This window comes from Lonchura striata, chromosome 1 (assembly GCF_046129695.1).
Source record: "Lonchura striata isolate bLonStr1 chromosome 1, bLonStr1.mat, whole genome shotgun sequence".
NCBI classification, from domain to species: domain Eukaryota; kingdom Metazoa; phylum Chordata; class Aves; order Passeriformes; family Estrildidae; genus Lonchura; species Lonchura striata.
In genome coordinates this window covers 40,311,410-40,383,498 of record NC_134603.1, presented here as the reverse complement: position 1 = coordinate 40,383,498, position 72,089 = coordinate 40,311,410, and the positions used below count along the sequence as shown (strand labels likewise).

Genomic DNA, 72,089 nt, shown 5'->3' with positions numbered 1-72,089 from the left:
AACTACCACTAGATATATAAAAATATTATAAATTACAAAAGCAGGAAACTTTAACTTTAGAAGACTGCACCTGTATCCTGTTTCTGTATCATATGTATCACATACCAATAAAGCAATCTGGGCTCCTACATATTTCTTTCCACATGCAGAGAAGCCTGCTGCAACTTTTTAGAGCTGGAATAATGATTGTGAAACTAGAAGTTTATGTACCCAATTCCAATAACATACAATAAAATATTATGTCTAAGATATCAGGTCCTTAGTATGCTTCTAGAGTATACAGCTCTAACCAGATTCAGAAAGTAGGAAAGCTGTTGATGTCAGGTTTTTAACCAAGTCTGATTTCTTTATAAAATCAGGCAGGCTTCTATCACAGATGGCTTGTGGGGCAACACTTTATCAGTTCATGTTTTTGTCTCATCCTTCCACTCTGATCAGACTACAGCTGCCAACACACAGAGACTACAACTGGCCAGCCAGCCATCAAAATGCCTGATGTACTTTAATATCTCCAGCCCTGGATTCCAGTCTGTGAAAGCAGAGAGTAGGAAGCAAGGAGCAGAAAGGTATTTACAGTGCTCCTAGCATTAGTCAGGGTTGATAAAAGTCTTGGCTCTCTCCTGTATTTAAAGGAGATAAATAAATGATAGATGGGCAAATCTATTCAGATAGAACTTTTTTGTTGCTTTCTATTTGTTTAATTATTCTTTACTTTAAATTATTTTCTAAGTGATCAAGTTTTAGCTAGAAAACAAATTCAAAATGCCTTTTTCGGCCAGTGACTTCAGTGGAATCCAATTTTTCCCTTTGAGCATTAAGAAATTCACATTTCCTGCCTGTTGGAGCTGTACACTCTTTAGAAGGTTGTAAAATTTCTTTGAAAACAAGAAAACATTCTTGTGGAATGTCTTGTGGAAAACATTCTAAATGTGCTTTTCTCAAAGAGTTGATTAAAACACATGAAGCCAAAGGTGTGGGTAGGCAGTTGAATTTCTCTGTAACACCATGCTACTGCATCAGAGGGCACTCAGAGAAAAAACAAAGTCAAGGTTATATTTTTCTCTTCCTTACTTATAAAGAGTTCAAGAGAAACATGCTAGTATGCTCTGATGAAAAGACTAAAGTAGCCAATTTCTCAACAGTAAGCAGCAAGAGCTTTTAAGAATATAAAACCAGAGCTCAATATGGAGAACTAAAGTCAATTTAAAAATAGAATAATTTTCATTCTTTTGCTGAATCCAGCCAAACATTCTTACCATTGACAAATAGCTTGCCTTCTTGACACGTAATTTGAAGAGGGCACAAAAACCCATTTAACTGATGGTATTTAATGTGCTGTTTAACTCCCACATCCAGTTGTCCCAAAAACCTTTCTGCCTTCTAAAATAAGATTACTGACTTTGTGAGTGAGGCGAAAGCAGAGGTTGTTGCTTATTTCAATTTTAGTAAGGCTTTCAACACCATTTCTCTCAGCTTCCTTACAGAAAAACCAACTGAGGAAGTAGAGACTGGATAAGCAGAGAGTGAGCTGGACTGAAAACTAACACTCAAATCTAGCTAGAGGCCAAGCAATTGTGGAGTTCCACAGAGACCGAAATTGGTTCAAAACTTTAATGTCTCCATTGATGACATGGGTGATAGGACTGAGTGCACCTTCAGCAAGCCTGCAGATGATACAAACTGGGAAAAAAAAACAGCTGGATGTGCTGCTCTTCAGAGGGATCTCAATCACCTGGAAAAATGGGCTGCCAGGTGTATTGGGAAGTTCAGCACAAGGAACTGCAAAGTCCTGCACCCACGGAGGACTGGACTCCAGACACTCCCAGTCAGACTAGGGGCTGAGGAGAAGTAAAGCAGCTTTTCAGAAAAGGACCTACACATTCTGGTGGACAAGAAGTTTGAACATGAGACAATAGTATGGTCCTGCAGAATATAAGGCCACAACACCTTGGTCTGCACTGAGGGAGAGTGTTGTCAGCTCATCAAGAGCACTACCAGAAGTGACTATTGTCCTCTGTAAATGGAGATACACCTGAAATGCTGTGTCCAGTTCTGAACTCCCCTGGATGAGAGAGAAATGAACAGTCTGGAACACGTTCAGCAAAGGAACATGAAGATAATGAAGGGATTAGAGCATCTATTATAACAAGAAAAGACTGAGAGAACTGGCATTATTTATCCTGGAGAACAAAAGGTTAAGGGTGGATCTTACAAATATGAATAAATAAATACCTGATAGAAGGAGATACAGAAAATTAAGATGGTAAGAGGAAAAGAAGCAAAATGAACAAATTTATGTATAATAATTGCCATTTAAAGGTTTGAAAACATTCTTTATCATGACAGTGGTCAAACACTGGAACAGTGAGAGGTTATAAATTCTCTGTCTCTGGAGAAATTCAAAACCAAACTGAAGTCAGACTTGGGATACCTTCTGTAGCTGACTCTGTTTTGGGCAGATGTGTCTGTCTCCAGGAGTTCCCCTGGACCCTCAATGGATCTCTAATTCTAGTTTCTTCTACAGGTTCTTCGGACATAGGAAAACTGATGATTTTATGTCTAGACTGTAAAATACTACTCAGTATAAGCTGTAGCAAGCATGAAAATAAGACCATTAGTAGAACAAGTAGAGAGAACTGGACAGCATTGTATCTCACACATAACATGCAGCAGAAAATCAAGATTTTTATATCCAGCTGAAATGTAACCAAAACTCTTCAAGAAAGATGTGCTATGGTCCTCAGATGCCAGAGAACTTCCTGCTACCTGTCCTGTAAAATTGTTCATCAGTGTCAACCAAAAGATACCACATTCACCAATACAGACATTTAAGTTATGAGGTATTGGTTTCGCAGGTTGTAGCATACTGAAAACATGTAATGAACATGTAGCAATATGGTCACTCTTGAAGAAAAAAAATGTTAACTAGGGTAGAAATTGGGACCTCTGACTGCTTCTTGCACCATCAGAAAATAAAGCCATCAAACGAACCACAAAATAAAATAGTTTTTAAGTAAAAGCTTTTTCGGAAGTCAATGTCATCATCTTAAGTGTGTCATTATGAAAAACCTGGCTGCGCCATTTGAAAGTAAATGTTTTAATTAATTAGTTCCAGAACTTAAAACTTTTTTAGGAAGCTGTGCTGTAGCTCATTTGAGCATCTGAACCAGTGATGACATTAAATAACACAAGGTTTCCTGAGAAAAACATGCATCACAAATACAAACCTGCTTAGTAATACACTATATTAATCAAGAATAAAATTTATTTATATATCTATTTATTATTATCACTATGTATGTATTCTGTTTTAAAATGAAACCTTTAGGGTCTGTTGAGAGTAAGGAAAGCAAAAATGAGCATGAAAAGAACTGTACTTGAATATTTTTATGACTGCAAGCAACAGTAACAGGTTGGGGTTTAATACCATTCAATGAGTTCACACACAGAACAGAAGTGCTTGAAAACAAGATTCTCATCCCAGCCTGACAGGCAGGTAAGATATTCAGGTTGTGGAAAGCAGATACTACAGTACAAAATTCAACAACTGTCAAGAGCAACTGTGCCATGCACAAGGCATAAAGTATGTGAGTTACTGACAATTTTCCCAGAAATGCAGATTCTTTGACTTGAGTTCTTGACTAGATAAACAATGAAGATTGCAAAGGAAGAGAAAAAATAAATCAGACCATTTACCCTATAATTCTACATAGTATAAAGAAGGTAAGACATATTAACAACCTCCTGAGCTGCTTGCATCATCTCTAAATCACATAGAGAGTAATAAGTGTTACCCCATATAAGACAATTTAAAAGTTTATATAGGAAAATAAAAAAAAAAAAGACAATTCTATACTCCTCACCATTCAAGAGGAGTCAATTTTCTTTTTCTTTTCCATTAATGTAGCAGTCAGAGAAAGATGGAGAACTTTGGCACTGCCAGTTGTAAAGTTGCTTTGTGTTTACATTTCTTTAGTGTACTGACTTTCCACCTTTTTTGTTGCCTCAGTCTGATGGGCCATGAAGTCTAATAATTCATTATAGAAATATTAGTAAGTGGCACAAAGCCTGTTACTACCACTGTAAGGTTTGTCACATCATATCTCAGTGCCAGAACAAGCAATGGTATAGTTCCAAATTCCAGGTCAAAACCACTTTATCTATCCCTTCCTAAAACTGGTCCTGGTCTTAGGTATGAAAGGCAAAATTTTAAATGCTTATTTGCTAGATCAAGATGATTTATCAGGTCTCCTTGCCTTATTATTTACTATACTTTTTTTTGTGGTGATTGAGATAGTGGATAGATAGCAATTTTTAAACCCCAAATGACAAAACAGAAGCAAAGGTGGGACAATATTTCCAAAGTAAATTCAACAGGATAAAAAGTCAAGTGGTTCTAATGAGGGAGTCTGATTTCCATGGTTTGCTAGAATCAAGGCAGTAGTTAAGATTGGTTTTAGTGGAGATAGGAGACTACTGAGAGTATGGACCATTTTGCATGCCAGTTATACCCTATGCAATTTTTTTTTTTTAAGTTTATAAAGGAAAGATGAACTGGTAGCATGACCTGAACAGGGACAAGTTGTTAATATAAGAATATCAAAGATGTCAGAAATGCTTTTTTTTGGGGACAAAGAGATGAAAGGAACAGGAAGAATAATGACCATGAAGAGAGATCAGGTGGAGGGATATATTCAGTGAGGCCTGAGATTGGATTAGAGGATACCAGATTAGCATCTGTGATGAGGGGTGGGAAGGCAAGACAAAGGGAAGAGGACAGTTGCTTAACATTTTATCAATTTTCTCTTAGATGATGTTCAGGTTTCTTCAAAGAGGAAATTACATTAATTTCTCAATTCTTTCTCTTGTCTATGCCAGCATGAAAGAGTCTGTCATGAAAGAGCAGTGTCATGACAATAAATAGGGATTTGGGCTTAGAATTTGGCAATATATTTAAGAATAGACAAAGAATTTAAGAATATTTTTGTCTGTTCTTAAGAATTTAAGAATAGACAAAGCAAGATCACCCAATTTGAGTTTTCCAGAAATTTAAGAAAAACAAGGAAAGAAGATAGTTATGAAAAGTTAATTTATAGCTACTTTGGCCGGGTGACTTACAATAGAAACAGGGAGTTAAGCATTTGCACTGATTAACTATAACAAAAAATTACTATTTTAAGTACTGATGGAGATTATGGAGACTGGGTTGTGAACCAAGATCAAAGTGAAAAAAGAACTCTGATAGTGATGAGCTAGTGGTGATAGGAGGTCAATAAAAAGGATTAGAAAAGATTTCATTAAAGAATGGGGATAAAACTGCTGGGTGACAAATAGTTTAATAAAAGGTACTTTCAGTATGCAGGAGAAATAATTCTCAACTAAAAATAAAGAGGGTAAATTGAGGAAATGGGAAAGGTCAGATCTTATTGGTCATCTACCTGGAAACTAAAAATCACTAAGCAGTGAACATAGGAGATAATGATGAAAAAAAAAGACAACCAGTCACAAAAATTAAATATTTTTACAGCCTGGTGTTCTACTAAGTTTTAAAGTATTTTCAAGTTGCTGTTATATAGTTTCAAAAACCTAAAGAGTAAAAAGAGATTAGGTAAAATCACAGTGACAGATGGAGATGTCAACACAGATGATATAATACCTTAATGTCACTAAATGAACAGCAAGTCTTGATTGAATGAAAACTTTGCAGCAGATGGTGCCTTTATCATTGCAGACAATCCAAAGTGTCACTATATTACAATTTATAATTTTTATTGATCAGTGGAAAATTTAGTAGTCTATTTCTTTAAAGGTTATTTTCTTTCTTGGTGATAGCTCTAAATTTCTACTATCTTTTGCAATATTTATAACTGCTGCCTCACAGAAAAACCATTACCTTCAGTTTGCAGAATTTATTGGAAGCACAAGAGACCTTTTTTGGCTGCCTTAGATTATGAACTGAATATAAAAAGATGGAATGAAAAATTGACATAAGATAACAAGGTATCATGTTATCATTTCCATAAAGCTATGGATATTTATTTCCTGGGCTCCTTTATGCTGAAAGTACAAGTTTCCTCTACAGATCCAGCCTTTATGCCTTGGAAGCCTAATCCTTTTTGGAACTCATTTAAGGAGATATTCAAATGGACAAGCTGTGATTTAACAGACTAATTTTTTATTAATCTTCATGCTGGTGAGCAGAGAAAGTGTAAGTTATTCAGAATCTTGTTCAAAAGATGTACTCAGCTGTACGAGTTCAGAGTTGTTTGAATAGATGAGGTGCCAGCCAAATGTGTTCTGAAAAGAGGATGTAAGCTTTGGTCTCATTGCTTGCTTTCTCTGGTTGTGCTATAAACACTTGGAATAGCTCACAAGGTTAGTTTGACCTTCTGTTCCTAAGCATCCAAGGAAAACACTAAGAACACACTATTCTACCTAACTTACTGAAGTTAAAGAGGAACTAAATAAGAAGTGTGAAACCTACTGTATGTTTTATTCAATTTTCAGTTATGCAGAGCTGTGTGAGATTTTTAATTTGATTGTTTTAAAAGTAATGTTTCAGGAATGTAGCTTAGTTTCTTGAAAATAAATTATGAGGTTTTGGATTTGCCCATTTTTTAATTACTCTTACTGATTTATAGGTACTTTTTAGCTATGCCTCTCAATTTCTTATTCTCTAGCTGATCATGCCACTTTCCAAACTAAGAGGTCAATCTCTTTAGAAAAGGAAAGAATTAACAGCAAGTAAATCTGTTTATTAACAATTGTCTTTGCTCATATACTAATATGAAGAGCCATTTTTTAAAACTTTAACAAAATCCTGTTCACCCCAGTTTTGCAAGGCAGTCTACTGTTAAAAATTATGAATGAAAGAGGCAGGAATTCTGACCTACCATCCCATGCACAAGACTTCCCAAAAAGTGACAGAAATGTCAGGATAACTTATATGGAAACAGAGCACTAAGTGCTCTGTGAGGGATATTTCCACAGCTCTAGGCTGTTCCATATTTTTGTACCCTGGGTTATTTGACTGGAAAAGCAGGGCACTACTAATTGCACAGGAGTCCTCTCCTAGTACATCACTTCACTCACTCCTTGCTTGTAGGAAGGAATGCAAAACAACCAAACACAAGCTATGAAGACCTCAAACTGATATTGTTCAAATATGAGTGCTCACATCTCAAAGAAACCCTCAATTCTGAATAAATATTTGCCTGAGCAAATATTTTTGCAATTTTTTTCCCAGTATCAGGAACTTTAGCAAGAATATGCACATAAGAATTTCAAGAATACGTACCCAAGATTTACAGTGTCATTTGTATCTTAAAGTTATTGTCTGTCACAATTCTGGAAAGAATACACAACTGAAAGAGGCTAAGAGCAGAGACTAACTCTTCTACAGTTCATTCGTTTATTAGTGATGTTACTACCTCCTTACAGCCCATTCTTTTTTCATCAGACTCAGCAGCAAACATCATAACATTTACTTACTTGGATACTTTAACTTTGCCAGAAGGGAGAAAAAAATGCTTGTTAGTAAATTTTACCATTTTAATTGATACAAAAGGAAATGCCAGTACATGCACTGCACTGACCAGCACTAACCACTTATATTTTATGAAGTTCTTGCCATACTCTTGTTGAAGCTTACTAATTATAATGTTACCTTGTAATCATATCAGTTTGGAGTTATTTGTCCTGGTTCTAATTAATAATGACATTAACAAGAGTTTTTTAAAGAAATTTTAGGCCAATTTCAAGAAAACTTAACTAATTAATGGATCAAAAGTTATATTTACCCTAGATATTAATTAAACTGTTGTCTTTAAAATGCAGACAGTAGATTTCTGTACTTAGCCTAAAAAAAATTTTAACTTCTTCATGGATTAAAGTGATCAGTAACAGATTTTTTCAAGTAATAATAAAATATCTATAGAGATTCACTCTGGCTCCATGTGGAAGTTTCTGTCAGCTTCAAACCAGGTGCTGAACCCTTGATGGGAGGTTATGTGGCCTATGGGGAGCAAGAGTGAGGTGCAGCCCTTCTCACATCAGTTAGCTCAGCTGGGTCCTGCTAGGATGGTGCTGCCCAGCCCTGGGGCTGAAGAGAGGACTGAGTCCTTCCCACAGAAGTGGGAATTTCACTCTGGGTCACCAGCTGGAGGGTCTGTCCAGGCTGGCAGACAAGGACAGGTGAGCAGGCTCTGCAGAGAAAGTGAACAGTGAGTTTAAGAAATGAATATTAATTCTGTGTTTTAGAAGAGAAACTGCTGTATCAAAACAGTAAAGGGTAAGTTGAAGAATTAGGTTTATTGCAGGGAAGAAAATAACTTTCTGGAGTAACAGTTAATGAAATTTAAGGAGAAAATTAAAATGAGATGGCAACTTGTAGAGTAAGAGTAGAGTAAATAATTAAAGTATCTGCAGGGATTTTCTCATAGAATATATTACTGATGCTTGCTTATTACTAAAATTAATCACTATACTTCCTTCTAGTAATTATTGTAATGGTAATTTGGTTGGGAACCTTTGACAACTGAGAACATGCGTAATGTTATACCACATAAACACATACTTCCCAAAAAGCTCCCCCAAAGTGAAAAAATACACTTTAATTCAACAATTCTATTATCTACCTCATATTGAAATTTAGTTACTGCTGCGTGTTATTTTTGATAAAGTTTCAAATGGAAGAACATTCAAAGTTTTTCTGATTTTTTTTTAAACATTTTAAAGCTGCCATATTTACTTATATAAAGATAAAATCAAAAGGAATTTTCAACTATGGTTCATTTATGTATTATCCATGTATGCATTCAAATCTGAGCTTTTGAAACACATTTCTTTGTACAAGAAATGACTGCAAAAATATTTTCATCTTGTAAGGTCTTACACTACTTACAATCTGAATTTTCTCTTCCTTAGCCACTTACATTTTCTTTAACAGGATGTGTTGCTTCTACACCTTATCTGCCAAACGATTTGGCCTGTTCCTAGTCACAGGGAGACACAAAATCTGCTAGTTAACTTTTGTGGAGTTGGCATCTATACATGTTTGCCTGTAAAAATATGATTGCTTCCTTCCTTCATTTATTTATTTCCTGACTTTAATGCTTTTGGTTAAAACATTAGTGCAAGTGCCAGAGAAGTTATTGCTTGAAATGAAAACTCTGTGATTCAAAAAAACAAGAGGACATATATTTTATATTATCAAAAAGAAGTCCTTATTTACCTTTAAATATATGTATTCCTATCCTGATAGTTTACAAAATAATTTGTATTTTTGGAAAATAAAATGCAATGTGCTGGTGAGATTATTGCATAAAAGATATACATACCAACTAAAATAAAACCTTTGTCTCATAGAAAACAGATGAACAAAGTTTGTCTTCTTTCACTATGAACTCATAGTCACAATGTGGTAGAATATTGGAAAGTTCCTGAAGGCCCCTACTCACAGGATCAGATGCAGACATGGGTGAAGTCAGTGCCACCTGGGTAGAGGAGCATTTACTTCCCCAGGTGGTACCAAGAAGATGACACTCAGGATGGTTGTGCACTCTAGGTCCTGCCTATGAATGTGGAGGTGAAGGAAGAGCAGGATCTGACTGGTCAGATAACATGAGCCCCATTCTGCCTTGTCTCAACGAGGGCAAGCCCAGCACAAATCCTTTGCCCCTCTACCTCTGTAGCTGCCACCTGGAAAAATTTGTGGGGCCAACTGAGTAAAAGCAAATGTCAGGGGCAGTAGTTAAAAATTAAGCTCACACTTAAAGATGAAAGAGCTTTGGGCAAGAAAAATGATAAATTCTCTCAATTAAATTTGTCTGGAATCTTGTCTTCCTTTTTTTATTCATTCGGTGCTTGATGAAGTCAAGAAGAGTTTTTATTTTATTGCTAGTAAATAAATGACAATAACACTTAGTATTTATTCAATGATTACCTCATTTTCTAAACTGAAAATATCCATGGTACAAAAATTGTAGTTGACATCTCAAATCAAAGAAGTAATACTTCTCTTAAAATCATGATGTTTACAACATGCCAGAATATGTCAATTACTGTTCTGTCTGTATCTGCCATTTCTTTACTAGTTTCATGGTGTTCTGATGTTGGAGTGTTTTGAATAAGAGATGCCAGTGTAAATCTTTTCATCTTTTACACCAGTAATTAATTAGTTCCTAGTAAATTCTGCTGTCTGACATAGGCAATCTCACAAACACATGATATAGTTCTCTTTTTTATTTAGGTTACAAGAACCAGGCTTCTCTGTGGTACTGAAATGCACATATTCCTTGATCTATGGGAGTCTTTTATGCATGTTTTCCATTATTCACCAAATGTCCTGTTATATATACACATTTTTTTAACAGGATAAAATTTTAGACCTCACTCCATGTGATGCCTATTTTTTCCCCTTTTTGCCCCACTTCCATAAGTTCCAACTCTTAAAGAGTACAAGCATGAAAAGAAACTGACTTCCTCAGAGGTTATGACTTTTCACGCATAATATAAATTCATATATTATGATTATAGTGTAGCTATAGTCATTCAGAAGTACTGCAGAGAGCTATTTGACATTATTGTATATAGAGTGAGGGCAAAGGGAGTTTAGCTACAAAGAGAACCAACTGTTTTTATTAATGCACAATTTCATAACCAATCATTTTTTTGAAGCATAACATACATCTTGGGAAGTGATGTATTTGTGTTAGACATTTGTAAATCTAAGAATAAACACTTCTCTTCAAAGCATTCCTGTGAGGGAATGATCGTATTTTAACAATATGCCCAAAAAGGTTTGTCTTGTTGTTCAAAATAGGTATACCTGAGGGAAGAAGTGTATTCTGAGGTATACTCCTGAATATTAGTCTCTATGAACATACCTCACTTTTGCTAGCTAAAAATCATGAGATTAGGTATACATAGTCTACTGATGAATACTTTGGGGATTTGAATTTTATTATTAAGCAGACCTAGAAAACTTGTTTTGCACATAAAACAGGAAACTACCCTAAAGATTCAGCTTCTGCAGTCTCACTAGACACTTAAATTGACAACAGCAGCTTCAAAACCAAGATGCATCATCTTGTGCATTGTCCAGGGCCATGGTAGATGATGCATCTATGTATAGCCCACAGGAAAAGGAGAAAGGCATTATCTTGAATCCTTTTTGAGTCATCCTGCACTGAAGGTGGCAAATGTTACCTACTCATTTTGGTGAAGCATGTAAACAGGGTTGGCATGGCTCAACTGACAGGCAGAAATGTAACAATCCTCAGATTTACTGGATGTGCTAAACTAGGCTGTCAGACAGTGTCTATATCATGTAGCATTCTTGTTTGGTAACTAGCCTTACAATCCCATTTCAGTAAGTCTGTGCTAATAATACTATTTATCTGCCTTGGAGGATATGCTGGATGCGTGGAACTACAGGAAGAATGGTCGCTGGCATCTCTACCACAGCTGAGAAGTTTGACTAAAGCTGTGTTGGTGTGCACCACTTTCATAATGGCCCTGATGTGGAGGAAAGATCAGATTTGTGCAATTGCTTTGCACACTGAGGTGTGCCTTCAATTTGCTCTGGAATTTACCATGTTGTGTTGGTCTGTAGGAATACAGGCAAATGCCTTAAAATAGGTTGATTTATGAATTTCAGCTTCAACTTTCTGTATTATGTTATAATCTGGAGATTATCACATAGCTGTATTTCAAAGAAGAGATGAAAGATAGTGATAAAGTGATTTTGTGAATACTTGGTAGAAACTGGAGTACAGGAAAGGAGGATAAAGCATGTGGCTAAGAATTAGTGATACTGGAAAGCAGTCCATGACTTTGAAGTGCAAATGAAAAGACTGTCATTTGAATACATCACCATATGGGTAACAAGTCCTTTCCAAAGGCAATTGACACAATCAAGGGCTGTGTGACCCCACCACTCAGAGACACTCTCTCCATGCTGGTCTGTTTTCAACCACAGGACTTCTGAAGCTGTTTATTGAATGTAAAGCAGGATCTTGCTCTCCTGTTCCAAATCCATGACAAACCATCATCTATATCTGTAGTATTAATAATATCCATAAAACTGACAAAAGGTATTATAATTTCTGGTTTATAAGGCTTAAATGTCAAACATTAAATATAAAAAAAACCCATGTACAATAATCAGAATGTTACTGGAATAAATTAAAACATGGCATTTATAATATGGAGAACAATTGAAGCCAAAGGTGACAGTAATCTCTGCTGAGGAAAGTGTTACTTCAGAGGTATGATCTGCTGAATTTACAGTGTTCTTGGCAAGAATATTTACAGTCTGAAAATAAAAATCTGCTTATTCTTAATTCTAATATTTTCTCATTTTCGTTACCCTCATCACTGCTGTTTACTAATCCAAAGTTTTTTATTCTATCCACTTTAACACAAACCTAAATCAATTTATCTCGACTATTTTCACCTATATGAGCTGTACTGATTCCACCTTTCAGTTTCTTACAGATAGGCTGTAGGCCAGCAAGTACCAAATGCAATGTTCACATCATGTTTTACTGGGAAGTGCCAAACACCTTCAGAATTTTTCAAAAATTTCTCAGTATTACAGAATCTCCTCTAAGGCCCACAGGTGCTAAAATGCATGAACAAGTTTGATACTGTTTTGGTTTATTCATACAAATATCTCAAAAAAACCCTCAGAATTGGCATCAACAAACAAACCTTCATATAATTAATTATTTCTCATTTCAGTGATTACTTTGTCTGGAGAATGAATCCTTATTGGTCTTTACTGATGGCTGCAGAGAGTCTGACTTTTGATTTCCCCCACTTTCCATTAGTGATTAAGATCCAGTTCTCTTTTAAGACCAGCTGTAGCTGGAAATTCCATTTCACGAAGCATGAAGGGGATGTGCTGAAAACAGGCCCACCAAGTGGACATCATGGTACCCCTTGTGACACATGGCTTATTTTTCAGACAGAACATAAACTGAACATGTAAAAATCTCCACTGGCAGATACATAGAGTTTCACCAGCCACTGGATTTTGCAGCTTGGTTGAAAGTACTTTCCTTGCTTCACAAACTAAATTAGGAACAATTTGATTTTATTTTAAAAAGGGGAAGTCATGGAATGGTCTTCAGAACTTAACTGCATCCCCTATAACATCTGCAAAAACATGGAAGCAAATCCACTACTCTTTTATGTGCTCCACGTAAATCAGCTGCTGGCCATCAGGGTTTGGGGTGGTCCATTTAGGCTGTTTTTATCTGCCTAATCTCTCCATTGTACAATCAAGCTAACAAAAACATATCTGGTCAGCAAGCAGTCAGCATGGAGAGGCAGCAAGTGGCACTCAACCGTGGCTTAGTTTTGACTCCCTCCAAGAATGCATCAAGATTCTCTAAAGAAAATTCTACAAAAATATTGTGCAGTTGAAGGGTCAATAGTTGGTGGATTAGCACTTAATTCCCTGGAATAGGAATATAGGAATGAGCTCATTAACAACAATATTTATTCCTGGAAGAGGGTATAGAGACAGCTACTCTCCTGCTGCTCAGTTTTACTTCCCTCCTGCAGTAATTCCCCAAGTCCATACATTCAATTTCCTTTGACCGTGGTGTCATCTGGCAGTAGCTGCACCTTTAGCAGCTGTTGCTGGATGTGCCACACACGGATCCAGCCAGCACACTGGAGTTGTGCCCTCTCTGAGGTCCAGTTGTGCTGCTGGGATAATTCATGTTCCCCAGATGTTTGTTGCTCCTCTCCTCTTCATCCACCTCCCAACCCTCCTCTGCTGCATGCTATGTATTGCAGGAAGGAATTTTTGTGAGCTCTTTGTAATCTCTTCAGGTAAAATCTTCCAGATTAATGTTACTTGCCTCATCAAATTGAGCTGACCTTAGTGATTTTCTCAGCATTACTCCTTAGAAGTTCTTAAAAAAATGGGAGCACAATGTATTCCACCTAGCAAACAGACTAGAATAATGAACACTTTTAAGACTGTGTTCAAATTATTAACTTTAAATTAATTAATAATTGAAAATGAGCTAAAATTTATTATATTGTTAAATGTTCAATTTCAGACTGAAAAACATTTTTATCTCAGAAACCTAAGAAATTCTTCAACATTGGAAAGAGTCTATTAACTTCCAGTATTAGCATTTCTTCTATTGGATCTTCAGAATTTTGTCTTTATTTCATTGTAAGATCAATTATGAGACAATTTGTTTTCTGATGATAACAAAATATAATTCACCAATTTTTAATTTAAGAACCCCTAGCATTCATTTTTTTTCAAATGAAAACTGTAGTTCAGCAGTTGATGTAAAATTAAAACCTTTTATTCTTTCAGTAGCTACATTTTTTCGGTAAATTGTTCTAAAGATTTATCAAATAGAGGCCAGGAGGGGCATTCCCACCAAGAGCTCATACAATTACAAAATTTTATGACTAAGTTTCTTTAGGTGTCATTTGTAGTCTCAATATGTCATCTTACACAAAAGCACAATTTAAAAACCAAATTCCTGCATCCTCTCCCTTGAAAAAGCAATACATTTTTGGTAACAGCTTCATAAAAGTGAGAGAAATAAAAGGAGATTATTTTGCAGTGATTTTTTGTGCATCCATTTGTGTATCCATTTGTGTGATCCTCTTCCCTCTCTGCTGACACAGACCAGTTATACAATGAAGAAAAAGGTCCCAAGCTTAAATTTCCTTGGCTTTGTGCGTGGATGAAGAAAATGACCTGTTGAGAAGAGTAGTTTTCACCTCTCAGAAGTCACATGGAGGCAGTTGATTGCAATACATTTCAGGTATGTAGGTTAAAGACCTTGTTTTGAGATATAACTTGATATTGTACTACCAGGTGGAAGGGTTGAATAACTGAGTAAGGCTTGAACTCTGGGAAACACTGAATTCAACTCAATGGAGATCAAAATGTAGATAAAATGTAGCTCTGGTTTTAAATTATAAGTGACCCTAAAATCAGAGAACTCTATGGCCTATATAAGAAAAGAATTGTGACTTCAATGAAAAATCAGGTTAGAGAGAAGAAATCTCTCCCATTTGGGAATTACATATATTTAAATAGTAAAAAATGGTATGTGTTTAGAAAATACATCAAGACACAAAATTCAAGAGCAATTAAAACATTAAAAAGAACATGAAACCCAATTGAGGAGGCAATTTCAGTGGAATTAACATAATTGGGTACAGAGTTAGACAGGACTGAGAAACAAAAATGCTTGCCAAGTAGATCTGATGAGCCTAATTATCTATTATATCTACCAGGGATATAGAAATAAGTACAGGAAAGTTCATACCCTAACAGTCAAAATGAAAGAAGGCATATTTACGATACAATTAAAACTTAGAAAATCTATTAAAATATAGATTAAAAATCCATATAGATTTTCTATTAAAATATAGAAAATCTATAAACTACACAATCTATAAACTACACATAGTATATCAGAAAACTCTTCAAATACCAGCAACAATTACCCAGTTTCAAGAAAATGTGACCAAAAAATTTATTCTTTTGGAGGTGCTCCTCACAGGAATAGGAGAAAGATTTCTCCTCCCATCCTAAGCTTCATAAAATCACTTTGCTTTTCCCTAAATTAACAGTCCATTTGACTAAGGGAGATTCTTCTCTGTACAACACTGGTAAGGTCAATTCAAGAGCTGATAGGCAGATTTTAACAGCTTGGTGGAGAATGGGACTGTGAGTTGTTTGGTCTCCCAGATCTGTGCTGCCTATCATTCAGGAGTAATCAAAGCCCCCTACCTATGTTTGGACTGCTGCTGTAGGAGTGGAACTCTGTTGTTGTCAGGTTACCAAATTGACTTTAATATTCAGTAATATGTAGGATAAGAGAGCTGAGAGCTGCTGAATATTGGACTGTAATATGTTCCTTGTAATGGAAAAAATTACAAAAGAAAAAAAAAACAAGAAAATGAAATTGCAGACTAAGCTTATCAATTCTTAGGCATTTTAAGATCATCATTTTGGCTAAAAATGAGGCTGGCCATCTAACCTTTCCTCTCTCCTCTCATTACACAAAAAGCTCTGAAAGTTGCGTGTTTCCTTTTCCTGGTATTAAGAGATGGATTTTCCTATCCTTACTGTGCAACCCATATAAGGGACAGGCAGTTGTGCTTTTCTGGCCTTCAAACTCTGCTTCCACTCCTCACTGTGCCTAGTATTTCTACTGTGCTTGCTTAACTTGGATAATTTCTCCCTGCTTGCCTTCTGCCTCCATAACCAGTTACTGAAGAGCCACGAGTTGGACTATGTGACCCCAAAGGTCCCTTCCAAATTCAGGTACCCTAAAGACATCAATAAATTTCACAATTTGGGAAAAAAGTGCTTACAGTCATTTTATTAAATTCTAAAAGATGGAAAAATGACATAGTTCACAAGTCATTGTATTCTGTAACCCAGAAGCAGTTGAAAGTAAAATTCTGAATATAATGAGTCTGGTAACATTTTGTTTAAATGGTAGAATACCCAGCAAGGGCTGGCTTATTTCATTCATGCATACATAGATTATCCAAAATTTCACCTATATCTTCTCTTCAGTTTATTTGCCCAAGGAAACAGAAATTCAAAGGTGGATCATAACTGAGTCAAACCAACTTACTCTTCCATTGGTACAAAAATATAACTACACATTTCCTTTTTGGATGCAATGTGAAACCAAACTACATTTGACCCTTTGACAGAGATTTTTCACAGTATGAAGCATGGTAGTCTTTTCCTCCTAGAGCATAGTAGTCCTATCTTTTCTGTATAACAATTGTGCAGTCAAACTGTAGGCTCATAATAAGAGGTTGGCCAAAATTATATGCTGCTTCATGCTTTGAGAAAAAATAACAGAAAAATATGTAAAAATATGTAAAAATGTGTAAATATGTAAATATTCTGAACATTTTCCTGTCATTAAAAATGCATTTATTAACTGCCTATTCTTTCTAAATCTGAACATCCATCTAAATTTTTATTTCATAGCATGATTGTACTATCTGGGGCTACTGAGCCAATTTCACCTGTATGCACATCCATTTCCCTGAACTATATCCTGAATGTTTTACAGGAGCCAGCTATAAACTGCAGCACTGAAACATGGGATGTTCGTATCCCAGGTCAAGGATACACAGCTCAAGTCTATATAAATAAACATGAAGTCTCTATTTCTATGGGTGACTTAGTACCAGTTGTGTTACTGAGGGCTGCAGATATCAAGCTTGAACCAGATAGTTTTCATTTTTCCTCTGCCATCAACTTGCTAGACAGAGTTCATTACAGCTCTTGCCTTACAAGAAGTTTAAAATGTTTTGGGGCTTCCAGGAACTAAAATGTTTAAAAAAAAACATGCCATTGGAATGCATTGGCCAGATCTAAGATCTTTCAAGAGCAGACAGCCACCAGGCACTAAAAAGAAAATAAAAATTCACTTCTTCTAAGCAGAATTCTTCAAGTTCTTACTTGAGCAGATATCCTGTTTAAACAGATGCTTAACTCCCAATACATTGTATAAACTTTGTAGGGTGGTTTTGCAGAGTCATTTCTGTTTAGCATAAATAGATGAATGTCTCATGTCTAAAAAGTTCTAAACGCAGGTCACAGGAGAAAAGGACTGCATGGGTTTATGACAGTGACAAAAGAATTTTGAGTCAAGCAGCATAACAGGAAACTATATAATTTTTTGTTTTAATAACATTTCCCCTTCCTTCAGATGTTAAGTGTGTAGCTAGAGAAAGATAAATCATTTTGCCTGAGATCACTTTGCAATAGTACCTTACATCTGTGATCAAATAGCACTTGAGAGCATTTCTGCATGTAAAATTATAGTTTATTTTTTTTTTTAACACTAAAACAAATGGATATATTTCTTTTCCTCCAACTGCCTTCAATGTTCACTGTTCTATTTAGGTCCAATCTGCTGTGTGTTTCAAAGCTACATTTGAAACTTGTGAATGAGCCACACTACCATGTGAAGGACAGTTTCCTGATGGTGGGAAAGAGTTTAAAAGAATGACAGCTCCCAAGATTTAAGTGGTGCTGCAGGGTGTTAAGCTCCATAGGAGATTTTGAACATGTCAGAAGTGTCAGGTACTTTATATTCATGGACAATTTCACAAAGGAGTTGATGGTGCTGTCTTTACATTATTAAAGGCAAAAGGAATGACGTGGTTACCAAGTTTAATTACTTCAAAGAACTGGGCCTGTCACGTGGGCTGCTACAGAGCTACTCGTATTGAACTATTTTAAGGCAAACATTCTTGTCAGTATTTGCCATTAAATTGTTTAAGAAAGGCCACATTGAGCTTTTAGTCAAGCCCTGTAATGTTCTCAAAACACTGAAAATTTGCATGAAAGCCTTGGGGCAATGTGCTAAGTTGATATAAGTTAAAACATCTGTTGCAGGATTTATCCCTGGGTAATTAGACTTGGCACAAAGGAAAGGAACAGATTTACCACTCAGCTATAGAAACCTATTTCAGGGAAATAACTGCTAAACTTCTTCCTAATTATTTTTCTAATATCATAGACTATTCTTTTGTTTCATTAAAGTGAAAAGAATGCTGGGTATCCTGTATATGAACAAAGAAAATTACAAGTGTATTTCTAGCACCCTGATTTTTTAAATTCCTGTTTACAACTCTGCCATATCATATGAAGAAACATGCAGTCTATTAAAACCACAAGGTGTTCCAGGCTGGGGCTTATTCATAATTTCTAAGTGAAGCTCTCCCACTTGATGTGAAACACCTAATGCCCCCCACCATGAGCCCTGGGTGTTATGTCACTGAATGAGCTTGGTTTTTCTCTGTGTAATCAGCCCACTTCCAAATGAACCTGGTCCAAGAAAAAGAGCTGGGAAACCCTGTCCACATTACATTACAACTTTTCCCTCTAATTTAGCAGCGAAGAATATGAATTTGGCAATTGTGGGAATCCAGGGCTTCCCTCTGGCTTCCCTGGAAGGCCTGGGACCCTGGCAGGGGGTCAGGAACCCCCTGTACAGAGCCCCGAGAGACACTGTCCCTGATCTCTGTCCATGGAAAAGAGTTTTCAATCTTACAGGGTAAATTAAAAGCTCTGACTGTTTGATATAAGTAATAATTAAGTGTGGCACGGGTGCAAAAGTAAAATGTTAGGATTCTAGATTAGGGGTCCAAAGGGGACAAGATGGAGGAAATTGGGTGTGCCTTGTTCTTTTTCTCCTTCTTCATGCCCTCCATGTTTCACTGTAGTGTTGTAATTTTTCTATTGGTTTAGGCTGGGGACACACTGTTCAACATAGATGATAGATATTGGCACATTATTGTAAATATAGCACACATATTTTCTGGTGTATAATGTTTGTAACATCCCACTGAGGGCAGAGCCCCACTCGCTGCCCTGCAGGACAGAGCTGCGGCAGGGCAGCAGAACATGTTAGAGATGAGCAAGAATAAACAACCTTGAAACCAGCACAGACGAATTATGACTTCTTCTTTGGCTACAGGGCAGAAAGACAGAAATTTTCTACAATCTCAGAATCATCAATACCACAGATTCCGACAGGCAATGACTATGAAACATCCCAAGAAATGGAAGGATTTCAGACTGGACATTAGAGTAATCAGGACTGACCTAAGAGGCTGTATTTTTCTCCTCTGCTGTGCTTTATTGGGGGATAGCATTATATGCTTATCTAACAGAATGCCTCTCTTCTCCATGGGGTCCAGAGAAACACAAATCTACCCAACACATTTCCCAAAGACATCTGTGAGTTCCTCTGCCAGCATTCTGAGCTCACAGACACAGGCCAGCTGTGGCCTGGAAGCTATAGATCCAATTTAGCATGGCTTTGTGCCCAAACTAAACTAAAACATCTTGCCTCAGCAGAGCTGTGTTAATGCCTAGATGACTTCTGGACTGCAAGGGGCAAGCATGGCCTGTTGCAGGATGGGCAGGACCAAGAGCACTTGCCTGTATGAGACACATCTCTGCTTGCAAGTCCCCTGCCTATTCAGGCTAGTGGAGCTCACCAGCTCTGTCAAGAGTGTTGTACATGCCAATAAAAGTCAGCCCTAGGAATTTTCTGCTGCGAACTCTAACACACTGAGAAATTTAGTCTTCCCCAGACAAAGGAAATTATTTGTGTGCCAGATAAGTGCTTAGGGACAAGAGGATATTTGTTAATCTCAGCCATATCTTGTGAAGCAGCTGAATAACCTTAGATTAAAGGCATATTAATTCATTATAACCTTGAATAGGATTTAGACTAAATGTTCTATTTCTACAATGTATAAGCTAGCATGTTCTGCTTAGCCTAATTAAGATATTAATGATGCAATTTGGGAATATGTCAAATTTTTAGACAAAACATAATCTATTTTATTTCTACCCAGTATGTACACTTGGTGCATATACTTCCAAGACAGTGTATGGTAGAAATTATTTTGGTTTTCAGAATCTTCCCAGAAAAGACAAATTGACATTTCCTGCACTCTCTAAATTATTCTGAATGCAAAGTCAGTTGTAGAAGTGTGGGGGGTGAGTTTTATTTTACTTTAATTTAAAGCAAAATTAAAATCATTAGGCTGAACACTCACATGACCTACAAGAATTTTTTTTGTTGTTCTTTCTGGGACAATTCTACTCACTATTTGGGATTTTAATTACAAATTTCATGTTCAAATTTGCCAGTGACCAGATCAAGTGGTAATTCAGGTCACAATTTAGATGGATGAATGAAAATGAAGAACAAGGAATATAGAAATTAGAATGATGGTGTAATTGCTTAATACCACAGAAACATGGAATATGCTGAGTCAGAAGGGATCCATCAGAACCATTTAGTCCAACTTCTGGCCCTGCACAGGACACCTCAAGAATCACACCACAAGTATTTCATACAGGATTTACGTTCCTGCCGGAATGTTGTTTGCCATCCCTGGAGCTATTTCATCCCTGACATATATTCTATGAATGGGATCAAAGACCCTCACTTGTTAAATGATAGTAAACAGATAGAAATGAAATAAATTACATAAGTTTATTATTTCATTAGGGGCAACAGAGTAGTTTGATTAAAATTTAGAGGGGTATCATGAAATCTCATGTCTGAGTAGACAGAATTATTTTTCTAAAGTGTGCACATGCCCTTCTAAATGGCGTGCTTGAGGAAAAAAAAAGATTAATTGCTAATGCACCATGATTGATATATTAGCTGTTGCTGTCATTATCAATTTGCTATTTTGAATAACCTTTAAGGATGCAAAGAACTGCAAGGAATTCAGACATTTGATAATTCATATCAATGCATTCTACTTTCTGATGTCCCAGTTATGTTTGTAACAAGAATCATACTTACATACAACTATAGAAATCACTATATCTCAATATTTAAGAGATTGCTCCAAATACATCAATAAAAAAGGCTAGTTAGAATTTGCCAGTTTCTTTTTTTACAACTGTAAGTTTGGTAAAATATCATTATAAAAACAGGATCCATAGTTATTCTTTTATGTTTCAGTTGAAACAAAAAAATCACATAATCCATATGAAAGATATTTTTAAATATTGCTGCTTTCTTTATACCTCATACATGGAAGTACATGAATATTTTGCTGCTCCAATAATAGAACTGAAAACACACTGAAGTCAGGAAACTTCAGATGAGTGCGTAATTGCTTTAACTAAAGCTTTTTTTGAGTCTCTGTTTGAAAAAATCTCAACTGAGGTATTAATTCTTATTTAATTTTAATAATCCTTAGCTATAGGTGTGCTGAAATGAAACACATTATTCTGTGACTTTAACTGCTACCAGCCTTCTAATCAACTGGTGGCCTTACAGCAGTATATGCCCAAACACAGTATAATACCTTAATTTCCACTGGCATTTTGCCATGGCTACACTACTGTCATATTTCTCTCAACCCAGTGGTTAAATGCTTGGAGCGCAGGTTGGTTTATTTTAGCCAGGAAGCCTAATAAAATATAAATATTTATAGATGCAAATACTATTCCAACATCTTATCAAGCTGGCCAAAATCTATTCACATATCTGGTTCCAGGAATTTGACTACTAAACTTGGCAACAGGAAAACGATTGAGTTGATCAGCATTCTAAGCTAAATATGACAATGAGTTTGCAGGAGATCACTAGTAGTGATCTGCAAGTGAAAATGAACTGCTGCTCTGATTCAGCAACAGAACGTTACACAAGGTGACTTGGAGAATAAAACAGATTACTGAGAAATTAATATCTTACAAAACACTTTCCTACTGAACCACAGAAATCATGGCTCTCTTACTGTTCCATATATTTGCATGCTATCATGAGCTTAAAAGGATATTGTAAGATCCAAATATAGAGATATCTTAAGTGTTTGTTCTATTACTGACCACTATAGAGATGAGGGTTGCTAGCCTAAAACTAAAAAAATAGTGACTACAATTGGGCAAAGTGTGGGCTGTATAACAGAATAAAAACTAAACAAATGATTCCAAAGATTGAAGCAAAACTGTGGAGCACTAACAGCAATTTCTTCTTTGGGCCATTGTTCCCTGAATGCCTTCATGGGTTTACATTTCAGGCAGGGAAGAAAGCATGGCCAGGAAATCTTAGGAAAGCCCTGTGATCCCATTATTTTGCCCTTGGGCAAGGGAATTCAAGTGCAATCACTCTTTAGCTCCAATTTCTGATGTAGATTGGGAAAAGGAACTGGGGAGACTGGATTAGGAAGAGAACTTGGGCCAGGGAAGAGAGCAGGGCATATATCTCCAGGCATCTATCTCCAGGCTTCTATGGAGACAGCTGAGGAATCAGTCCAGTAGGTGGAAAAGCTTAACCTTCTCCATCTTCTATATTTCTTATGTAATCAAAGAGAGCTCTGCCATAGCATGTGCAGTCTTAAATGTCTTATTAACCAAAATAAAGTGAGACATTGCTTGCCAACTGTGTTTTTCCAATGTCCCTTGGCTCAGCTGTGCACCATCTGTCTTTAAATCATAAATATACTAATAGCATTTACCCTTTAAGACCCTAATCACCTAGGTTTGAATAACCCTCAGATCACAGGCTCATATTCAGCTCAAGTCCACTATCCAGACCAGGTGCAGCAAACAGAGATAAGCTTTGTAAGATTTTGTTGATGAGAATAGATTCTTCTGAGAGCAGAATCTAATTCAGATGGACTGGCTTTTAAGACATGGTGTACATTTTTTTATAACAGGAGTGTTCCCTACAATATATTTTTCCTAAATATTTATTCCATTAGCATTTAAATATTCAAGCAGTAAAGCTTCTGCTCTATTAACTGGGAAATAATTCTACAGAAATCACTACAAAATGAAACCAAAGTTGGATCATGATATTACTTTAGTTTTTATGTTTTACCTCATTTGCCATTTTGAAAAAAAATGTGCTCATACAAATATTAAAAATTTAGGAGACAGCTGAATAGCTTAATGGTTTTAATAATATTTTCTTTTTACAGAACTTCACCATCTACTGCAGCTCCAAGACATCTTCTGAAGAAAGCAGTAAAGAAAGAAAAATATGAGGTTGAAAAATATCAGAGAAAACCTCCTTGTTCTTTTATACCTCCCTGTCAGCAATTCTAGGACCTGTTTTAGCACAGCTCAACTTCTGACATGGTAACACTTTGTGTGCAATACACTGGTAGGGATATATGCATCTGCATAAGAGAGGAGAAACAAAGTAATATCCTCAAGAAAGGATATAGAACAAGCAGGAAAGCTGAGAAAAACTGAAATAAAAGGCCAAAAAGAAAGATTTGCCTTAGCAGAATGTACTCAAATATTTATATTCACTCCATTTGGAAAAGCAAATTGTATCCTCTTTATTGACAGTGAAGCAAGTGTGTCTTTTTTAGTATATGTGCCCACATGTCCTCTCTGTGATAGTGTAAGCAAAAAGACACAAAAACAGAAAAAGAGAGGCAAACTCAGGTCAATTATCTCTCAACTTTTCAAGCAAAACTCATTTTACCTGGTACCGTTGCAATTTCAACTGTCTTTCACAGTCCCTAAATTTGCTTTTAGTAGGAAACAGAGCATATTCTGCAAAGATCACTACCAAAGCTGCTGGACTGTATTATTTTACTCTTCCTAATAGTATTTCAAAGACAACAAATGTAGAAAATGACTGATGGATAAACATTCATAGAAGAGATGCAAAATTAGAGATTGTCTTGTACCTGTGATGGTTTGTTCAGATTTCCTGTATTCATTTTTAATGATACTTTATGCCCTCAGGGTGAGAAGTTCTGTTTATTGTGCAAATTTCTTAAAATTCCTTACCATTTTAAAAGTAGACTCTAATCTTTCCACCTCTGCAAAGGTATAGCAGATAATTATTCGGAACCCTCCAGATATATCCAGACTACTTTGAAACAAAAGTGGTGCCTGACAACAGAATTTCATTTGGGAATTAGAATATTTAGCATTGCCTAGTCACACCAAAAGGAAGAAAATAAGGGATAATAAATGAGCAAAACCAAAACTTCAATTAAGATATTATATATTCTTTCTAGCAACTCACTAGAATTTCATTGATCAATCCTGAGAAAGTTAAGAATTTGCATCACATGAACTGTGGGTAGCAAGAAGCCAGTCGTGATTCTTACACGAGATTGTCACTCTCTGGTGTGCTCAGAGTTTTGCTTAAGAGTAATACCCAACACGACATGAGTACAGCAGAGAAACAGAAGTTCCACACACGTTACCAAAAGAGATGTGTGGAACTATTCATATATCGCCCATGAGGTTTCTAAATGATGTGCTAAGAACCACTCTGTGCTATTGTTCTTGACTGTTTGCCTGTTCTTGCAGTGTTTTGACGTTGTCCTCATAAGACAATGCAGTCAACCCTGATGATCCAGACCACTGGAGTAATTTGCGTAACTAAAGTAATTGGTTTTCAAATCACATCTGTGCCGCAGAGTAAAACATTTTCCTAAGTGAGGATCTGTGCAATCATCCATAAGGTCAAAGGGTCACAATACATGTGTTACTACCTCAGAGCAGGTCTGTTTGAGCACTGTGGACAAGTGCTGCTGCGTGCCAGATGGCACAAACACAACGCTGATGTGATGCTCTTCTCCGGCACACAACGGGAGCTTCGCGCTCTTTGAAGACACATGCCACTGATGTGAGCTAGTGCAAATCTGCCCCCTGCAGTCACCAGCCTCTTGCAAACATGGCCTTCATGTCTTTCCTCATGTTTTATATCAGCTGATCCTTGTCATCGTTCAGATATACAAAGGACATATGGTGCGGATCTCTGGCATGCAGGGACTTGGATTTGGCCAAATGGGAAACAAGCCATGAAGGACACAGAGAGAATGTTACTTTCATCACAAGCCAAGACTGTGGGAACTGTTCTAGACATTAGCAGACCTTTATGTAGAGGATTTTCAGCATGGAAGAAGATGCATAGCTTATTTCATGACAGCCAAAGTAAATAGTGCTAGCAGGACTCCCTTACTTCTCTATTTTCACACTAGACATCAGAAACATTTGCCAATGTGATGGTGACTGATATAAATTCAGTGCACAAAATACCATCTTCATTGCTATTCATTGGCAATATTTTAATTCTGCTGCTGACCCTCTTCTGTAGTGACCAGTCAGGACAAAGACTGTTTTACAATTCTTTTTTTTAGGTAAATCATATGAGGGGAAGTCAGGCCAATAAAAAACAAATACCAGAAAATGTTTTTAAAATACTAGGAATCTTTATTTTTACAAAATTATTGAACAGGAATTTTTAGTCATAGCCTGGTTTTCATCCTCAGATACTTTAAAGTCACAAGTATGGCAAGAATTCCTAGACGGTTTGCAGTTTGCATCACTCTGGAGAGACATTGTCTTTTCCATTTCTCTGTCCAGCAGTTATTCAGGACTCACATAACTACTCACAGTGAGTACAGCATTAGAGTGATGCTGGGAAAGTATGCAAGTATCTTAAATATTTTTAAATTAAAAATAAACATTCACTGTTTTCTGTCAAGTTCAGAAAAAGTTACGTTACAAAAACAGTTCTCTCTGTCTGATCTCCTGTCCCATACACAGCCACTTAGAGGGAAAGCCAAAACTATGGGATGTCTCATTAGCTATTAACACAGTCATATAGCAAGGATAGTTGGCTTGTTCATGTCTGTCCCGTGTGTAGAAAGAAGCTGTCAAGAAACAAACTTAATAGTTTAGGGAATGAGGAAGGAGAACTGTCATTCAAAATAGTTTTTATAATTTATCCTGGAAGTACAAAGAAGTTTCTGACAGACATACCTTCACATCTGAAATTTCAGATTATCAAGGTTATCTCTATTTTATCAGTACAGCATAAAAAAAAAATCTTAATTTTCTTGCAGGAAAATGTAGGCCCAAAATGTTTTACAGGGCTTCCTAATTACAGAGTACAGCCATTGCCAGTCTCCTGAAGTCTTATTTAGAAAGAAACAAGCAGAGTAAAAAGCATAGGCTTTAAGGTCAGAAAGGTTCATTAGATTATCTAAAATTTTGTGTTTCAGGCCAACACATCTTAATATGTTTAGCTACTTACTAAGCCTAATAATTTATGAATTATCCTAGTACATTTTTTTGAAAACCCTCCATTTTTAATTCTTTCCTAATGCTCGCAGAGAATTGAACATACCTCAATAGATTAACTTTTTTTCACATATCATTAGTGATTTAGGGCCATTCTAAATTTAAATCTGCATAACACCAGCTTCCAGCTTTTAGTCTTTATTGTACCTCTCCATACAAATTTATGAAGTCCCTTTGTGCCTTACTCTTGGGAAAGTAATTAAACATGGAAATCTATTCATTACTTGGTAGCCTTTAAAAACCATCTAGGCAGATGAAGCCCTTTAATTCTGTCATTCTAATGTATACTTTCCAGCTCCCAGACATTTGTATTCTGTCCCTGCTCTCTCTGCTTATGCAACAAATCTTGAAGCTGTACAGATAAACTACAGATATAGAGGTAAAAAGATACATTAAACACTGTCATTCAACATATCACAAAGGTAGCACCACTTTTTTTTCTCTCAGGAAAAAAACTTCTTAGCACACATAATATGAACCTAGAACTCTTCCCAGGGTTTTCAGGAAGTAATTCTTCACTCTGCATTTATGGCCTATATTCCATATTTCTACATGTATAGCCTTAGTTTTACTAATATTAATGCAATATTAAAGCAGGCCTGTCTTATAAATCAGTCTGGGCATCAAATAATCCATACGATTATATTTTTGTGATTACTTAATATGGCTGTTACCAGCAATAACTTCCTGGTTCCAAATCATAAATCAAAAATATTTAATTAGCTTTAAAAGCATTAGTCGATGTGGAGCCCCTTTTCAACAACTCTCCCAATTAATAATGAGTTGTCATTAGCAGTTCATTTCAGATCAGCCTGTCAGCTGTTTGCAATCTGTCTACAAAGACAAAATGCAGATTATATAGAGTCTAGAAAGCAAAATAAAGGAGGAGATAGAGGAGATAGAGGAAATGATAAAGTTTATTAAAATAAGAAAAGAGCTCATCCTGCCTTCTTAAAAAGAAGCTGAACTGAATTCACCCAATAAAGCACATAAAACTCAGATGGATAAATGAGTCTACAGTTTGGGGGAAGAAATCTGAACAGTCTTGATTTCATGTTGGGCTCCTAATATAGTCATTGTCAGTTAGGATCTCATAGACTGCAAGGCAGTGAAGTGAATAGACATGCTCTCCTCCCACTTCTAATCTGTTTCTCCAGACTCTCAGCCTGTTAAAACAAATTGCACTTCTCTGCTTATTTACATACTCAAGTTTGCTCTGGGAGGTGGTAAAAAAGTCGAGACTACATAATTCTTAGCAAAGGCTACAGCCATGGAAGCACTGTGATGCTTGAAACAAGAATACACTTTCCAAGACATGTGGGATCAGAATATCTTAGTTAAAACCTGTGCTGTTACTGGTTTTGCTGTGCCCATGCAAGTCTCAACATTTTCTTCCTGTTCTCCAGTTCCCCTCTTCCATATGATTAGATGTCAAAACATAAACCAAATTAATCTTTTATCAGTGGAATGCTAAATCTTATAGAGTGTGAGTCAGGTCTCAAGGTCACCTCCAAGACTTTTTCTTACCATTGCATTAATTTAGTTAACAAGTGACAGGAATTCTATTTAAGACTGACAGATTTACTGTACAGACAGCTTCTTCTAGTGGAAGTTTTCACTAGATTTCATCTTCTTTGAGATATTTTGCAAATATCATGTTGCCAGTTATTATTAGACCTTATGTTAATTTAGAAATAAAAATTCCATTTGACAAAGATATTATCATACTTGTACCTCCTTTGGCTCAAAGCTATCAATCATCATGATGAAGGGGATATAAGTTATGAGATTTCCATGGAGAAAAGAGTACTGGACCAGTGAGAGAATGTTATAACCCAGCTGTAGCAATAATTCCAAGCAGCTTTTAGGCAGTGAAGTCTTAATAAACTTAAACACTTGTTTAAGCCAGATTTATTGAAGCAGCTTCACATAATGTGGTTCTGGTTTAGGGTTTTCTATTCTGGGCAGAGCACCAACTGGAAAGAAGCCTTGGAATATGCACTTCCTAGTCCACTAGAGAGTCCTCTGAAAACATAATATACCTTTTTCTCTGCTCTTCCCTGTCTTCCCATCACATGTATTACTAATATTAAGTAATAAGGTAGTTCACTATTCTATAATGAAAAAGTAAAATTAAAAGTCCAAAATGATTGTGTTTTATTTACCAAAACAGGATGCATGTTACTAAGCCCACACCTGAGACATCATGTTTTTGACAGTTCCCATGTGAGAATTTGCCTTTGCCTTGGATATTTCTGAAAGCTCTTAGTGTTGTATATTTCACCTTTTTATTTAATAAGGAAAAAGATAAGTACACTCTAAATTTTCTATTTGCATATTTCATGATGCATTGTGTCACTCATGTTATCTTGAACTCTGTCTTTTTTGAAGCATAATTTGCCCTATATTTCTCCCTCCAGAATGGCTTATATTTAGATTTTGTACTTTAGTTGTTTCCAGGAGCTATTTTCATTTGCATGATCACTTTTTCAGAGGTTTCTTTCTTCCACCTTGATTTACTCAGAGGAATTTTTCTATTGGTATCTATTTCATTTCTGTTTACAAATTTAAAGGCATATAAGATAATTTTGGGAGTTCTAATAATCATTCCTTCCTTTCAAACATAAGCCAGTCTGGATTCTTTCCAATAATAATTTATACACATGAAAACTAAAGATTATTCCTCTTGCAAAGAACATTATTCTTCACCATGTTGTGCGGTCTTCAGGATCTCTTTGAGACTAATAAGATGCTAGTTCAGTTCTAGTCCAATAAACTAAAAGCAATTTTTGAAAAGTGCTGCTTTGTATTGTGCTACTAAGTCTCCAAGTTTTTTTGCTGCTTCTCCAGAAATTAGTATTGTGATGAAAAGATACAGTGTGTGTTTCTTGTTAGTATATAAAGTGGATGAAAACTAAAACTGGAAAGAGAATTCTATCAAACTGTCTCTATTATTGATGCCATCAAGTTTTAATGAAAAATGACTGAAAAAAGTCTTAGTCCAAAGCCTTTTCTAAGCAAAGCAGTGACCGTGACTCTGACACTCTCCATTAGATTTGCATTGGGCTTGAGGAACTGTTATCCGTGCTGGCCTGAGGATATCAGACAGTGAAGAGCAAGGCAGTTTTGTCAGAACTCTGATGCTCAGTTTGGTGTTAGCCTCCAGCCATGAGACTGTCTGGATTAACAGCAAGAATTCAAGCAGTATCATGGATACATTTATTTCATTTGGTAAAATGAAATATAATTCCATAAACTGAAAACATCCAGTCTCCCCAAGAGCAATTCAGCCCCAGAACAACTTAAAAACAGATTCCTGTTGTTCAAGTGAGAACAAAATATAATCTGATGGTTTATGTGCTGTGTCAGTCTGCTGTGTAGCCTGGGTCTGTGTGTACTGGATGTGTTCAAACCTCTAGAGTTCAGAAGCAGCCATTCAATATTTTTTCTCTGGTTATCACCTGTAAATAAACCATGAGCTTGGTTAATGTGCCCTGAAAGCTGTACAATTCATGTAACAGAGGTGTAAGTTATTCTCAGGTTATGGGAAAGATGAAGGAACTCTTCAGGAGCAGGTAACATTTAAGACCCTTTTACCCCATCTTGAAAGCTTCAGTTTCTGATGTCATCAGTGTCATTTATTACTTTTCTTTGGGGTATATTAAAGGAAGAGACCTCTTAAGATGCAGAATTAACCTATTAGACAAAGGCAACTTTTAATTACCATAATTTAATAAACATAATTCAGTCCTCTAATAAAAAAATGCTAAAAATTGCCATTAAATGACTCTCTCAGAATGTGACAGTGAAATTATTCAGGGTTTTATACTTTCAAAACATCATCCTGACATTTGTCCATAGTCAGCTCCTATGGAGCTTTTCAGACAGAGAATTACACCATGGAGTTAGTGATAGACACTGTATGGGTAAGGCAGTAAGGATGTGGAGATCATATGAGGAGAAATTATTCCTATTGAAAGCCCTAAATAGCTCAAGTCCACAGAAGTTTAGAGACACAAATTAAGGGTATTTCCATATAGCACTAACTGAGCACTCAAAGTGGCATTCAGGGATGTGTGAGTTATATAGATCCTCACATCTTCCAGTGGAAGCAGAGAGAACATGGTAAGGCAGGGGCATATTTATTGGTAGAAGCAGGTTTCAAAATGGAAAAGAAAGGAAAGGCTGCAGTTTTGTTTGCTTTCTTAGACCTTTCTTATGACCAAATGTAAAATACTCCCTTTATTTTGTAGAATTCCTCTCTAATGAAGCACAATCAAAAATTGACTAATTTTAAGTACTTTTTTTGATGATAACAAGTAACTTTGGATACCCAAGATGTAAAAACATGTAAAATATTTCTACCAGAACTTAAGATACTGAGTGACAGGGAAACAATGAAAACAATAAATTGACCTGGATAATCACAAAGCAATGCATATGAGAAAAGTCATGTTACACTGTATGTACAAATATAATGATGGGTTTCAAGTTAACATTTCTGAGATGTGGAAGTGAAATATTTCCATGAAAACATAAATTCATTGATCAGCTCTAACTAAAGTGAATGTTACTAGAAAAGAAATATCACACAGATTGGAAATATTTAATTTATGTACTATTTAGACAGCGAGTTCTAAGGGAGGCTAATGGCATAAATGGCATATTGCAGAGTGCATGACCCTCAGTGAATATTTCAAATAAAGAAAGATAACAGTTTTGTTTGTAGTAAATGAGTAAGTAATTATTCCTTGAGCTTATTGCTTCATTCATAAAATGCAAAATTTACCATATTCAATGTAAAGATGGACAGCAATTTCAATGACAAGACTATTCCTTTTTCGAAGAAATATCTTTAATAAGAGGGAACAAATGTTTTCTGATACTGCAAGTAAGAAAATGAATCAACTGCTAAAGCAAGGAGTAGAATTATTGCACTTTCATAAATTACAGGGGTGATAAAGACAAATGAGCACCAAAGATAAATTAATTATACTCATTATATTGTGCAGTGTAAATTACATTAATAACACTCTACATGGACAGTAAAGGTATGCTGGTATATGCTGGTATAATGGTTTATATTTGATTTTATATTTTTTAAATACCTGTCTGTGAGCAGATGATAAGGCTTTCATATTTGTAGAGAGAGCAAGGAGATAAGACTGGGTGGAAAGTTCAGCTGTTGTATGATTGATGGAGGAGGAAAGAAATTAAATGTAGACCAGCATCAAATTTTAGCCTAGGCAATTCAAACTCATACTCCAGAGTATTAAGTGCTGCCTACCCTCACTCTTTTTATTTGTACCTCTCTTTTGCTTCTCTATAGCAATCTTTCCCAGCTCAGGCCCAGTGTGGGTAGCCCTTGATACTGGGATGGTGAGCAGTGGGATGTATTTCAGGCAGATACTTTCTTTCCCAGCATGGCAGCTATTCATCCTGGACTTCTGCACCCATCAGTTGTTGCAGCTCAGAGTGCCATTCCAAACCATCTTGTGCTGAATAGCTCTGACAGGTCTATAAGCAGCATCTCTATTTCTGCTGACCAGTGCAAACTACTGACCCAGGTGAAAAAGAGATCTCATGTAGGACAAGGAGGATCAGATGGGATGAAAAGAATGTCTGTGAGGTGCTGGTTTCATTGGCCATGTTGAAATAATTAGGATTTCTACATCTCCTATGCCTAGTGTATTTATCTATCTAATGTCTCAACTTTACCCATTTCCTCCTGTAGCTGAAAACCAACATGGCCATTAATAAAATCTTTTATATATAATTTGAACATATATTCATTTTGTTGTTTTACATCTCAGTTGTTGTCCCAACACTTTTGCTGGTCTTCACAATTGATGTCCAAGGTGAATCTTGCAGTTAATCTTTCCCACATTTTTGCTTATTCTCATTTTTGGTGTCTTCCATGGTATAATTTTCTTTTTAAAACTAATGTTTCATTCCATGCTAAAATTCCAGGTTCTGACACTTACAAGGTGTTCATACCATCAACTTATTTCCTGCGTGGAAAATATTGGGTTCCTATATGCAGTGTTGGGTTCTTCTAAATTTTTTTTTTAAAGCCCCTCTACAATGAGAGATCTCATAACAGGAAGAGTTCCTTATAAAACTCTTCTTGGCCGTCTTGCTCTCTGCTGTCAAATCTCCAAGTGATGCGTTTAGACAGCTGACACGGGAGTCATTTTCCACCTCACTGATCAACAAAGTTCATCCTTTTCATGTGCACTTTCCTCACACTGTTTTACTCTGTGGCTTTAACCTCTCTGAGACGAGAATAGAGTCTCTGTCCTGCATTTGAATAGCACTCAAAGCACAGACTAGGAAAACTTTCACAGTGTTGTGATAAAAAATTAAGATGGTCTTAGCAATAAAGACAAAAAATTGAACTTTGGGTTGTAGTCTACATTCACACAAATCCAGGTTAAATTGTTGTTTGCCTTATGTTGTTTGCCTTCTCTCTGCAGTATGCCAGACCAACAACAGCATTTGTTGACAGTGGTTTTCTTTAGTAATTCAGAAGTTTTTTGAAAAAGGTGAACAAAGAACTTTCAGCAGAGTGAAAAACTGGGATGAGGCATTACTGTAGATTCTGCTCTGTCTCTATCCAATATTCTCCACCAGGACAGAAATTAGACAAAAATTTTGAGCATACAAGGACAACATGATAATGGCAAAAGCCATAATCAGAAGTATTTCTGAAGCCAAAATATATTTTGATTCAATTGCATGAGAAAAAAATGAAATAAAATCCGGAAGAGAAAATGGCCATGTGAAAATGTGACAAAACTACAGTTTACTTGAGTGTATCATATCCTCTCAGCTTCTATGGCATTTGGTTCTTTACTGTGTTTCCAAAAACCATCCTCTAGACCTGATTCCTGAAATGTAGGACCATTAAGATATCTTAAAACTTATGTGTCAGGTTAAACAGGAAAGTGACTCTGTTATACTACTTCATGATTTTTCTGCTACTAACTTTAGCATCCCTGCATCTAAAAATCACGATGGAGTATAGTGACAAACACGTGTAGAGGGGTGGTTTAAAAAAGTTGGGTGCATTTCCAGCTACTTAGAGCATGCTGTGCATCAAAAAGGAGCCAAACAGAAAGAAGGGATCCATGCCACAAATGTCTCAAAGAATAATTTGTTTCCAGAAAAAAAAAAAAAAAAAAAATCTAAGCCATTTGATTTCTGGTAAAGAAGAACTATGGGGGTTTGTCCCTTTAATAATTGCATGATTTCTTTTTTTCCTTCATAAATATTTTAACTTGTCATACTAATCTCTGTTTTGCATCTTTGCAACATCTGTGGATCTTCTCTAAGATACGGACTTGATCACTTTTCAATGCAATAGAAATAATTTTTGTTTTTTCAAATGTGAAGCTCTTTATTTAGCACATTAGATTTGAGTTTAAAAATTTTATTAAACAACCCAAATTAGGTCTTCTCATTGGAATTTAGATAGTGCAAGAAGTAATTTTCAGAAAAAAAAAATCACAAATACTTGAATTCTTTTCAGTCCCTTGAAGAAATAAACAAGAAAATGTTTTTAGACTGAGAAGCTAGCAAACCAGAGTGGAAAAATCAGTGAGACTAATGACAAATGCTTTTCTTGGAGTCTGATTGCGTGCTCTGAGCCTCATCCTCTCTCCTCTGCTGAAGTGTTTTGGCCAATAATATTTCTGTGAAGTATGTGGCTCACAGAGATCTAAAGATATCCTTCTCACCATTCAATTCAAACCACTGATTATTGCTTTCAACATGGATTAAAAGGAGACTTGAAAACTTTGCTCTTACCAAAAGAACATGATTGCAGAAAGTTAGAAAAGCAATCCAGTTAACCACAAATACAGAGTACAGGACAACCTCCTAGCTAAGCCTATAGATGAAGTAAGTACTTCTAAAAGCTGTGGGTTGGACTGCTGAGAGCATCAGAGGACACTGCGTATCTTTGGCACAGTAATACACTGAACATATCAAAAGAAGGAAGAAAACCCCTTTGGATACAAGGCAGCTCTTTGCTATTTGATGAGGAAGCCCAGGGCAAAGTTTTCCTGCTATTCTCTAGTGGGAAAAGTGCTGGGCATAGAAGCAAAGGGGCCCATAAAGTCCACATTGAGGGAAAGGTTAGAGATAATATTTAATCTGAAGGGATTATCTCAAATGGAAATTAATCTCAGGAATTGTGATTTGAATATAGTAATCAATGTGTGTTGTCAATTACTCTCTGTCTGACTGTAAAACACTCCTGGATACTAGGTTCTTTGTAAAGCAATCACATGAACTTTCAATAAAAGAGATGAGATAGCAAATGGATAGAAAATGTTACCAATACAATTTGATTTGAAATAAAAAATATATAGCAGTTGTGCCCTGGAGTCTTCCCAAATATTTAAGACTGATATATCACCAGCCAAATTTACACATGCATTGGATTGATGGTATTATGCATTAAAGCACTTTTTCTCCTGTTAGACTTTTTTATTATCCTCTTTGCATACTTGCAGATGTTTTCTGTTGTTCACACTATGGACATGATGCATTTTTGTTCACACCTTATTCAGCTGAAGAATAAATGGCTGAATAAAATTTACCTCATGAAAATGAAATGCTGTAAAATACTAAACCCACAAGTTTGAAGTTCTCAATGGAAGATTATTTCAAGTTCACCAGTAGATTAAATATACATATTAAGTAAGTGACCTCTTAATAAACTTAAATAACCCCTCCTGTAAAATAGTTTATTTTTATGTTCTTTATTCCACCAAAACTGCATTGCAGTTTTCCAGTCTTTATATTTACATTATTTGCAATTCTTTCCATAAGTGCCGGTACAAATGTAACTGATGAAAATCCAGAATAGTCATACAAATGTTCCTGAAAGCAAGGTGCATTTCTGAGCAAACTTTTTCTGATGCACAATAATACATATGTATATATTAACAAAGCTTCATAATATAAAATATCTTCCATGGCAAGTAAAACTTCTCCACTTACAGCTTATTCAGATTTCAGTTACACAGACTTCCGCATTTCAAGTTAGTGCAAATAATGAGAGTAAGAGCCTGAGCAGAACGATGTAAATACAACGGAACAAGAGAAACAGCAAAATTTTACCAACTCCCTGCATACAGTTATAACATTTAATCAGTATATCATTAGTATTCTTCATATACAATGTATTTAAATAATTGGCTTGTCTGAACTATAGGCAACAAATTTACAAAATAAAATAATGTTTCACACAAATATGGAATGTCGGACAAATATATGAAAATAAAACGCATCTAGTAACAAAACATTGTAAATCAAAAAGATAAAAGATGTCTTCTCCATTTTTGAAGATTTCAAGGCACTTTCTTGGCAAATCAGAATTCTCTCCTTGGTAGAAAGTCTGCAAGAGAAAAGGACATGCTATTTTATAACTAGTTTCAAACCAGAGAAGCAGACTGCTTAGCAAAATTCTGCTCATAAATCACAGTTTCCTGCAGATTGCATAAATCATAAGATTAACTTCAAGTGCCAGTGGGTCTTGCCCTCCTGTGAGCACTAATGAGTTTTGCTATGGCAAATCCTCAGCGTCGGTGCCAAGAGGTTTAACACGCAGAGGTCTGCACTGCTGCACCTTGCAGGGAAGTTCCCCTTGCACATAGCCACGTGCAGTTCTACATTCTGGGTTTCATCAAATCCTTTATTTCCATTTGCAGGGATCTGACTCAGGAAATGAAAATAATCCCACCCAAACCCCTAAGAGCCGTAAGGGCAGGATGTGCCCGGTATCCCTGCCAGGAGCCACCCCAGCGGCTGCCCGGGGTGCGGCGTCTCTCCATGGTGCTGAAGCGTCCCGCCACGGCTTGAGCAGATCCCGCGGGCAGACGGCTGGCTTGCCCCAAGAAAAAGTTCATTTCGAGGAGGGAAAGACCACGTCTTCTTTGTATAGCCGGATATTTACAGATGAGGAAGGAAAATATTTGCATAATAGCACCGCACCTCTTTTTTTTTTAATGAGGAAAAGACAGCCTATTTTAGTACTGGCAGGAAAAGGCTTAAAAAGAGCTTTCAGTTCTCCAAGTGAGAGAGCCTCCTTCTTCAAGGCAACCAAGAATCTCCAAGACTCTGTCAGATGTTAAAGTGAAGGAAAGTTTTCTTACAGGCAACAAGATCTATGGCCATGTCCTCTCTACACTAGTGTGAGGTGTAGGAAAACAGATCCCTTGTGCCAAAAGACGAAGAAGAAGGAATCAGAGAATCACGTCAGAAATGCAATGACATTCAGGGATGAATGTATGTAACGCCTTTGTTGCACTCCCAATTGACAGGAAAGAGAAAGAAACGCCACTCTTCACCCTTCTCAAGAAAATGTTTCTATTCCAAGAATCAGTGGATATGACTTAATATGAAAATTTGAGGATGTTTGATGGAAACTGTCCACTGTACTTAATGGAGGAATGGAGTGAGGGAGCACAGAGACAGCTGGGAAACTCTCAGATCATGGATTTACTTTTTCCTATAATTTTTTCTCTTTTCTTAACAAAGTAGAGAGAAACCCAGCCTAGATACAACTTTAAGTGAATGCAGTGCACACGAGCTGCTAGCAATGGTTACCATTTAAAACCTTTCTTCCCTATTTTTCATGTCTTCCAATGTATTTTTGGCAGGCAAATTAAAACACCTGGCTTTGCAAATCATAGCAACTTTTGATCCTTTTGTGTTTTAAAGATGGAAATAGACTGAGATAGATGCTTCTGTACTGTGGATATGTAGGCAGATCTTTGACTCATTCTCTTAAAAGAAAAAGAAACAAAATTTGGAACACCAGAAATCTCCCTGAATGCTCTGATACATGAATCCAGAGATGTTAATGGATACAGATAAAGGAAAAACAAAGACAAAAAAGGTAAAACTGCAGAAAGTAAGAGAGTGGGATGATTGTGAAAGCTGAGATTTAAAAGAAAATATTAAAAAGCAAACAGGAATTTAAGAACACCCTCCTTTTTTTTTTTTTTTTTTTTTTTTTTTTTAATTTGGGCATTCAGAAAAGGGTTCCTGACTTGAGTCATGAAAAGGAGATGCAAGCAAAGTAATGAGATGCCTGATCAGTCTCTGGTTTGCTATCCTTGGTATATCCAAAACTATCTGCAACACCTGGAAATCAAGAGGCCAAAGGGACTGAAAATTGTTAAGAAGAAAGGAAGAGGAAGAAAGGAAGAGAAAGAAATTATGTCATTTCTTCTCATAACTGAAATATTGTCATATCCTTTAAAGCACAGCAACCAAAATGAATCCCACCTCCACGGAGAAATCAAATCAGCTAACACTGACTCATATCCTACTCTTTTCTTATTTTTGATTAGTATGAATTGAAGCCTTGATGCAGGAAGAAGTGACATACACAATTCCCCCAAGCTCCAAGCTTGCAGTATTTGTCAGGAGAAGGTGGTGAAAGGAAACCATCTTTAAAGGAATTTAAATAATTAAAATTCACTGAAACTATGCATTTTAGTGATTAATAATAACAACCGGTGTGTGTATTTACAATCAATCTTGAAATATAACCATCTTATTATTATTCAAACAACAGGGGAAAACAGCTCACTTGGAGATATTACTTTTATCAGTGACAATACTGTGTAATTAACATTTGACATGCTATTCATAAATAAGAATGGATTGATTTCTTCCTCAGACTACTTAGTGAAACCTTTAGCTTTCCACATCTTTATGTTCAGTTTCCTTCCATCATCATGAAGTGGTTATTAACTTTTCAGAAATTCTTAGAAGACAATATGGGAATGAAAAGGAGTCTCAGAAATTAATTGAGAAGTGATCTATGAAGATTGCATTGGTAAACCTGAGACCAAGACATTCTGTTTCTTCCATGGATTAACAACAAAGTCCTCTGCAGAATGGCCTGAAATAAATGTGCTGATGATGCCCTTGGGCATTTTTCTTTCACCAAGCAGACTCCTTCATGAAGTTTTGAACAGCAAGAGGCCACCCACTGCATAATTATGGACTGCAGTGCCACAAGTGACTTGTAGGAAATTACAGTGGGGCTTGTCAGAGGTAATTGTGCTTCTGCGTATCTCCAGGAGGAACCAGTCAGTTCTGAAATGCCAAAGCTGCATGTTGATACACTCTGATAATACCATATTTTTGTATGCACACCTGATAACAAGGTACAAGTGTGAAGTAAACCACTAGACCATTCAACAAATACGAAAATGAGTGGGGAAAATGATACTTACATAGCAAACATCCTAGGACTGTGTACACAAAGGGCTCATTGCTAATCTTGTTAGCAATCTTGCACACCTTTTGTAATCTATAAAACAGAATTACCCACAGCAATAATGAATCTCAGTTGCCAGATATCCTTAAAAAAACTGCATAAAATTAAATGTAAAGTTTGTACTTGAATTTCAGACACTCTACACAGTGAAACAGTTATCTGATGGAAATTCATAAAATTATGTGTGCAAGATGCAATATTAGATTGTACCTTAGCATAATCAGTGCTCTAGAGGAAAAGTACAAGTGATGGAAGGAACTAAATTTCTACCAGGAAGTTTCCTACTGGGATGTGGAAGACCAGAAATTTAACTCATTAAATGGGAGGCTATTCCAATTATCACAATAACATAGTCAGAAGTCAGGCTGTTTAAAACATTTTATGGTTCCATTTAGTATTGATATTTAATTTCATATTTTTCAAATTTAAGTAAAATTCTTAATCATCAGGTTGAAGATACTAATCTCCCACTTCAAATCCCCCTGTTGTGTGCCCTTGATTCAAATGACCACTTGGTTCAAGTGAACACTGAGTCACTGCCATCCTTTCTGATATTTGCTAACAAGAAATTCATAGGTGCTAATTTCTTCTCTTGATTGATAAGTATTTGAATAAAACAGTATAAATTGTGCCAAACAGTTAGAAAGCTATTTCTACCTGGGTTTCAGTTCCTCAGAAAATATTTGTACAGTGTATAACCATGTCAGAAGAAGAGGAAATAACTCATCCTCAGACATGATGACTAAGGTGTCCCTGACAGAAAACATCAAACCCCTCTAAAGACACAGGGAATGATCTTGGCTATGATCAGCCTGAGCAATCAAAAAGGTAGAGATAAATCTGAAGATCTGGCTTTTGCTTTTAGAACAGAACATTTCAGGTGAATGTAACTCATTGTCTGCTTTGGGTTTGCTTGATGCAAGGGGGAACAAAACTCTGCTGTGGTTTAAATCACCCTCTTTATTTTACAATTTACTTTGATAGTTGAACTAAAAAAATAAGTTTTTCACACCATTCAAATTCACAGTCTTCTTTTTAACGCTAAGAAAAGCTATTTAATTAGAAGGAAAATATTACTGTGTCTCTATAGAAATAAAGTGAAACACTCAGGCAGTACGAGTCTAAATAATATTCACATGCTCTGGATCCATGTGCCAAGGAATACAACATGCAACATGGCATTTTTGTTGCACAGCATGTAATAGAAATATGCCTTGCTTACTCCTGTGTCTACTTAGAAAGCTGAATGTATATCTTATGAGGATCAGCCATGGATTCCTACATTCCAGCTTCTGATAAGCATAAAAGCAAATGGAGATGAGGGCTGCTCCATCTCCCTTCAAACACTAAATCCTCTGATGCGCTGAGCTATGGTGAGAGAGCATCTCAGCTGCTCACAAACAGTGCTTCTAAGTGATGCAGTCAGAAAGTGCCATTGTTTTTTCATGTTAAACTCTGAAAAGCTTCCAAAGCACCAAACTCTGCCCACAGTTTGTGCTTACACATCCATAATGAGATTCACCTTCTCTAATTAAAACGCATTGCTTATTTTCTACTGACTTTAATTGAATTGTCCATTGCACTAGAGAATGCTGAAGTAACTTCTATTTAAAGAATTTCCATTTTGGTTTTAGGTTTTTGTTTGCATTTTTATCCACTTTATCCAAGAAAACGTCTATTTTTCAGTGTCTCTGACAAAACTATATTCAGGCTGTGTTAAAGCAAAGCTTCTGCAGTCTCAGAGAAGAAGGTTGTTTGAAGAGAACTGAAAGTATCAATAACAGAATGATGAATCAAATTATTTTATGTTGTTTAACAATGGGCTTGTAATAGAAAATTATACTCACAAGCTGAAATATACTAAACCCCAAAGATACAATTCTACAATTAAGCATTAAGAGAAGGTAAAGAATGGTTCACATTTCATCTTGCATAAGGAAAGCTAAAGAGAGCAAGAAGGAGAATATTTGCCCTCTGCATAAGCATGCCCTACTGATTTTTCTCAGTGTAGTTTTCATTTCATTTATTTCAGTATCACTTTGAAGGAACTCCATGATGCGCAGCTGACAGCAAGTGCATTAATAGAAAATCTTTATATATTAGAAGACCTTGTGTATGTTGTTTAATGTAGTGCTAACAGCTATTTAAAAAAACACCAGGACATCAAACACTTAATAGAAAAACTGTGTTGCTTTCAAGCAAATATCACAGCTAGCATTAGAAGGTACTTTGCTACTTACAGGTTGGTGTTGAGCAGTCCCTTGTGTTGTGATACAGTCGATGAAAGTGCTTGCTACACTCTGAGGAAAATGTGACTGGCCCTGTTTGAAAGTAAGGAGGAGTTAACAAGAGTGTCACTGCTCTGCAGCTTCAATGAATGACAACAACACATAGCACTAAGTACATTTTTTCTTGGCTCAAATTGCATTTAGTCTTTTATTAAACCTTAAAAAACTATGATGCAACACAAGTATAATAATGCTAGAGAAATAACAGAAAAAAATTCTGTTGCTGTGCCTTTATGCTCATAATATAAAAAAAAAAAAAAAAAAAAGAAAAATTACACATTAAAATGAGAGGTTGGTTTGGCCTTCAAATTCCAGTAATTCAAAATTAGCAGTAAAATTTCTTATATGGTGGAAAATAGAATTTCATAGAATTTTATTTGTTCAGTAGTTGTCTGCAGTTTAATGTAGCAGGAGTAATGCACCTGGACTGAGGATGCCATTTGTAAAGACAAAAGCAACATTTAAAGAAAATATGAGTTTCTAACCCCTGGAAAGATGAAGTACTTTAATGTACTAATGCTTTTAATTTGCACATAGATGGTTTATGAAATTCTTAATATACAGTGTGGGTGTTGAGGGGAAAAAAATGACAGCTGAATAACATCTAGGAACCTGATCTCCTGATAAAATAACCCTAGTAAAAAAGCATACAATGTGCAGAATGCAGGGTGTGTTCCATCTTTGGCAAGGCAAATCCCTGCATGTCCAGGGTGCAGTGTGCTGCTCTCTTCTTTGGAATACAGTGCCATTGGTTTACACTCATATTTGATAAAAAGGTCTCCCTGCTTATGGCCAGGGGGTTGGAACTAGGTGATCATTAAGGTTCCTTACAATCCAGACCATTCTATGGTTCTATTTTTCTATAAAACATGGCTCAACTGTAAGAAGTCGCCAAAGACACTTCCAAAATTGCTGATGGCCCCAGGAAAGTATTACTGGTGACATTCAAGTTGAAAAGGAGAGCAAAAATACAGTATTTGCATCCCATAACCTGTTTAGCAGGACTGTCACTGACATCTGGGTATGAGTATCCTGTGGTTTGGACATAAAACATTGACATATACTGATGTTAAGTGAATAAGACTAAATTTAAATCTAAATTTAGTACAAGTAGGAACCCTGAATAAGAATAGCTTGCTTCAAGAAATGCTACAAAATTATTCACATGAAGCAGACTTTGTTGGCCAACTTTCAGAGGAAGCTAGGAAGCATTTCTGGAAAAAAAAAAAAAACTTGTTTCATAACTTTAAAGATAGTTTATGGGCCTGGTAAAATATATCAAGCTAATTCCCTCTGGATAGTGAAGCCAAACTGCCATGAGCTCCAGAGAAGATTCCTCTCTATGACAGTGAACATACTTGAAGATTAGATTTATTTTACAGTAGTACATGGTTTTCAGTAGATTTTTATCAGCCACAAATAAGATTTTCAACAAACTGGAAGAGCAGCCTTTGCAAGTCTGAACTGGAATATTGTTGCCATATTTTTTTATCTGAGTGAGTAATTAAGCTCAAGGAAAACTATGTAATTTGAAATTATCAAGCATATATGGAGACAACACTGGCTTTTGTCACTAAATAAATTCCATGTCCCTTCAGATAATATATGATTTTTTAGCTCTCTTCCCTGTCGTCAAAAATAGGCTGTTAATTTTATTGTGCCTTACAAAACACTCTGTGTCAGCTGGCTTTCCAAGCTAAATTGATAGATTACTTTATGACTCACAAGATTATTTATGATTTTTCCTATAGTCAAGGACTGTTACATATGGTTTTTATTCAGCTTTAAAATGTGTCTGTTATTCCTGGCATATGAGAATTGTGCAATAATTTTCCTAACCCTGAAACTGTAAAGATAATATACTATAAAGATAATGTTGATTTCAGCTTCTCTCTTTTTTTTTCACAACTTCATTAGTTTAGGATGTCCTAATTCTGAACTAGTGAGGACTGTAATCATACAGTTTAATTAATGAAGGCTGCTAGAAGATTATGATTAGAACAGAATGACAAAACCCAAAGTTCCACTGTATTTTAAGAAAATGTCTTTGATTACAGGATCTAGTAAAACTATGAAAAATAAAATCAAATATAAAATAAAAAATGCAGAAAGCTCCATCACTGAAGATCTTAAGATAGATTAAAAAAATAGTGAAAGAGAGGAAGAGAGAGAGAGAAAGAAGGAAGGGAAGGGAAGGGAAGGGAAGGGAAGGGAAGGGAAGGGAAGGGAAGGGAAGGGAAGGGAAGGGAAGGGAAGGGAAGGGAAGGGAAGGGAAGGGAAGGGAAGGGAAGGGAAGGGAAGGGAAGGGAAGGGAAGGGAAGGGAAGGGAAGGGAAGGGAAGGGAAGGGAAGGGAAGGGAAGGGAAGGGAAGGGAAGGGAAGGGAAGGGAAGGGAAGGGAAGGGAAGGGAAGGGAAGGGAAGGGAAGGGAAGGGAAGGGAAGGGAAGGGAAGGGAAGGGAAGGGAAGGGAAGGGAAGGGAAGGAAGGGAAGAAGGAAAGAAAGAAAGAAAGAAAGAAAGAAAGAAAGAAAGAAAGAAAGAAAGAAAGAAAGAAAGAAAGAAAGAAAGAAAGAAAGAAAGAAAGAAAGAAAGAAAGGAAGGAAAGAAAAAGAAAGAAAGAAAGAGAGAAAGAAAAAAGAAGAAAGAAAAAAGAAAAAGAAAAGAAAATAAAGAAAGAAAGAAGAAAGAAAGAAAGAAGAAAGAAAGAAAGAAAGAAAGGAAAGAAAGAAAAGAAAGAAAGAAAGAAAGAAAGGAAAGAAATAAAGGAAAGAAAGAAAGAAAGAAAAGAAAGAAAGAAAGAAAGAAAGAAAGAAAGAAAGAAAGAAGGAAAGAAGGAAAGAAAGTTTACTGTTGGCAGAAATTCTGAGCCAACAAATAAACTTTCAGTATTTTGGAGTGATCCTGCGTTCCTCATTAATTCCAGCTAATCTTACTCAAGTAATTTCAGCAATTTTGATGGCAACTACTCATGCAGAAAACGACTATTATTTTAATGGATAGGTCTAGAGACGATTTTTCAAGGGGGTTTTTTCCTCTTTTTCTTTTCTATGATTTACTACTGTCACAATAACTTCTGTAAAACTCATGGTTGTTTTTCCCTGGTTTTGAGTAATGAAACTCATTCTGTATTCATTACTTAGCTTCCCCAAATTCTTATGTTGAGCTTTTTATGGTAGCCTAAAGCATAAAGTTTCCAAAGCTAAAAATGAAAAAGAAATTGATTAAGTACTAACATAAACAAATCTCTCTTGTCTGTCCTTCCCAGGAGAGGACTATTCAGTGTTGCACTGTCACATGGCATAGTTTGAAGCTCTATGCTAATTTCTTTCTCATATGGACTGAAAATGATCAGGTTCACAATTACTCTTGTTTACTGCAAGGGTGAAGGGCCAGCTGGCTCTGGCACATTTCCTGTAGATTCCGTTGGGTTTCAGTGAGCGACTGGCAGAAAGATCCTGAAAGTTGTGCTTATCCCAAGGGCTGGAATACACTTCCCCCATGCAAAAGAGACAACAAATACCTTCCTTTATTCTCAAGCACTGCCTGAAATTTCCAGCAAAGAGGAAATGAATAATTATTTCCAATTATCTTTTTCATGCTCTGATGTCCAACCATTTCTCCAGCTTTTAGTTTCAATACTTCAAATAACCCTGAAAATCACCGTGAGATTTGCAATGTCATACTTTGAGACCTTCACTTTTCTGAGTTACAGAAAGCTGGAACTGGAGAGCAAAGAATAAGTGCAAGCACCTCGTCATTAGCAACTTTTACTGCATATATTCAGAGGGTACAATATTTTTCTCAGTAGTTACAATACAGTCCCAAAGTGCATTATAATCATAATGTTGTAATCATCATAAACTTTCATACTTGAAACAGCAAGTTATTTTTATTTTTCTTTTACATTAATTTAGTTCTTCCTTGTTCTATCTGTTTCCACTATTAAAATAAGTATCCACATGCAGACATCATAAGACAGATGAAAAAATCTTCCCTGATTTGGTGAAAACTTAGTTGGCCACAAAGGTCTCTTTCTTAAAAATATGTGCAGTCCAATGAGAAGTTCTAAAATTAGTGAATGTGAAAATAAATATGGAAAGCACAATAGGAGGATAAAAGTTTAACAGTGACTTTTAAATAATGTTTTAACTTACCATATTTTCAAAGTTATTTTAGACCAAATAGTTCAGTTGATTATTCAATGAAATTAGAATTCTTCAAAACTGTTTACTTCTAAAATATGTATACTTAACTTCAGAAATGTTAGCCTCAGAAATGTTGAGCCTCAAAAAAATTAGTAGTGAGACATTTATAGGTACTTAGAGTATGCACATGTGGAAAATACAAGCAGCTGCCTTACCTGTAAAATGTTTTATGAACTTGTCTTTTAGACTGGAATCTCTTGGAAAAATTTCTGAGGAGAGAAGAAAAAAAATTATATTTATGTAGCCTAGGAATTACAGTAAAAGCTCTGAAAGCATAATATGCCAAGATGTCTGATGTACAGAGACCAAATAGATTCCCAAATTAACTAGGATTAATTTTCATAGTTGTGGGGCTCTGGGTATTTAAACAACATTGTGAAGTATTTCAGGTAATTCCCAGATGAATACTATATGGTCATCCTACAACACACAATAATTTTCTGACACTAATTTCTGCACATCTTAGGTCTGAGTGGGGCTGTAAGCATAGAAAGACTGCAAATAATATAAAATATAATACTTACAAGTATGTAAGTACCTGAAGAAATTATGTAAAATACTTAGATAAATACAAATTAAATATTACTTTTTGGATTTTGAAATAACAAGTACCTGAAGAGAAAATTCCCCTACAAATCACCTAAAATAAACATGGATCATGCACATTTTCATTGGAATATTAGTAAAAAAATGGTCCTTCTCTCCTGTGAAAACTGCTGTGAATTTTAAAATATTCCCTTTCCATTTATGGCATTTTTTTCCCAGAAAGTACAAGTGAGTAGAAGGAGAGAGTTAGTTTCCTTTCATACTATACGAAGATGTTGGTTATCTGTCAAGATAAATTCTTACCACTGGCTTTAGGCAGTTTCTCAGAGGTCACATGGGTGTATTTTTAGGCTGGGATTTTAAGATAAAATGTGCAAGTCTTACTGCAACTTATCAAGTTTGGGAAACCTAGTTTTCTTAAGATTCCTTAAATATATCAGTTTTGACTAATTTCTTTTCTCATTGCAGAAGAAATGCTATCCCTTCTCTAATAAACTTAGAATTTTACTGATAAGAAATGTCAGGTACTTTAAAATTGTACATAATGAAGTTGATAAAAAGACAAAATAGGGAAACAATTGGTGTGAGTTTTAAATGAGATGTCTCAAGTGGACAAGTACTGATGAATAATCACTGTCTGGTGAAGGATAGGCTAGGAACTGACCGTTCTTGTTCAGACAAAGAATATTTAGATACAGACACTTGCAAAGCACACAGAATTTCCTGTGGGAACAGTAGCTGCTTTTTACCCCATGAAATTCTCTATTTGGCCCATAAAATTCTTTAGGAAAAGTCTGTTTACAGCCAAAATCTGACTCTTTAATGGCCAGAAGGTGAAACAGGAGGACAGGCTGATGCTCTGTCAAGGAGCTATGCACTGCAAGTATAAAATTGCAGCTGTAGCTGTGTTGGTTGTTCTTGAGAAGGAACACTCCAGTCTGCTTTCCACAAGTAAGCCACATGGCCCAGGGTTCACACCAGCCCAGCCCAGCCTGCTCCAACAGGGAAATCTGGGTCAGTTGTGTTGAAAAGCAGCCGAGTGCCGCTGCCTGCGCGCCTGCTGCTCCCCGCTCGGCTGCCGGCGCTCCGGGCAGCAATCCGCTTTTCAGCATGTGCCCATGCTTCAGCTCCCTGGCTCAACAGGACAGTCCATGTGCTGGGTAAAACACAATCACTGAGCCCCAGCCCGGCACAAAAACAGCCTGAGCTCATTTGTATGAGAATCACAGGCAGCACAGGTTACTGGAACACTTCTGGCTCTAATGGCACAGGCAACTCCCCCTGAACTATGAATTGCCCAACACAAGCACAGTCATTTTCTCCCCTCTTCCAGCAGCATAGCCAAGCCCTTCTGTCTGTACACAACTGCGAGTCTGAGGTCGCAAAAGACTTAGAATTTCAATCAAACTAATGAACATCTTCTTTGAAAAGGATATGTGTCACTGACTCCTGATCACAATGTGGCCAGAAGCAGGATATCAAGTCCATACATATTTCTGACAAGCTCTTCTATACATCAGCAAAAAATCATCATGAAAAAGTCCCTGAATTAGCTTTTTCTGGCTTCTAACAAGTTCTTAGTTGCTCCAGTCATATTTTATGCGTAATCTATCACCTATTAAGGTGTCCATTTTCACAAAAAAGGCTCATATCCTCACAATGCAAGTTAAATCCTTTGACATAATAATTTCAAAAAAAAGAAAAGCAGAAGCATTAATATAATAAGATAAACTGGCAAAGTATTACTAAAATTAAAACACTTCAAAGTCACACTGTGAAAAACTAAAAAAGAAAGAGAAAAATGAAAAAATAAAATGTTTTATGTGTGAAACCACATAAATGGGAAATATTGCGTGGAGAGCTTACTCAATCCACTCAAGAGAGCTTACTCAATCTTGTCTCAAGACCATATTACACAAATTATTAAAATATAGCCAGTATATATCCTATAGTAACATTGGTTTAATCAGCTGGGAGAACATTTAGACTGTGGCACTCTTGTGCCCAGGCTTACAGTCTGCACTGCTCACCACAGAGTACATCTGGGTTAAAAGGCACATGAGCTCTCGACTCTGTGTTCATTCTGGGCATAATCTCAGTTTATAATCATACATAATAATAGTTCTAGGACTTATTTCTTATTTACATTAGGACTTCTATGCATATCCTTAGATATTTACTCATCTTGGGCAAAATACTGCCACAGCACTGGACATGGGCAACTATTAAATGGTGCTAAGATGGATTTGCTATTGGATCTTCTGTCCAAAATAGCAGAAATATTTATGGTAAACTCTAGGGACAAGACAAATTTAGAGAGTTTTCCAGCTCTGCTTCACAGACAGAATAGTTAAGTTTATAATGCAAATTTGGTTCTAAACCAATCCATACTGTTAGTTTTATCAAGCTATGACATTTCTGTGATCTCATGGCTTTAGATAAGAGGTGTATATATCTGTCTGAGTTTTATCCCAGCTGGGATAAATGTGATGATGGGGAGAGCTAGCCAGGCTAAGAATTAGTAAAGCAACACCTGATCCAGCCCCCCTCTCTCAAATTTTTATCAACATTCCAAAATTGATTTAACCACTGTTGTAAAGCTAATTCCCCAGAAGATAATTCTTTCAGCTGTTATTCAGCACACAGCAGCTGATAGGAATGTTTAATTTTTCATTAATTTGGGTGAAATTACAAAACCTGGGAGATTAAATAAACCTACAATCTGGTCTCAGGTTTGTACTCAGCTTGCAACTTAAGACATAGTTGCTCCACCTTCTTGCTCCACCTTCAACAGGTCTTTTCACCTTTCTGTGCCTTCAGTTTCTCTGTGTTTTGTCTGTTCAGACTGCAAAGTTGTGACAGCACATGCTGATTTTTACCCTGTGTTTGCACTGTCTCCTGTATCATGTCACCATAATTGTGCCAGGAACAATCATGTCCTAATGGAAAAAAAAGAACTGTGATCACAGCCCTGAAATAAGCCAACTCCACACAACAGTTTGTTGACTTGGAACGTAAAACCTCCACATCCTCAGGCAGAAAAAAATCATGATCTCTATTTGTTTATGCTCCCAACAGACAACTTCTGTACATTTTTAGTTTATTCAGAGAATTAGTGTCAATTGGACAGCAAAAGTGCTCCACTGGTCAAGGCTGGGCCAATCAGAAATGGTGGTAACACCTTTGTGATAACATATTTAAGAAGAAAATAAAGAAGTTATTGTGCAGATGCAGCTACAGCCAGAGAAGAGCAGATTGAGAACATTGAGAGGAACAACTCTGCAGAAACCAAAGTCAGTGGAAGAGGAAGGGGAGAAAGTGCTCCATTGTGCTGAGCAATGCTGAGATTCCTCTGCAGCTGGTGGTGCAGACCATGGTGAGGCAGCTGTGCCCCTGCAGCCCATGGAAGTCCAGGGGGATGCAGAGATCCACCTGCAGCCTCTGGAGGAACCCCACACCAGAGCAGGTGGATGCCTGAAAGGAAGCTGTGAACCTGTGGTAGGCCCATGACAGAACAGAGTCGTGGCAAAGATCTGCAGACCCATGGAGGAAGAAGCCCATGCCAGCACAAGTTTCCTGGTAGGATTTGTGACCCCATGGGGACCCACCCTGGAGCAGCCTGCCCTTGAAGGACTGCACCCCATGAAAGAGTGGCCCACATAGCAGCAGTTTGTGGTTGATTGTTCCCCATGGGATGGGCTCCAGTTGGAGAAGTTCATGAAGAATTGTCTCCCATGGGAGGGATACCATGCTGGAACAGCAGCAGAAACAGCATGCAATGAACTGACCTAAAACCCATTCCATCTTCCTCTGCCACTGAGGGGGAAGAGCTAGAGCTGAGAAGAAATGAGGGGTGGGGGAAGGTGTTTATAAGGTCTCACATTACTTCTCTTTATACTGCTCTGATTCTGTAAATAGTAAATTCAATTAGTATCTCTAATTCCAGCCTGTTTTGCCCACACCAGTATTTGGTGACCGATCTCTCCAGGTCCTTATCTCAACTCATCAATCTTCATTATATTTTCTCTCGCCTGTCCAGTTGCAGAGGGGAGTGAGAGAGTGGCATTGGTGGGTGTTTAGCATCCAGCCAGAGTTGTGCGCCATTGTGCATTTTCTTGTTTTTTATCTGTGAAATGGCAGAAAACTATCAGCAGTAAGATGCAGCTGACTCTTCTATTATAAACCCAGATGCAGGCTTCCAAAACATTTTGGCATGAAAACAGTGTGTGGGTTTTGGTTTTTTGTTTTGTTTTTTAGGAAGAACATTTCATGTCATGAAGCTGCTTAAAATGCAGTATATTTTAGCAGAGTTTTAAATAAATGTGAAACATTTTAAAGGACAATACTCTCCAAAGTTTTGACTTATACAAAGGCTCTATTGGTTCAGAGTATACAAATAAATCTTGCAACAGCTGAAACTTCATGCTCCCAAAAATATTTGGAACACTGTCAGCAAAACTGTCTCAAGTACTTACACAGATACATCACATTTACTTGGATGGAGCTTTTCTTTTCTACATATTCTCCACCTTGCCTAAAGATGGCAACTCTTGCCTACTGCAACAATACAAGATGAAATACTTCTAGGAGGAAGTTTGCATACTTTCAAAAATGTCAAGATGGTTTACTTAACACAAAAAATAAAATCTTTGGTAATAAAAATTACAATAAAATCTTACAAATGTAAATTTGTAAAGAATTTTATAAGTTCACAGAAGAATTGAAGAAACAGAGATGGAATTCAACGAAAACATGATAATAATAGCCAAGTAAAATGATATGCTAGGAAGATGGGTGACTAGAATGACATTGTAATGCCAAGATGAAAGTATCTTCAGCATAGCTGTCCCAAATATAAGTGAAACACTAGAAAAACAGTGCTTAAATATATATATATATATATTAAAAAACTTAATGTCCCAAAACATCCTTTCTCTGCATTCAATCTACACACATAACTATTCCTACAACTTTTAGATATAGATGTACTGCCTCAGTTCAACAAAAGATTAAAAAGAGTTTTGCTCAAAATAGAAAACAGTTTGAAGAGGAAAGATAAGGCATCCTAGTGGAGAAAAAATTGTTAGTGTTCACTTGATAAGAATTCAGTGAGGTGTGGAGTAAAACATGGGCATTATTTGTGAGAATCACAGATAAAATACCCTGTGAATAATTTGAGCATGAAGTGTGTGCTTAGAGCTCTCACCTGGTATAACTGCTAGAGGTAGACAGAAACAGTGGTCACCACTGTGGGCAGCTGTGACAGGGAGTGGATCCCAATCCCTGCCTGGGGCACTTTCCACACTGAGGTTTCACAGTGTTCGAGAGAGCAGCTCCTAGCACAGCCCTCAGCAGCAGATAATGTTAAGCATGGTTGAATCAATTAGCATATACTTCTTTCTTCAGTACCCCAACCAATTAAAAGGTCTTAATTCCCTCCTTTCACTATTACACTTCAGCTGTGACCAGATTACACAAAACTCCTACTTCTGGGCTCAGGGCTGGACAAAGTCCTTACCTGAAAAACTGGGGACTTCCAGCAGCTTTGGGTAGACTGAAGATGCTATATTTTCTATGCTATGCCATTGTTACTGGAATGATATTATTTTTTGTTCTGTACACAATAGACATATTAGTATAGATTGAAATGTTTTACTGATTCCTCATGTGGTGTCTGAAACAACAGAGAAACAGAGTATGCACTTTGTTGAAAATACGTGACACTTTTATTCCCTACTAAGGGACCACCAATTGATTCTGAGGTCCTTAAGAACACTCAAAATCCTTAGGATGAATTTGTGGTTGTATTACAACTCAGTTCAAAGACTAACAGATTTAATGCTTTTCCTATTGCAGTCTCCCATAGAGAGGGGAAAAAACCCTTTGTGCAAAAAGGAGCAACTCCTTCCATCATTATCAATCATAAATCATTAAAAACTTTATATTATTTGTGTTAGAAATAGCTTCCATATGAGAAAATATCTTCTTAAATTATGTATATTAATTCTCTTAGACTACTCATCTGCAGTTTCTACTACATAAACTACATTTCTGTTTTTGTTTTGTTCTTTTTCTTCCAGTTTTCCACAATTAAAAGTTTAACAATCATTTCTAATTATCTCTAGTAATTTGTTTGTTTATATACCTCCACCCCAACTCTTTCCTTCACTAGATCTGCAATTCATTCCTTTAGATGAGGGAAAATATCTATTTCTGTGTGCAGTATTCCGAGAAGTCTGTGTTACTACTCCTGTTAAGTAAAACACACAGTTCCCACTTACTGAATACTTTTGTTTTGAGACTTTGATGTGTGCATACTGAGCATAGATGGAAAATGAGTCAATGTTCCAGACAGACACATTCCTTTTTGGATGTAATATTGCTGTTGTAATTCAAAACTTACCAGATTCCTCCAAGTGCTGTGTAATGAAGATTACAATAACTTAGCAATTTTTTTTCACTTTCTGTCACTTTCTACTCTAGGAAGTGAAGAATTATCTAGTATCTCAGTATTTTCTGGGGAAGAAAAAGCCTCAGATAAATCCCCAAATCAACATGGCTTGGATTCACAGAGGTAAGAGTGTCTGCTAAAGAGAAAATCAGGAATTGATATATTACTGCATACCACTGCCATCTACTGAATGTAGAATATGCTGAAAGTATTCATGCACACCTTCCTGCTCTGTGAGCAGAATTTACCAGGCTTCCCATTATCCAGTCTAATGGGAGCCCTTTCAGTTCCCACAACACAAAGTATACTCCAGAGCTTAAGGATTACACATAGAGTGCAATTAAGAATTCATAACTGACTTGGTCAATTTATCCTCTCAAAGAGTAGATATAAACACTATTCCAATCTCTTTGGACTTCTTTGCTGTCCATAAAATTTTTGTTTGGCATTACAACTTTATTTATACAGAAAATTGGAAGTCACATTGTGATACATTATAATACTTCATTAGTCAAGTCCTAAAATGCTAGTTCTGCTCCCATGTATAAGAGATGCTTCCATATTTAATTACTTTTCAAGGCTTGAAAAAGTACTTCTAAGGACACTTAAACTAATGACTTAACATTTACTTGCCTTGGTATACATTCCAGTAATATTTTTCTGATGTGAACATGGCAAATAATATTCCTCTTAAATGCAGATTAATTGATATATCTTCAAATTCTCACAACTTTAGTTACAAACACAATATAAAATTGTAAGGTTTTATTCTGGAACATTCACCAGAAACTTGAGTAATTAAGTGGGCTTTGACATCAGGCACTTTAGAGTTACAATGGACTGACCTCAGAGAAAAAATCTACCAGGGTCTGCTTTCATAATGGCTGATGAAGTTTACTATGTCAGCCACATTGTCAAGAGTATTACATTAAAAAAATCTGTGTTGTTATTAACTCTGCTAAAGATGTGTATAAAACGAAGCACTAGCTTCCAAAATCAGTCTGGCATTTAGTCACGGTTTCTATTTTTGTCGTCTCTTCGCTCTAGAGTCAACCATTCACTCTTATCCCAGAACATCTACTCACATATGTCCCATCTCTCTTAGTCACCCTTGCAAGTCTTATCTATATCAGCTGCTCCCTTAAAACCAGGAGTATTAATATCCACAGGGCATTCAGGAGCATAACTGCAATCAATTTTGGTTCTACTAAAACCGCAGTACTGCAAATACTGAGCATTTAAAAAAATGCACAAATTATTGTACAATGGGATTCCTAAAACTGACAAAAAACCCCAAAACAGATAAGGATACCTAAAAAGGGTAGTAAAATGTGAAAATAAGTCCATTAAAAACATTCAAAGAGCAAAGGCATACAGATTTCCTAGTTCTGCATGCTTAGTTTTTTGTCTGTAGATCTGTATTTATATGCCCTCATAAAATTTGTTTGATGGATTGACACATTCACACTACAGATGTAAATAGATTTGAAGCATTTCAAATTTCTCCTTATTCACTTTTTGCTTGGAATGGAATATTTGTTATTTCTTTTAAGATTTCTAAAAATAGGCTTGAAATTTAATTTGAAGTGCTGCCTTTTTACAGTGACCAGTCAAATTCTACTCTCACTGATGGTCGTATACTCCCTCTCATTCATGAACACCTCGTTCATGCAATTACAAGAGACTTATGGAAGCCATTTTTTTACTCAGTAGTTTTCAGCTTTATTGTTATTGCAGAGATTTTGGCTGAATCTCAAGAAAACACATGACAAATGTGGGATAAACTTCAGTTGGATTTATAGAATTTATTTGAGCAATGGGGCAGTAAACTTCAGGAACACTGTAAAAAAAACTATGGAAAATTCTCTACATAATATAATATAAATAGTAACACAAAAGACATGACTTGGATCTTTCTTTAAGAATAAAGGGGTATTTATTTATCTCTAATAACTGATAAATGGGAAGAGAAGTCTTACATTAGCTAGGCACATTCCATTTATTTGAAAAGTTTATTAACAACATTCTTGGATGTTCTTCCTGAAATAGGTGATCGTTGGATTCAATAAATCCAATAGGCTTCAGCCAAATTATTCTAAATGTGAAATACCAATTTTAATTTATTTACCAACTTATGCTCTGTCATCCCCATTGGATCACGGCCTATGAGCACCTAAGACAGATAATTTCCCTTTAAATCTCTACTACTACCTCTCTCCTGGAGTCCTTCTGATTACACACTACATCTTACCTAAAAATGATACAAGCTTGTAAACCATGAACCAAAATGTGTTCTTAAACCTTGAGAAGAATTGCATTTATTTGCCACAGTGTTTTATCCCTAAATCCTCCACTGTTTGTTTACTGCAAGTCACTAAATGGAGTCAGTTTCTAAATTAATTCAGTTTACATACTACCACATGCTAAGGTGTACTTGGGATTAGAAATTAAATATCTCAAGCTCCTTGCCACATTTCTAGCAAATCTGTAAGTAACATCCTACTGATTCAGTGCTTGTCTTTATGAAAAATCTGCCCAGTATTTGGGACCCTTTTGGATGTTTCAAACTGTAAAACATCACTGTTTTTAGGAAAAGCAAATGAACTTTGGTGTACATCATGAGACAGATAACTTTTAAAGCAATCCATTTTTTTCAAGTTTCTCTTTCTGAAGCACCAGAGCCATAATTGTGCTGCTGTCTCAGAAGGCGTTATGTGCTCATTTCTATTCTAAATTTATATTCTAAATTTGTGCTCATTTGTATTCTAAATTTTCTTCACTGCTGCAGTTTTTTCCTCCATTCATCTGTGGTAGAAAATGAATGAAGTATTTTTTGAGAAAGCATGACCTTCAGTTCTGTAATCCTTGTACCTCTGTATTAAACATCACAGGACATACTGAGAGCAGATTATCCTGGCCAGGGATGCTGTGCTATTGCAGCCTTGCAAGCACAGTCCATCCCCAGCACAATGTGGGATGGACTGTGGGAAACCCGCCTTCTCTCATGCAAGTGCAGGAAGGAGAAGTGACACAAAGTCTTCTGAGAGAAACTTTTGTCTCCAGATTTTCCTACATTTCAGGTGAAGCCAATTTTTCAATAAAAGCTTTCACAAAATCAGATCAGTAAGAGTAAACAAAGCAAACACATACTGATTTTACTTGACTTTGCTTTTTCATTGTATTATACTGCTAACTGGAAAGAATACAGATACCCTATCCTTTCCTAGCTTTCTGACTTGAACTCCCAGGACCATCTTTGAGATACCACAATTGTTCATGTGGTCTCAGTTTCCCACTCTCTGTGAGCCACATCACCATATCATTCAAGAGTAAAAGCACCTGTGACAGTGCTATGGCAGAGACTGGAAAATTCATCCAGATGGAAGAGAACAAAAGTAGGATAAACAGGCATAGGAATATTTGGTGTTCATCTTGTATCACTTGGAGCACTTTCAGTGGCTACAAAATACCTTCCTACTTTTACTCATACTGAGGTCAATCCTTCAGAAGCTGTGGAGGACAACTGTATTTAACCAAGGTTCTTCAGTAGCCTTAGAAGCAGAAAAGGTTGACTTGCAGTCAAGAGAGAATGATACAGATCTGTTTACATCCATGCTAAGGACCCAGACAGACACTTCCCCCAATCTTCCCTGTCCTTGCCTTACTCTTGCATAGCCATTGCCTTTTGCCTTGTCCCCTCCATTGCATTCTGCTTGGCCTCCACACCTTGTCTGGATTCTGCTAGCTGTGAGTGGGAGGAGAGAGTGACAGGAATAGTTAGCAATCACTGCTATGAAGACAACTAGCAGCATGAGCAGTAATTCCAGGGAGGCCTTCCCACCTCAGCAGAGCAATGACTATTTACGGCCTGAAAGGGCTTGCCAGCCACCAGTTCAACATCCTCTTAAGGGCAACAGATTATCCCTAGAGTTGGCTCCTCCAAGGCTGGGCACTGAACTGTGGGAAGGACATAACCTGGAGCTGGAGGGAGTTAACTCACTCGAGCTATAGAAGAAACATTTGATTGTGTCTGAAGTGTCAGGATAGGTGGGCTTGGAATGGGGAGGATAGTTTCTCCTGCTGTGAACTATTCACGTTTTTCAACACTGGGAATATTATGTTCCTCCTCTTCCCCTCAAACTTTGATTTTTCTTCGATTAATTCACTATTTTTGAAGGAAACATAATTGCTCGCTAAGTGCTTAGACACCGAACTTCCATTTCTCAGAAAAAGAAATCACAGCTCAATTCTGGTTAAAAGACTGTTGTAATGGTATTATCATCATCACAAACGTGAAGAAGCTGAGCCCTAGCTGCCATATGAATGCAGAAACCAGCACATAAGAACTGCCCTATCTAAATGAGAATATTTTCTCAAGCATCTTCCAAGTATGTCCAATACGATACTAGTTTCTCTATGCTCTGTTCCTTTATAAAGTATCAGTTACATGCTGTACCAAGTAATTTGTCATCCAGACAGAATTTGTACAAATATATGTCAGTCAATAAATTGGTTGTAGAAGTTTCCAAATATTTTTTTTTTTCTGTCACACATCTACCAGTATTTCACCTTGTCATTAGTACTATGTGAAGGATCTTAGCCAGATAATGGAAATGTGTTTCAATTGTTCATGTGAAGCCTTCTTCCAAAACAATCCCACTATTCCTGAATGTAAGATTGTCTGTCAGCTCCAGTAATTTAATTTTGGTTGTAAATAAAAATTCCTTTCAAGTTTTCAGGTGCTAGTGTCCTTCTTTGGATATTTTCCTTACACCTATAAACCTTCATGGTTAAATATGTTTGGTTTTTTTAAATTTTAATAGATAATTTAAAAATACTAAAGGAAGCATTCATTAGTGTAAGATTAAAAGTGGTGTGATTTAAAACATTTTCTCCTTTTATTCATAAAAGTAACAAACACCTCTTAGATTTTCATTACAAATTCATTACAAGGAAAAAAAAATCACTACGAAGTTATAAGTCTTTCAAAACTACAGTTCCTCAAGGGGATATTTATAAGGTAATGTCCTTCAGTTGGAGCACAGGTCTAAGTCCAAGACTGGAAGAGCTGTAATGCAAGATTACAATAAAAGGAGGAAAATAAGAGTACATCTCAATGTATCTGTTTGAGACTGGCAACTGTCCAAACCCACTGTCTAAACCAGGAGTTCCATTTGTCATGCTTAGTGACAGAATCCATTGTTTGAATGTCAAATTTTAGAATAAAAACCAAGAGCAACTAAGGAAATGGGTTCTGTTTAGAGTCTTAGCTTATGTTTACAGCAATAAACCACAAAGCAGTTGTGTAGAAGCAGGTCTCTGGATTCCCGGCTGGTACAATTAATCTAGGAGCTGGTGTACTCTCAAAGAACGCATTTTTGAGGACAGAAAAATGCTGGAAGGAGAGTATGCCCTGATTCTGTTCTCCTTGATTTCCGCAGGAGCAAAACCAGGTCTTCAATCTGTGTGTAATTCACATGATCTACTTAGCTAAACAATTAAGTCACAGCTCTGACATCTGATATTTATTTTAAGTTCTTTGAGCCAGATTCTCTTTTCTGAGCCAACACTTTTTTCTGTTCTGGTGGCATAGAGGCTATAACAACCATGGATTTTCCCAGCTGGAGATTCTACCAACATGAATAAGTCTTTACCTGTCTGGCAAAATCAGCTTTCATGTAATTTCCTCCTGTATTTCACCCTCTGCATCTTTACCATACTCTTATGAGAAGGAGTAAATTACTAGGCCTGGGCTACATTCCTCAATACCATGCTTCAGATATCCTTAGCCTGTATACTTGCCTCTTCCAATTAAACCTATATGGTTAATTTGAAATAATCCTTAGGCTATTGTAACTGAGGTAAAAACATAATCTGCTCTGGTGCTTCTTCTGTGGTATTTCAGAAGATATACAACTGAGTATCCTTCCAAGGTATGTTACCAGTGAGATACCTCAGAAACTCTAAACCCATGTACTGTGGGTCACTTCCATCTGTGCAGGCCATGCTTATTAATTTAATCATAGTGCAAGGTCATCCCTAAAGAGCCTCAGTCCAAGCATGCCAACCTCTTAACTCCCATCTCCACTCTTAGAGAGCACAGGCAGTGTGAAAGGATAATCTGAAGGCAGGTTCAACTGAAAAATCCCACACAATCTGAATAGTGTTTTTCAACCATTGCCTCAGTGGGGAACTTTATGGCTCCTTCTACATTATTGAAGGGGATGCATGCAATGAGAAGAACTTTAGGCGAGACTAGTTTAATGGAGATGACAAAGATCAGGATGCAGTTTAACCCTGCACTTATTTGAGTCTACTTTAACCAACAATGCAGTGTGGAATTGATCTGCTGGGAAATGTGAATGCTTACAGTGGGACTGTCTCCTATGTGTGCTGCAGGAAGTAATGGAACAATTCTAAGACATTGAGAAGGGACCACCAATTATTCAAACTTCATCCATACCTTTGAATATGTTCAGGCTGTCAAGGAATTGGCCAAGGATCTGGGTCCAATCTCAAAATGCACTCACATCCTAATCCCTTATGCCTGTGCTCTTTTTTGATTAACTATGTTCTGGAGCTCTCCACAAGTATATGCTGGTACATAGTGTAGGTCACAGCTCTTCCCCAGTGCCTCACAGTGATTTCAGTGTCATAAACAGATATTTTTACATTAGCGACTCTGCCTCGGGTAGCTGAAGAGTTGCCAGTTTTGGAGGGAACTGGAAAGTGGTAGCAAACAGGTTTATCAAAAAGAAGGAAAAAAAAAGGAATAAGTATAGAAAGTGTGTTTTCTAAGAAGAAATTAAGGTCTGCTTGGGCATCTCACTTATTTTGTTTTATGCCCTTTAGCTACCATATAGCTGTGCCCAGCTCCTGGGGAGAATTCTATTCTAAGGCGTGAGTTCCAATGAACACTTACAGTGTTCACCAAACTGCTATCTGCCACATTTATCTTCCAAACACAATATAATGGTCAAAAAAGTGGGCTCAGAGCTTCATGTGCAGAGATTTTTGGTGAAGGAAATGAGTCAACTTGGGAGGCAAACAACATTAAAAAGAGCAACATTTAGAATGCAGCAGCCTCTTTTGATTCAATGATTTTTAATCAGCCACTTTCCAATAATTCATTAAGACTTGAACAAAGAGATTGAAGCATTGGCTTCTTCTAGGGCTTCAGCCAAGTGTAATGAAATTATACCAGGATATATTTACAAGGTTGGATATCTTGAACTCAGCTGTAATTATGTTTATTAGTAATTCTTCAATAGCTGCTCAGAAAGCATATTTATATTAGTTAGTCCTTGCCTGTGGAGACCCTTATATTAGCTTGGCAAAAGAACATTAAGAAGGATGGTTTTCTTTTTTTCCCCTTTCAGCAAATCCCTTTTTACATCCGAAAATGCTGTGGGATCAAGAAATAAGCCAAGTGTAGTGTAGATGGGTACTTTTCTGCTTTTACTATTAGTGATCACTTTAGAAAATGGTTAAAACTAGAATGGATAAAGATCTAGATTAACATATTCTGTTAAGTTTTAATTTGAAATATAAAAAGTTATTTAACAACTATACTTTGCAACATGAGATTCTTATCTTATATTGCAAATATACATTGCAATTGTGCTGGAACAGCACCACATACATACCACATACACACTGTACACAGTACAGGTAAGCACTATGTGCAAATTTCATCTTTTTTGTTTTCTCCTCTGCCAGAGATGTGAACATGTAAAACACTAAAATACATATTTATTTTGAAAAGAAAAAAAAATCTCCAAACTATTACAGATCTGATGTATGAGTTTAAGTAAAAGATTCCTATTTTTAAAAGAAAACTAATAAACAGGAAAGCATATCCCTCAAACTATTGAAATGAGAAAATGTAGGGTATTATGAAACACTTTCTATTTTGAATATTAAGCTGCAAATATGTATTTCCCCCTTTCCAAGAGGAAAGGTGTATTACAATGCTAATTGTTTATTAAACTTACAAGGATAATTCACTGAAAATAACAAGGCATATAGAAAAGACTGGTCAAACTATTCAAGGCATTATTTACTAGAGCTATTTTTCCCTATTCAAGCGTTTCTTTTCTGTAACAGAAAACCAATTTTCATTAATTTGTCTATTAGCTACTTGGAATCATTAAACAGTCAAGATATTTCAGATGATATTTCAGATGAATCCAGAGACTCCAAATTATGCCTGGAAAGTTATTGGAGGGCTCCTGACTGAAGGCAAAACCACTCTTAGAATAAGATACAGACATTATATATCTGTAAGTATTAAGAGGAAATTCACTTTGTGCAATTCTGCAGGACTCTATGCAAAGCACTCTGTTTTAGCTACCATGGCTGCTAATAAATGTAGATTCTGGAATATTTGCATAAATTAAACACAAGAACAGCTGCAATACATCAAAAGGAATATATGAACTAGTTGAATTGACTGAATGAAAACTGATGACATGTGCTTAACTGCATACAAGCCAAACTCAGCACTGACAAACATAGGCAAACTCTGTTGGTGTGAAAGGAAATGGAACCGAGTTTGCCAGAGCTTAATTAGACCCTGCTCTTTTTTCTAAATATGAATAGGCTCCAGGTTGATTGCTGTGCAAATGGTAATGTTTAACTGTACTTTACATTTCCTGTGCTTATTTTAGAAATGTTTCTATTTCTTTCTGAATTAGAACAGATACAGAACTGTCAGATATGGATTAACAATACACCATTTCTGCGTTATAGATACTTTATTCTAAAATACTACTTTAAAGATACTCCCAGTGATCATATGTCAGGTTTACGCTCAGGCTAAGGTCATTTTACCCTATCATAGTTACATAAGGAGACCACTTATAAAGCATAACTAAGATCATAATATTTTATGTGAGTGTTACATATAAATGAATCAAAGATAGCAAGCGACTTAGACATACTAATATTGGAGGTTTGATCTTCATAAACTGGTGTAATATACATACAAACACACATTTCAGTGGGCCAAAAGGTGCTGATCATAAAAGAGCTAACCTGAAACCAAAAAGCAGAAAGCACTTTCTATAGTTTGTGACTGAGCAAAGTTTGTGACATTTCCCTGGGTTTTTAGTACCACTGTCACTGTTATAATATTCTGGCATCTGAGATAGAGTGTAACTGAAAAGAAAGTGCTCCTCTTAATACTTGAGAAGTTTTCTATTTATTCTAAGATATCATATTTGCAATACTAATCTCCAGATTCTCTCCTTCTCTCACTTCTTGTTCTGACAGGAAAGAAACAACTATCCCAGCCAAAAGCAAAGACGGCTTTTCTGGAGGTGCTGCTCAATTCTGGGACAGTGGACTTCAGTAAAAATGATTTCTAAAGCCCTGACTGCACCTTACATAAGTGATCCTCCATATTCCCATGCAGCTGAATCACACATCCACACATGGAGTGACACCATGTAGGTAATGTAGAGCCACCCTGTTCATGAGAAGTAGATCTGAGTGGAAATTTGTTATACCTTTGCCAGTCTTATCCATACAAATTATTTATTTTGTAGTAATCTCTTTTCTGAAAGAATGAAAATTGCCTGATATCTAGAAAAGTAACTTGGTACTGAATAAAGGGGGAAATCTGTATATGTTATCTTCACATACAAACCTAGCATTTGATCATACAATAATGGGAAGCCCAAGTTGTGGTATTTTGCTAATTTACTGATGACCAAGAGGTCCATTCAAACTTTAGGTGCATAGGATCAAATGCAAGCAATTAGTCTGCTCTAGATTGCCTTCTCACCCAGATTTTGTGGCCCAGAAGACCACAAGAAACCCTCTTATTAGTATGTCTCAGCCATAACTCTTTGTTTACTGTGTAAAAGACAAGTTCTGAAAATCTTTTTCCTAAATTTCCTAAACTGAAATTTCCATGACAGCAAAGAAATCTCTTATGTGTTAGGCATGCTATGTCATTAACAGACTAAGAAGTAATTACTCTATCATGATTAGAGTAATAACATCACAGCTATCTCCTTACTTATTTTAATCCAATGGGATTTAAGGGGTTTACTAATCCAGGGCATACATCCACTACTGCCACATATACTGACAAGCGTGCATTTTCTAACACTTCATTTCAAAGTCATCATAAACAGCGCAGGTTAAGGAAGAAAAATTATCTGACTGTTTCCCAGTAGGGTTTTATTTTGCTTTTCATTTTATTTTACAGGCTTGAGTAAAAAAGGAGAAAATAATTTGAGTAGCAAAGCCTAATTAGATTTGTGCTATGTCACTGAGGATGCTGTCTAAAATCTGCAAGGAACATGAGAATAATTGCTTTGCTGATGTAACTTTAAATATTTTTCTTTAAGCCAAAGACATAGATTTCAAACCATGTAGTAAGATAACACGTATTAAAATGCAATTGAACCAACTTACTGGAATTGAGAAAGAAAAGCTTAATAGACTTTAAAAAACAACAACAAGAAACTTACAAAATAAAAAGTTTAAATATTCTTAGCATTCAAAATCGTGCCTTTACCATAATTGGTTTTTGCTTGGCTACATACATTTTAACTGTGTCTTTAAAAACAAAGTATTAGGATCAAAGAGTATCCACAATTTGTAACTCCAAACAGTATTTTTCACTGGTGTTAAAGCCTATATTAAACAAACTCCTTTTTAAGCACTGTTTTGGTAAAATCAGTGGAGCACTGCACATCAATGATATTTTTGCACAAACAGACATAATAAAACAGAGTATAATATCAAAATGGCCACTAATCTATCAAATGCTTGGATCCTTCATGTGTTAAATCTTGTTTATAACCTAAAGAATTGTGCCCTCAGTATGTAATCAATAGTCAATTAAACCCCTCACTAGAGCAACTGTTTTCTAATTGGCTGACATTAAAAACCCACAAAACTTGAGTAAATAGCCTCTAGGACTTACACAAAAGTAGTAACCTCTAATTCACAAATGACAAAATGAAGCACTCATCCTTAAATTGAATAGGAAAGCCTAACCAACAACCACCAAAACCAAACATAAGCAAACAATTGAGCTTTTTTTTTTTTTTTCAGTACAATGTCATGTGAATGCATGCAATGAAAAAGAACATACTTACTATGACCATCAAAGTATGCTTATTTGGTATGTTTTAAAACAATCCTTAAAATTATTAATATTGGATAAAGTTCCATTTCAGTTTTGGGGTATTTTTACTTCTGTGAAATGTACTGGATAAAACTCTGAAAATGTTATTTTTCTAGAAAAAAGGTGTTAATGTTTTCCCCTTCCAGAAACTACTTTGAAGTCACTTAGAGAGATCTTCTTTAAAAATAAAATTATCGCAATGCAGACAGTGGCCTTACATATACTTTAGGCATTGAACCAGTCACCCTTTTCTCTCAGCACTCTTTCAGTGGCTCTTCTGGTAGATAGTGCATCCTTCTCAAATATCTCATTGATTATGAAGTTTTGCTTATAGCTTTCCACAGTGACAACTACTTTGCAATTATTTTTATGCTGTGTTAAGCATTTTGGAAAACATAAGCCTTTATAATTCTCATTGGTAACTTAAATCACATGTGGGTCTAAAACATCACATAATTCTCATGCACATTGCCCTCAAACCTTATTAATTAAAAGAGGAGTCTCTGTGCCTAGCTGTATGGATGGATGTATAATTCTCTTTTTATATCTTTTTCCCTGTATACATACTTGCTTTAAAAGCAATATCATATCCACACTTGAAGCAGTGTACTTTTAAGACTAGAGTCTATCAAACAATAAATGTATTACAAAGCCTTATACCTGTGTACTGCCATTCTCCCACCTCTCAGAGGCTTTCTCTGGCAGACTAACACCTGAAATAACAAACCACAAAAACACAGAGACCTGCCATTCTTTCTTGATAGAAAAATCAAATGTTCACAATGTAAAGGAAAAAACACTCAATATATATACATTAGCTCTTCAGTTTGTTAACAGGCTCAAGGCCAAGTCAGACTAATACAATATTCAGGCTGCTCCTCAATTACAGATGGTAAAGCATGCAGATCTACTTTGAAACAAAACTTTTGGTTTTTTTGCTATTCACTTTGTTGCAGATTGGAGAAGTCCTGGTGTACTTCAGAGCCAGTACTGGCATAATACAGTGAAAATTGTGACATTCACTTTTATAAGGCCAGAGGTGAACAAATTAGTAATTGGGTGTCTTGTCTGCTAAATACAAGTTTTATAAAAATACTTAATAGGACTAAAACAAAACCGAGAAGATCACCTCATATTGATCAAAGCAATATGTCGACAAAAAGGCTTTTCTGTATGCTGGCATCCTATCTTGCTCCTGGGACAGCACAGTGCACTTTGAAATATTTGCTGCTCAGGGTTCAACAAGCCCTCTCCCTTCTTGTGCCAGGACAGCACAAGGTCTCAGATATCGAGTGCCCTTCACTGGGATTAATGTGTGTGAGATCAAAGCCCCTTGGAGACCACTTCATCTGAAGGACTACTCTGGTACTTCACTGTATTTTAGGTCTCCTGGTATGCAACAACTGTGTCTTACCTTTGCTCACTCCCTGATCAGCTCTCAGGGTTGGTCCATATATTCTCCAACATGATGTGGAAGGCTTCTGTATAATCCTAGATTTCAGATTATTTCTGTTCAGTGGCCTGGCTCTACTGTCTGGCAGTTATGTTTGCCAAACACAGAGTATTGCTGTTAAAAGTCATATTGCACAATACACCTAAAAACCCAAGCAGGTAGGGACAGGAATGTAGCAGTGGTGTGACAGATGGCAAAGCCATCATAACCATTATTTGTCCAAGCACTGTACAGAACTGAAGGAATCTCTGCAGTGTTTGGGACTTCCTTTCATCAAAGGAAATGAAAATCTATCCCACCCACTTGTATTTTTTGGGTGGAACTGACATCTAACCATGGTAAAAGCAGAGATAATGGTTCTTTCCACTGGACCCTCTGTAATTTTTATTAGCTCTTATCTTCTTCTAAGTCTCCTGAATGCCCAGCAATTCCTATTAACATAATACAGTAAAAAAAAGTGCTAGCTTATTAACAGGAATAATAACTGGATAAGACTTAAGTATTAGAAAGAACACTGTGTTATGTCATACCATACATTTTAATTTCTTAGAGACAAAGTTTGCATTCCTCAGTGGTCTCCTTTTTTTATTCCCTGTATTTACATTCACTGAAGAAGTTTAGTATTAGGCACAGCAGGTCTTTCAGAATTAGGGACTTCCAGCTGTAATTATCAATACAATTACAGAAGGAAAAAGAACAAAACTTTTCTTATGCCTCACTTAGGATACACGGGTTTGATTTAACCATAAACTAAAATAAACCTCAAACATATTTTTCAAATTTAATTCATAATGAATAATGGTTAAACTAGCACTATGTCACAGGACAACATACAGTTTTCTGCTGCTGATGTGTAAGAAATTTTGGCATAAAACTGAACTTGTAAGTGCAACCTCAAAGTTTAAATATTTTGAGGGCCAAATTCTCTTCTCTGATATGTTATTCTAAATTTGAAGTAGATATGCTCAGGAGGCTAATTTGAACATACTCGTAAACTCAGAGCAATATTTATCTTCATTCCTTTATGCTTGAAAAATGGCTACTCAAAATGTTTTAAAATGTTTTGTTGGTCTCCCAGGATAAAAGGGAAATTTCAGCCCACTCATGCTTGTAAGTTCCTTTCTCCACTGTGGTGGGCAATATGTAAGGAAAGAATAGTCAAAGCATCTTTTTTTATTTCTCAAGATTCTTTAAATCTAATTACATGGAAGCTATTCTGGTTTTGAGGAAAGTCTTTGGATAAATGTAACAAAGAAAATTGAAGAAGAATGACAAACTATTCTATTTCCCCTGACGTGATATCCAAAAATAACCTGAAGCTGAATCTTCTCTTTGTGAAAATACAGGTTTTCTTCATAAAAAAAGCTGACCACAGTTAAGCATCAGAAGCCGGCAATAGTAATAAAAAAGATTATCCATTGAAGAGCTTTCATCACTAAGATTAAAAAACTTTAAGACACTTAGTGAAAAATATAAAATCACACCCAAGCATAAAAACTTCATGGAAATCAGGCAAGTAAAGGATGTTATGACATAAATTTTAATCCCACTGGATATAATAACTCTGAGGAATGACTTTTATTTTTAGTGACATCCTACCATCCTACCAGGAATCCTAGAAAAAATGAAGATTGCTTTTTGGTTAGTTGGAATTTCTTCTAAAGTTACTGTTCAGAGTAAGTGCTCATTCTCATTAATCAAGTCACCAAGAAAAACAGGGACAGATCTGTGTGAGATAAGACTTTTGAACATACAGGGATAAAAGAGATAAGAAGTTAAGACAGCCAAAGTGTTTGTGAAACCGGTATTTCTGTTGCATATGTAAGCATCCTGGGTCATACAAGAGCCATGATACAAATTACTCTAATGGTTAAGAAGCACATGACATGGAATATAACTCTGGTTATTAAGGGGCAAGAAAGACCTAAACAGCCCTTTGCAGGCAGGTCACAGCATCACACTGTCCCAAACAGCTGAGCAGGTTTGAGTGTCCACTCTATTTCAAGCATGCCCCTTTGCTCTGTGACAAAATCACAGGAAGCAGACACAAGTCATATTCCCATGGCATAGCTCTGGCCCAGGAGCTGTCCATGAAGCACCTGCGAGCCACATCCACACAGGGTAGCACAGAACAGAACCTCTCTTGCTTTCATATCCCCTTTATGCATCTGAACTGAGTGGTGCATGCACGATGTCTGACAGGTACATGTTTCACTCTTCTTTTTCCTGCCTCATCAAAGATGCCCTGCAGGTGCTTGTGCTTTTCAACTGCAGCCTGAGCTAAATGAGCAGGACCCCATCAATATAAAGAGGAGGTCCCATCGTCTCTCAGACCTCACCCCTGGACATGTGCTGTAGCCACTTGCCCCATGCTGCCCCTAGAATTCACCCAGTGGTACTCCAGGTCAGCTTTTTCACTCTACAAATAGTTAACCAAGCTCCTGAATGAAATAAAAGAAAGGTGAGTCTGGAGGTGCAACTCGGTGAGTGGCTAGAGTAAAGCTGGAGAGAGTCCTGAGAGTGAGGGAGTGAGAGAACAGGAGGGAAGCATATTTCAGTCCTCCTGCTATTCAACTCATTGATAATACAGAGTAGCATCCTAAGAAAAGAAAAAAAGGCAAAGAGAAAAAACACAGAAATTGTCTTGCATTCTCTGTTCTGTATACAGCACTATTCCGGGTGGTTTTTGTTTCAAACAAAAGAAGTACATAGCTGCTCAATCATCTTTTAAATCAGACACTTGGGCTTGATTTTCAGCAGCTACAGACAATCAAAATACATAACTCCAGTTTCAAACACTTGGCTGAGTACTCAACTGAATGCAACAAGCTGTTCTGTTCAGCTGATGATCAGGTACTACCAGCTGGAGTAAAAAACTGCCATTAATGTGGTGGTGAGAGGAGTTATAAAGAAGAGTTAATTACTTGTAAGAAAAACCTTGTCACAGTCCTCTATCCTAGAAAAGAAGTACACACCATCATGACAAGTACTAACTTGTATCCTTGGTATTGGTAACAAAAAATGAGATGAATATAAAAATGTAACTATTATTTACACTTTAGATCTGCTCTTTCTTTGCTGGAGAGACAGCTACCTTTGTGGCTGCCCCTAAGACACTGTACCTATGCCAGGGATGACTGGAGAATTTCTCTAAGGACGTTCAGTTGTTCGTTTTGTGTGCAACATAGTTACTAAAAGTAATAACTAACGGAAAACACAATCTTGCTGTGTGTAATACTGATGGGTTTAAAAAAATTCCCTTTCAAAGTTATATAAATATTATGAAGTATGTATACTGTCTATACTTAAATAGAATTATTTAGTTAAGAGCAAACATCTCCAATGGGAGAGACTGTTGTCCAAACAAGAATTTTTTTCCTCAAACCACCTGATAATAGTAATTCTTGCAATAATTATTTCATAGTATAAACCTAATTCTCAGGTTTATACTACTCTATCTTTCATTCTCTTGAAAAGAAGAATGCAAGACTTCATGTACTCTGCCTTGAAAAAGCATTTTACTTCTTTTCTTGAGCTGTGGTCTTGTCCACAGCACATAAAGAATTCAAGCCACAGCAAATAAACAGTTATGATCAGTTATATTGATAACCTGCAACATGTTCTCCAGTCACCACACAAATCTGTGGCAATCTGGTTTGGGCTGGTTTTCCATAGCTACCAGAGACTTTAGAGTCTGAAAAAACAATATCTGGAAGCTCACTAGGGCAATACAACCCCTTATGGATGTGCATTTCAATACCTGGAGCAGATCAGGCTGAGAAGTTTCCATGGCCAGAGCATTCTTTATTTTTTGATGGATAAATTTTATCCCAGTTTCCTTAGAATGTGCAGCAATCTCCCTGCACAAGTGCCACCCTACCAATCTGTTAGTCACCTATTAACTTCTCAATTTGTCAGCCAACTTCAAGTTTTTTCGAAAGTGGAGCTTGATTTCATTTAAATCAGGCTACTGAACAGAAAAGAGTAAGTCTACCAGTGAGACTTGGGGAGGGCTGCATCTCAGCTTCACCCATTACCAGCCATCAGCCACAAGGGCGCTCTCCAGGGACACAAATTCCTAAGAAACCAAACTTCCTTGGGTTTCCTCAGTTTGGTTTCTCTCCAGCAAGTTCTGTGGCAGGCAACAAGAGAAAAATATTAGTGGGCCACAGCCAGGGATAATCACTAGATTCTCCCTTTTTTGCGGCACTGCACCATCCTAACCCACACAAACCTCTCAGGCAGCTCTACTCCAGGAGGAAATGCTTTTGCAGGGCCCTGCATCAAGCCTAGCAGTGTCAGTCTCCTGGCCAAGGGCAGTGTGACTATCACCAGGCAGCTGTGCTTGGTCCTGAACTGTCCCTGCCGTCACTGCCAGGCCTGGCCCGTGCCAGCGCTGCAGTGCTCCCTGCCCCAGTCTGAGCAGCCTCGAAAGGTGAAATAAGCCCCATGCCCATCTCGGTCTGGATCTTCTGCACCTGCCCTGCAAAACTAGAGAAATGCATCACATGGGAGCCAGCAAAGTTGGACAGGAAGTTTAAAGGAGTACATCCAGAGATCTGTTGCCCAGATTGGTCATTTATCCTCTTTGTTCAGATTAGAGCATCAGTCCTAAGACTAGGGAGAAATGGGGCTCCCCAGTTCTGCGCTGCAGTATAGGGAAGCTGGAAGTCTTGCTCTGAGGAGCTTGCTCTGAGGAGCTTGCTCTGAAATCAGTGGTGGTCGCAGCTGACCTGGCCGAAGGTCCCGAAGCCTCAGTGACCCTCTCCTCCCTTCCGTCTCGGATAACCCCGCAGCTCCAGCCGGGGAGCGGGGCTGCCCTCAGCGGGGCTTGAACTCATCGAAGGCAGAGCCCCCGCCGTGGCAGCCCCGGGGCGATGGGAGAGCATCCCCGAGATTTCCGCTCGCCCGCTCCCTCCCGCAGCGGGATGCGCCGGCAAAGGAGCCGTCGGGCTTGGCCGCTGGAGGAAGCGGCCGGGACGGGATCCGGAGGGGGCTGCACCGCCGGGTCCCTGCGCGGGGCAGCGCGGGTCTCTTACCTCCGTGCCGGGCGGCGGCGACGAGCCGCGGCGGCGGCGGGGCGGCGGCGGCGGCGGCGCGGGGGTCTGGCGGCGGGGCACCGCCGGCGCTGTACCGCCGGGAGATCACCCGGTCCCTCCGCGGCGGCCGAGGCGGCAGCGGGCGGCCGTCGTCTCCCAGGGCTTGGAGGAGGATGTCGAGGAGCGCCCCCCGCTCGGCTCCGGCGGCGGGCACGTCCCTGCCCTCGGCGCCCGGCGGCGGCGGGGCCGAGGCCAGCAGCAGGAGCACGATGGCGGGCAGCGCCTGCCGCTTCTTCGCTCCTCGCATCTCTGCGGCGCTGGGAGGAGGCAGAGAGCGAAGGCGGTCAGCGCCGGGCTCGGCCCGCACCCCACCCGCCCGCCCCCCATGCCGCGCCCGGGGCACCCCCGCCCGCCGCTCCCGCACGCCGGGGCGGGCGCGGCCCGCGGAGCGCCGGCGGAGGGGCGCGGAGCGGGGACCCGACGGGCCCCGTGCGGTGCCGCCGCGCTCGCCCGGCTCCACGGAGGCTGCGTTTAATAGACACGGATTAGGGGAAGGTTTTTAACCGCGCCGCACATGTTCGCGGTACAGGGTTTTGCAGGGGATTTGCTCGGCTCCCTTTGCCCCTGGAGTCCCCGCGCCCGCGGGTGCTCCGGGTTCTGCCGGCGGAGCGGGGCGGCGCGGGAGCCCCCGCGATGGGCCAGCCTCGTCCGGCCCGGGCGGTGCCACACCGGGGGTTCGGGGAGCGAGCACGGACGGCAGTCGGATGGAGTTCAGTGAGGGGCTGGTTACATTGGAGGTGCCGCAAATCGGGGTAGAAAGGGCGAAAACAATTACCACAGTCTGGGGCTTCCAGAGCAGCCCGTAATGCCCTAAGTAAGCTATTCTAATTATAGACAACGGGTAGGATTAAGAGGGAGGGAGGGAAATTCTGTTATTTACAAACTGTTTCCTAGCTGGCCTGCCTTGCAAATCTTCTTGGGCGAAGGAGTTAATCGGAGCCTCAAGGGAGCCGGCTTTCCCCGACGGCTCCGGGCTCTCCCTCCCTCCCTGCCGTGCCGGGGCGCACCCGGGGAGGAACCGGGGAGCGACCCGCGGTTCGCTGCCGGGGCAGCGCCACCTCGTTCTGCGCCAAGATCCCCTCCGGAGAGCCGGCTGGCGGCCGCTTACCTTCAGGCAGAGGCGAGTCCGGCTGGGTGCGTGCGGGCTGGGGAGCGAGGTCCTGTGCCGCCGTGGCAGAGCCCGTGTCCCCGCGGAGGCTCCGCCGGGCGCGGAGTGGGGCGCTCGGTGCTGCGCCCGGAGATGGGGGATGCGCCCTTCAGGGCCATGCGCTTCTCTTATATAGTCCACACCGGCGTACTCATTTGAGTACTATCGACTTTAGGTGGGTGGCAGTCGATGGAGACACCTTTGGTAATCACTCTTGGGCTCAGAGAGGGTCTTTTCTGACAAACTTCCTCCTCCCCGTTTGTCCCCCGGTGGATGGCAACTGAAAGCTGCGTTTGAAGTGACTCTGATCTATTTGTGAAATTAGATTTCCCTGAAGATTGGGGAACGCTTACTAATAAAGCTGCCGGCTCAAGAGATTAAAATGTGCTTTAACTTAGCGGGATTCCCTTGGGAGTACAACAAGGAAACTATTTAATTCCCCTCTTTTTTATTGAACTAAGAAGCCATGAGTAAAGTCTGAAGTGTGTATAAATTTGGTTCTGTTTTGATGTCAAGGAAAGTGGTAGTCTGTCTTTGGCAGGTGAATTCACAAACTATGAACCCTGTAAAAGTTTGCTTCTTCAAAACAGTTTTTTTAATTTTTGATAATGACAGTTAATGAAAAACACAAAAAAAGGTAGTGACCTAATGAAACCGTTAAACCCGCAGCTTAAAAACCTTGCCTCCTAAAGCTCTAAATACATCAGCCAAAAACTAGCAATTAAAATCTCAACTTTCAGAGAGCAATTGTTTGCAGGTTGTCTTGACAAAATGAAAAGCAATAAACATTTTTCAAATCATACCAGACAATATTTTCTGTTGGTAT

General features: G+C 37.4%; 1 protein-coding gene across 1 annotated transcript; it reads right to left on the bottom strand.

The window, feature by feature from the left end:
• Nucleotides 1-35,361: 35,361 nt before the first annotated feature.
• On the bottom strand, nt 35,362-71,322 carry ALKAL1 (ALK and LTK ligand 1). The gene is made up of 6 exons (XM_021555737.2): nt 71,225-71,322; nt 70,057-70,373; nt 45,580-45,633; nt 41,174-41,254; nt 38,890-38,966; nt 35,362-36,035 (listed from the first exon to the last, which is right to left on the bottom strand). The coding sequence occupies exons 2-5, from the start codon at nt 70,361-70,363 to the stop codon at nt 38,902-38,904; spliced, it is 507 nt and encodes a 168-aa protein (XP_021411412.2). The 5' UTR covers nt 70,364-70,373; nt 71,225-71,322; the 3' UTR covers nt 35,362-36,035; nt 38,890-38,901.
• Nucleotides 71,323-72,089: the final 767 nt, after the last annotated feature.

What these genes read in the sequence shown, in the direction of transcription:
- ALKAL1 (XM_021555737.2), bottom strand. Translation starts at nt 70,363, where the DNA reads ATGCGAGGAGCGAAGAAGCGGCAGGCGCTGCCCGCCATCGTGCTCCTG. An exon ending in GTTCATAAAACATTTTACAG is followed by an intron (nt 41,255 to 45,579) that starts GTAAGGCAGCTG and finishes ACTTTCAAACAG; the next exon opens with GGCCAGTCACATTTTCCTCA. An exon ending in GGACTGCTCAACACCAACCT is followed by an intron (nt 38,967 to 41,173) that starts GTAAGTAGCAAA and finishes TCTGTTTTATAG; the next exon opens with ATTACAAAAGGTGTGCAAGA.